The sequence below is a fragment of the Sceloporus occidentalis genome, unplaced genomic scaffold, assembly GCF_023333645.1.
Source record: "Sceloporus occidentalis isolate IW3139 unplaced genomic scaffold, rSceOcc1.0.p SCAF_6, whole genome shotgun sequence".
NCBI lineage: Eukaryota > Metazoa > Chordata > Lepidosauria > Squamata > Phrynosomatidae > Sceloporus > Sceloporus occidentalis.
In genome coordinates, this window is record NW_028316986.1 from 101,385,843 (window position 1) to 101,450,296 (window position 64,454).

The 64,454-nt window shown below is 41.1% G+C and overlaps 2 protein-coding genes and 1 non-coding gene across 3 annotated transcripts; 2 read left to right on the plus strand and 1 right to left on the minus strand.

The window, feature by feature from the left end:
- Positions 1-11,611: 11,611 nt before the first annotated feature.
- LOC149311190 (amine sulfotransferase-like) lies at positions 11,612-24,505 on the plus strand. The gene is made up of 6 exons (XM_089528498.1): positions 11,612-11,753; positions 16,537-16,745; positions 19,575-19,701; positions 21,044-21,138; positions 23,163-23,343; positions 24,239-24,505. Exons 1-6 carry the CDS (start codon positions 11,612-11,614, stop codon positions 24,361-24,363), a joined length of 879 nt encoding a protein of 292 aa, XP_089384624.1. The 3' UTR covers positions 24,364-24,505.
- Positions 24,506-37,437: 12,932 nt separating this feature from the next.
- On the minus strand, positions 37,438-37,544 carry LOC149311191 (U6 spliceosomal RNA). The gene has a single exon (XR_016281809.1). It is a non-coding gene; the product is annotated as a U6 spliceosomal RNA (small nuclear RNA).
- A 7,162-nt stretch (positions 37,545-44,706) lies between these two features.
- On the plus strand, positions 44,707-57,859 carry LOC149311192 (amine sulfotransferase-like). Its single transcript, XM_089528499.1, has 6 exons — positions 44,707-44,848; positions 48,541-48,749; positions 50,717-50,843; positions 50,967-51,061; positions 56,511-56,691; positions 57,735-57,859. The coding sequence occupies exons 1-6, from the start codon at positions 44,707-44,709 to the stop codon at positions 57,857-57,859; spliced, it is 879 nt and encodes a 292-aa protein (XP_089384625.1).
- Positions 57,860-64,454: the final 6,595 nt, after the last annotated feature.

A 64,454-nucleotide genomic window follows, 5' to 3' on the forward strand; every position in this document is an offset into this window, starting at 1 on the left:
ACTCTCCTGAAACTGTTGACATTTCTCTAGAACCTGCAGATAAGGTTTTGCCACAAAGTGGTTTCAGAAGCCTTAGCTAGAGGCCTGGAAGTCCAATTGGACGTGGAAAGATCACTACTAGGACCTTTGCCCCTTTTCTGGCTTTGAAGAGTGTCAATGCATTTCAAAAGAATCTATATAGAAAGAGGCTGGACTCATCAAGGGATGAGCCTGCCTTTTCAGAGGGAAGGGACAGATTTGCTGTCTTTCTAAGATGGAACCTTGTTAGGAAAGTCAAAAGTATAAGAGAAAACCTAAGAGATTGTTAAACAGACAACAAACTAATAATACTACTAATAATACCAACCAAATGCCTTAGCAGTTGTCATGAGATAGACATGGCCTTCCTTTTTCCTTTCACACTATATTTTGTCTTACCCTGCTTCAATATAGTTTCTATTGTTTGGTATGTTTACTATTTTGTATTATTTTGCTTTCCATTGTTGCTCTTGTTCATTTGTATCTTTTGTCTGTGTTTGTTTTAAATACTTTTGTTACACATATTTTTTTACATTTCAATAGAAAAGGATAAAATACTATTTGTATTATTCTTTTTTTTCCATCTTGTCAATCTTATTATTTCAACAAGAAATATGCCACCTTAGAACATATTCACGCAATAGGGGAGAAGACTTTTTTAAAAAGAATCTATAGAAGGTATTTTTGTTGGCAAAAAGGAAAGAAAACTTAGGTAGGGAGGTCTTCTGAGATTAAGCATCTGCAGCAAGGTCACTCTCTGATAAGTTAAAGGCCAATAATCAGAGACTGGAGTACAGGTTGCAAAATTTATGTTAGAGAAGAGCATTAGGATAACAAATAAGCTTGAAAATCCTCAAGAAAAGAAGCAAGGTCACTCTCTGATCAGTTAAAAGCCAATGATAAAGAGACTTACTGCAAGAAGGGGTTGAGATAAGTCCCTGGAACATATATTACAAAGGTTTGTGTAAGAGAAAATCATTAGGGTAATGAATAAGCTTGAAAATCCTCAAAAAGATATATTTTATTTCTTACACAAATGGCTTAAATAATTATTTATTTCATTTATGTACCTCCTTTACAATATGGGTTCACATATATAGAGAGAATAATAAGGAGAGTGGATAAGATATAAAGACCTACTAAAGAAACCACAAGGAATATACTCATTAAAAACTAGAGAACAGCTACAAAAGGAAGGAATTATTATTCATTGGTTTCCCTATCATCAGTTAGCTGAGAGATTTAAAAACGATCTATTTCTCTGGATGAACTCTCTACGCTGCTAAATTCTTCCAAACCTACTACCTGCTCTCTTGATCCTATTCCCTCCCGTCTCCTAATCTCTATAGCCCCTTCTCTTCTGCCCTCACTCCTCTATATCTTTAATCTCTCTCTCTCTCTATGAGTTCCTTCCCTTCTGACTTCAAACATGCTCTCGTTTCCCCAATTCTGAAAAAGCCCTCTCTTGACCCCTCTTCTTTGTCTAGCTATCGTCCAATTTCTCTTCTTCCTTTTCTTTCTAAGGTCCTAGAACGGGTCGTTTATTCTCACTGTATTAAGTTTCTTGAAGCCAACTCCATCCTGGACCCTTTCCAGTCTGGCATCCGCCCACGGCACTTTACAGAGACAGCCTTCACCAAGATCTCAAACAATCTCTTGCAGGCCAAGGCAAACGGCCTCTACTCTATTCTCATTCTTCTTGATTTGTCTGTGGCCTTTGACACTGTTGATCACTGTCTCCTGGTTGATTTACTTTCTGGCCTTGGGTTCTCCGACTCTGCTCTCGACTGGTTTAAATCTTACTTGTCAGACAGATCTTTTGCAGTGGTCACGGGTGGTCAGACTTCGTCCTCTGTTCCCCTATCTGTTGGAGTTCCCCAGGGCTCTGTCTTGGGTCCTCTTCTGTTCTCTCTATACACACTGTCCCTAGGTAAACTCATCAGTTCTTTTGGTTTCTCCTATCATCTGTACGCCGACGACACTCAGCTGTATCTCTCCACCCCTGACCTTTCGATGGGGCTTGAACAGCAAGTTTCTTCTTGTCTGACTACCATCTCTCAGTGGATGCAGCTTCGGCGCTTGAAGCTCAACATGTCTAAGACTGAGCTTCTTGTCTTTCCACCTAAACCCACCCTTCACTATTCCACAACATTGCCAAGATCCGTCCATTCCTCTCAGCCTCTACTGCCAAGACTCTGGTCCATGCCCTAGTGGTTTCGCGACTAGATTATGGTAACCTCCTTCTGACAGGGCTTCCTTTTTCACACTTCCATCCTTTAATCTCTGTCCAGTATTCAGCTGCCCGTATTGTCACATCCGCTCACCGCTTTGACCATGTTTCTCCTCTTTTCTCCTCCCTTCATTGGCTCCCCTTCCCCTTCCGCATCCGGTACAAGCTTTTGTTATTGACTTTCAAAGCCTTCCATGGATTAGCCCCTCCTTACTTATCTGACCTTCTTTCTCCTTACATTCCTACTCGCACCCTCCGCTCTGGTAGTCAAAGTCTCCTGTCACAGTGTAGGACTACCACTGGCCCCTCCTGAATTCATTCCTTCTCGCTTGCTGCCCCTTACTCCTGGAACCTTCTTCCCCCACATGCACACCTCATCAGTTAAAGACTATATTGTTTAGAGAAGCGTTCCCAGAGGTGAGCCCCTCTCTGACCCAGGAAGCCTCCTTTTAACCATCCAGTAAGAAGCCAAGCCCTTCCTCCAGTCCATCTGCCTTGGTCCAGGCCTCGGAGGTGGAGAAGAACTGCTGGACCTGATCCCATTCCCCACCACCACTCCCTTTTCCTTTTGTGTCATGTCTTCTTAGATTGTAAGCCTGAGGGCAGGGAACCATCTAACTAAAAGATTGTATGTACAGCGCTGTGTAAATTTACAGCGCTATATAAATAAAGGTTAATAATAATAATAATAATAATAATAATAATAATAATAAAATTGGAAGGATTCAAAAAAGAAAAGACAGATTTTGAAAACATTTGGATATCAGGAAAAAACCAAATGATAGCAAAATTTTATAAAAAGTTATTAAGTAGAGAAATGGAACAGGATGTTATTAAAGAAAACATGATTAAAAGGACAAGAGATATAGGACACACAATTCAATTAGAGGATTGGGAAAAATGTTGGAATAAATACATGAAATTTACGTGTAGTTACAAATTAAAGAAACTTATTATAAACTTTTGTATAGGTGGTATTTAACACCGATTAAATTAGCAAGGATGACCAATTCAGGTAACAGCCTACATGGAAATGCTCAGAAAATAAAGGATCTTTATACCACATGTGGTGGCGATATAAAAAAGCAAATAAATTTTGGAAGGGAATACACAACCTAATTACAAATACATTAAAAATAGATTACCCAATGTTACCCAAAATTTATTTATTAAATGTGATCAGTCTGATAAATAAAAAAATATCGGAAATTATTGTTATATTTAGTAACAGCAGCGAGATTAATTTACACACAAAAATGGAAAGAAGCAAGTACAGTGGACCCTTGTTATACGCTGGGGTTTGGTCCCAAGATCCACCCGTGTATAACAAAATCCGTGTATGCTCAAGTCCCATTAAATATAATGACATAGCAAAATGGTGTCCCTTATAAAAATGGAAACTCAATGTGCTTATTTGAAATTTATACTTTTTTAAATATTTTCAAAAGGTGGATGCTTGAATCCGTGTATGAAAAATCTGTGTATAAGAAGAGCTGACTGTATACCAACCATAGAAGATTGGCTGACAAAAGTATATGAGCTAGCAGAAATGGGCATATTATCTAACTACTTACAAGAGAACTCTAATAAAATTGCAAAGGATAATTGGGGATTAATTTTACCACTGTGGCTCCCCTGGCCCCACTACAGGACTCACTGTTTTGCTGTAACAGCCTCCTCCTAACCATTCCATTACTGGTTGAGAACAGGGGACGTTAACAGAAAAGCTTATAAGATCCACTGGGATTTTCCAGAGGTCTCAGCAGATGATGTCTTCAGTCTTCACTAGCTCTGGGGACACAGGTAGATATTTCTCCAACGGCAAGAGTATGGGCAAGAGAGGTGACTATCACAGTGAAATGGTGAGTCCTGGAGACAGTCTTTGTAATTTACAGAGGGAATAAGAGAATACCAACCACCACAATGACCAAAATAATACATATACAAATATAAGATGGACTTATGCTTGTGTAGGACAATGACACTAACATAATGTCACAAAAAATATTTAAAAATGAGAAATCAGATGAGCTTTTCTCACAAAAGATTTCCAAAATCGGTGTGCCTGTTGTTAAGACTATAACTGCTACAGATCTCATCCCTCAGCTTAACTGCCAGAAAAAGATGGTTATATGCTTTGTTTATAATGTGTGACATTGGGACATAAATGAAACAAGATAGCATAGTAAACATTGCATACATTTTATGGCAAAAGTTAATCTAAAGCAAACATTCACAGTTGGTTTCACAGTAGGTAAACAATCTGATAGTCAGTTTTAAGTCGAAGGCTTTCATGGCCAGCATCTATAGTTTTTTGTGGGTTTTGGGGGGCTATGTGGCCATGTACTAGAAGAGTTTATTCCTGATGTTTCACCAGCATCTGTGCTTAGCATCTTCAGAGAACACAGCTTTCTCTGAAGATGCCAGCCACAGATGCTGGTGAAACATCAGGAATAAACTCTTCTAGAACATGGCCACATAGCCCCCAAACCCCACAAAAAACTATAATCTGGTTGTCACCTTTGAGATTCTGATGTTAATCAGTGCAGGTATGTGTGTATCATATGAGTCAGTGTGTGCATGTGACAAATAAAGATTGCATGTTCTGAGGACCCCTCCAAAAAGAGAGAGAGAGATTCTCTTTGTATCTATGCATGCTCTCTGTTGGGTTGAATGAGATAAGCACATTTGAGTTGACTATGTGTTTAGGTGTATCTGTATACACAGTCAACACAAATGTCATCAGTCCATCTTCTAGGCTTCCTCATATCCTAGATTGGTATATTTCCCTGGCAGAGATTTCACCAGCTAATTTCAATGGCTGCTTCTTCCCATCCAGCACTTTATAGGAAAAAAACAACACCTTCAGGTTTCTTGTGCTCCAGAGGTTGACACTCCCTCCACTGGTGGACCATTCCTCCCAATCACAGCAAGGCCACACACACCCTTTTAAGATCATCATAATCATCACCACCACCAACATCTCATCACAACATGTGCAAGTCTCCCACAGTGGGATAAGCAGGGTTAGGGGCTGTGAGTGGAGGGCAAATGGACTCCTTTGGAAGCTCAGCACAGCTTAAATTGACTGGAGCTGAGAGCTATTTGATTAGCACTAATTTATTTTAACCTCTTCTCACAACCATCCTGTATACACCTGGCACGCTTTCAAATATTGTGGTTTCAGGTATTCAGGGTTTCAAATGTAATTAGCACAACCTTGAATTCTGGACATTAACATATTGGTAGGCAGTGCAATTTCTTTAAAATTGATGTTATGTAGTTTTTGTAAGCTGTTTCTGTCAGCAGTCTAGATGTTGCTTTTTCTGCTACTTTCATCTTCTGAGTCATTTTCTAGAGCAGCCACATGCAGAGTGCATTGCAGTAGTCTAAGAGGTTACCAGTGCATGAACTATTATTTGTGAACTGTTGTGACCACGTTATCCCACTTTAGGAAAGGCTATACTTGACAGACTAGTTAAAACTGGCCCCAAGCACTCTGAGCCACTTAATCTATGGCCTGTTACAGACTGCCAAAATAAAGCTGCTTCGAGTCTCTTTGGAGGTATGCTGTTTAAATGATGCATGTGTCCTAAGAATCCGGAAGCTGCACCAAAGCTGCACTCCAGTGCTTAGGAATGGAGTGTGGCTTTGGTGCAACCTCCGGACTCTTAGGACCCAGGCATCATTTAAATAGCATGACTCCAAAGAGACCCGAAGCAGCTTTATTTTGGCAGTCTGTAACAGGCCTATAAGTATCAATCTACACATTCATATAGATATTGTAGAGTATGGATGGAGAATAGCATGGAACCCTGCAGCACTCAGCAGTTTAATAGCCATAAGAATGAACAGAAATCCTCTAATGCAAGTCTCTGGAACTGGCCCAGTAGATAGGAGTGGAACTACCATAACACAGTGCCTCATTTGCTAATGGAAGGGCAACAAGGAAGGAGCCACCCTAGATACCCCAGGGAGAGAGTTCCAAAGTCTGGGAATAGCCATTGAGAAGGCCCTCTCCCATGTTGCCACCAGACATAACTGTGAAGCTGCTGGGACTGAGGGAAAAGCCTCTCCACAAGATTTTTTAGTTTAAATAGGCTCATATAGGCTCATATAGGGAGATTAAGGGGCTATGCAGACCGGTAGAAAAAGCTGGGTTGGAGCAAAGTTGGAGCATGGTGTCCATATGGCTCATGGCTCATCTCTGCCCCCAGGCCAGCATGACAACACATGCCACACCATACAGTGCACAGCATCACGGCGCTCCTCTGGCACTGTGTCTGCATGATGCAGCTCTGAATGAGAGTCGTAGAGACATGGAGCCGCAGATATCATGCCCTTTCCAGGGTGCAAAGAGGAGCTCCTTTTTTCAGTTTCTTTTTGTGCTCTGCAAAGGCCATATCGGGGCCATGGTGTGTGGTTGTCACAGCCCTGATCTGGCTGTAAAAGGGGTGACTTGAGGCCACCCCTTGGGGGCTGCCTGCACAGCCCCAAAGTCCCTCGGATTCCAAGTCATATAAGTCCATATGAGTTCAACTTGTATAAGGTTTTATAAGCCATAACTTGCACTTGGAATTATGTCTAGAATGACAGAATCTAGAGAGAGAGGGAGAGGGAGAGAGAGAGAGAGAGAGAGAGAGAATCCACAGGTAATTGATAAGTAGATTACAATATTTTAAAAAGACATATCAGTTGATCCAAAGTATAATTCCCACGGTCAGTTCAAATAATCTTTAAGAAGAACTATCTCACAATTTTCGGTATAGGATTATCTCATAAAGTTATTTTAGCATGCCCTGTATAGGGCAAACTGCAGTTTGTCTTAAATCTTTTCCCTGAATGAACAAAACCTTAGGTAATCCAGCCAGCCATCTAGACATGTCTGTACACCTTGCTTGATTTTTAGGTGGCTTGGAAATAGCAGAGATAAAAGCATATAAAAGGAAGTAAGAAATGACCCTGACTGAAACCCAATAGGTCTATTGTGTTTTATGCAGTTCAATGGAAAACTATCCATCTTTTGGCTTTTCTGTTTCTTAGAGGTTCAGTCACTATTTTAAACTGTTCTGTTGCCAAAGAAGCTGCCAGTGGTTCTTTATGCATGTAACTTAGGTCCAAAACTGCAGAAATATTCCAGTTTGAAACTGCTTTAACTGTCCAGGCTCAATGCTACGAAATTCTGGAAACTATAGGCGTGGTACAGAGTGCCAAAAAGAGGTGCTGGGGAGGCACTTCTCCTTGCTCCACAGCAGCGCCGCAGCAACCAAATTGTGCGACACTGCTGCGCAGCAAGAAAGGAGTGTGCAGAAGCGGCTCCTTTTTTGCAGCATACTTGCACTGTGCCAAAGCGCCAGCAATGGTTTGCTGACATGCCAGCGATGCAGCCCCATTTGGACGCTGTGCTCCTCGCACATCATTGCTGCATGCACCATCTGGATGATGCCGTGCAGCTGCGGTGTGCCCATGACGTGCTAGGGTTGTGGGCCTGTGCACGCCCAACCCCCAAACAACCCTAGCACATCATGGGCATGCCACAAAGGGCTCATCTGTACCGGGCCATAATTTTGTGAGACATATAGCCTTTTCTTTCAGAGAGCTCTGGTGCTAGAATAAGCTACAGTTCCAAGGATTCCCTAGCACTGAGCCAGGGCAGTTAAAGTGGTCTCAAACTGGATTGTTTTTGAAGTGTATTCTGGACCTTAGAATAAGAATTTTAAAATGCCAGATTGATATCTTCCAACATAGTACGAAGATTATTTTACAAACCTTAAAAACAGGAATGAAATTTTGCTTCCCCCCCCCCCTTTTTTTTGTTTCCTTTCTTTTTCTGTATTATTCTGTTTGCTCACGTACCATCTGTACTGTCCTGACTCTCCTAGTACCTTGGACTCAAATATGTTATTGAAATTCTGATTTACATGGCAATAGGTCATGTTGCAGTTTCCAGCAAAGAACCAGGAAGGGCAAACTACAAACTGAAATAGTACAGTTTTTTCTGTGTTTTTCATTTCTTCCTCCTTTTGAGTTGTTAGCTTTTTACTGTGTAGAGCATATGCTGTGACCTTTCCTCTCATATAAGCCTTGCATGCATCCCATTCAACAACACACAAAGAGCTGGAACCTTCATTACACAATCTTGGGGGCTATTTGAACTTAAGTTCTTCATCATGGAGAAGAGATATATTTAATTATGAAATCTGAAAAGGTTTGACGAGATCAGTAAAGGTAATGTTACAAGGTTTTGGATAATATTCTGATATTGTGATTTTATGGATATTAGAGGATGTGATATGTTGATGTAAGCTGAAATGTTCAGAAAATCTTGATGTACAGAATAAATATAGTTTCTGTCTGTTTGTTGTTGCTCTGTGTCTTCAGCTTATTTCAGACATAAGAAATCCTATCACTGGATTTTCTCAGCAAAGTTTCTTCAGAGGGGGTTTGCCTTAGCCATCCTCTAATGTTGAGATAGTGTGACTTGCCCTTCTCTGTGAAGCTTTATTAATGGCCACCCAGTGGCTTTCTATGGCTGGGTAAAGATTCAAACCTTGCTCTCCAGAGTTGTAGTCCAGCTCTCAAATCACTATGCCATGCTGGCTCGCCTTTCTGTGTAGACAGATGTTTAAGATGTGGGCAAACCTTCTGCCCTTAAATATAGCAGGAACAGCCCTGACCCCCAAAGTGGCTCCCCCTTTAGTGTTGCCTTTGCAAGTGGGGACCTTGCCTGTAGAAGGTGCAGCCTGCAGGATTCCCACTGATCTCTTCCAATCCATATAGCTAGAACAGTTCAGCTGCAGAAGTTGCTTGATACTGCTAGCTTGGGTCTCAGTCCTTCAAACAGCCACTTGCATAGAGTTGAGGGCATTCTAGGGTGCATCTCCACTGTAGAAATAGTGCAGTTTGACACCACTTTAACTACTTTGGCTCCATCCTATAGAAACCGGGGATTCGTAGCTTTGAGAGGCACCAGCACTCTTTTACAGAGAAGGCTAAAGACCTTGCAAACCTACAAATCTCAGAATTCCATAGGATAAATAATAATTATTATTATAATAATATATAAAACTTTTATTTATACCTCGCTTTTTAAAACAATCAAAGCAGCTTATAATACTAAAATAATACAACCATATGGGATGGCACTTCATTACTTAAATTGGTGTCAAACTGCATTATTTCTGCAGTGCAGATGCACAATACAATGTACAACAAGGTGGCAGATGGAATGGCCAGCAAGCTCTCTTTCCCCCCGTTCACAGGTATTCTTCTTGGCTCTTTCTCTGCACAGAATTATTAATAGGATTTGATTAGCATTTAGCTCATGTGCTGATTATTAATTCATAATTATCGTACTATAAAGTTTGTGCTATTCTTTATAAATATATGCCATATTTTGTGAAAACGATATGTTTATTAACTTATGAGAACTTCTGAAAAGGATGTTTAATGGTTCTTATTGTGTTCTGGAGGTAAATTAATATAAATAAACTAGAGACAAGGCTTGCTGACAAGACTTTGCCCCCTGCTCTTTCCCCATGGCTAGACCCTTATGCAGGCGCAAAAAGTGAAATGATACAAAAAGTGCCTCAGAGCATCTAAGCACAGCTGAAACTACAAATGTATAACAAGGAAAAAGCAGGGTGTGAAACTGTGCAAAATGCCTTCAACCCAAAGAGTCTTTCAGGGCTTTTGTAGTCACAGATACTAAACCCAGTTAGAGGTAAAATATTTTACATGTTACAGACTTTATGATGTAAAATTAATTAATTAATTAACCATATATAACTGTGACAGAGCTGCTAGGCAGTCCAGGAAAACTGTGAGGGGTGGGGGCTGTGGGGGAATTGGAAGGCATAAAAGCTGCTGTATGTGTCTGAGGACAAGGAAGCTGGGGAGAAAAAGACAGAAAGTTTTCCGTTAAGATCAGATAAGGATTCTGGCAGGAGAGGGAGTTCAGTTCAGTTAGTCCAGAGGGGACTGGGATTCAGTTAGGATGAGTAGGGTACAGAGTTTTTAAAAGCCTCCAATTGTTGTTGTTAATGTAACCACACTAAATTTGAAATAACCTACATATGATACTTTCTTTCTTAATTCAATTCAAAGACATAGCCGTGTTAGTCTGTAGAATCAGTCTGTAGAGATATCTTAAAGCACCTTTGAGACTGACTGAAAGAAAGAAGTTGCAGCATGAGCTTTCATAGGCTTCAGCCTACTTCCTCAGATGCATTACTGAATTCTACAAAAGTTCATGCTGCCAATTTCTTTCTTTCAATTAGTCTCAAAGATGCTACAAGATCTCTCTGCATACTTTCTTTCTTAATGTTATTTAATAAAATTACTGGGTTTTTTTTTAAGAGTGGACGTCTCTGAGTGATTTCCATAAACTATAAAGAAAAGCAAACACACTACCTAAGATAGTGATTATGGGACACTTGGGACCCTGACCCTTATACGCTTCAAAATAAGGTAAACTCAGGGCAAGCAACAGAGACTAGAAGCCTTCTGTGGAAAACAAGTAAAGCTAACGTAAGATTTGAGAGAAGGTCCCATCACAGTAGCCTATAAACGTATACATATCATGGCTACAGTCAAGCTGCTCATGCAGATCATTAGTGGTCAATTAAAAAAAGCCTGATCCCTCTTGGATATTTGGTAGTTCAGCACATGGCTAATAGTTATTTCTCTTCTCATCCCTACTTGTTTGGGTTTGGGAGATGCATTATCTTTCATACCATTAGTATTTTTCTCTTTCAACTAGTACAGTATCTGGATGTGGCCACATCTTTTGTGATCCACTCACCTCTGGATTAAATAATTGCATTTTATGCTACAAAACGTGGGGCTGCCAGTGTGCCCTCACCTTACGCAGGGAATCCATTCCAGACCCCCCACACATGTAAGGTGAATTCCGTATAAAATCAAGACCCATTAGTTTGAATGGAGTGTGTCCATGCGGCACACATTGTGCACCACAGGCACATGCCCCCTTCACCATGTTAGGGCTCACTGTACACATGACCTCAAGTCCACGTATTGCGAGCCTGCATATGGCGCAGACATGCTGTATCAGGCTATTAGCCTTAGATAGCATAGCAAATGATGAGGAAAGCTGGGAGGGGCACATGATTCCCACTTCACTATTGCCATCTGGATTGCACGCTCAGGCATATGTCCTAGTAAGTTAAATGGGTGCCTAAGTAAATGAAAAAGGAATGGAATGGGAAAGAAAAAGAAAAAAATAACAAAATGTTTAGCATAAAATCAATTTCTATTTATTGATATTTTGCCATCCCTCTTTCTACCATAATCCTAAGAAGAACTGTTGTCATTTTCAGGATTGTCCTGACATTTCTGCTAGCAATGGCATCATCGGAGGAGTACCTGTTTGAGTACAAAGGATGTTACTTTATCAAAACTCTAATTACACCAGAATACCTGGATACACTGGAGGATTTTGAAATCAGAGAGAGTGATGTATTTCTAGTCACTTATCCCAAATCAGGTAAGATTTAAAACATTTTCCTCAGAAAAGCTGGTCTGTTGTTTGCCTCTCTTCACACAATGGTACTGTAAAAGGGTTTTAGCTCATTAATTGGATTTTGAGAGAGGGGAACAATGTACAGAACAGACATGTAAAGGAACACACTTTTGAAGATACGTGAATGAACTGGTCCTATTCACATGTTTATGGGGCTTCTTTTGTTATTTTCTGTATTTCCTGAAACTGGCTATGACTAGATGGCTCTATTTCTTTATTCTGGAAGCATGTGGAATCAACATACACAGAGGAGTATGCTAGCCCTGCCTTTTCTGCCTCCCTTTCCATTGTTCTCACATGGAGAGTGGGGAGTCTGCACAAAACGAATGTCTCCTAGATGTTGTCACTCTTGGTGGCTTTGGTTCCTACATAAAAAGTGTTCACATGTAGAGAGTATCCACATTAGTTCTCCTACTCAGCCTTATCAATCTCCATATGAGGAGCTGGAGATGCAGATATGAAATTAATGCACCACTTTTTGATTGTTAGTTTCACAAAGAAGAAGACAAGGTTATCCAAGATCACCTCTTTTATTTGCCCTCACTATTGAGCCATTAGGAAGAACAAGTAGGAATCATCACAACAATAAGGGAGTAAATGAGGAACTCATAAACTGAACATATATATGGATGATACTTTACTTTATCTTAAAGATCTAGAAAACAACATTCCAGCAATTAGTTTTGTGAGATATTTAGCCTTCTCTATCAGAGAGTTCTGGTGCCCCAATAAACTACAAATCCCAGGATTCTATAGTACTGAACCATGGCAGTTAAAGTGGTGTCAAACTGCATTATTTCTGCAGTGCGGATGCAGTCTTAATTTCTCAGGTTTTAGATAACTGGGCATACTATCACCTAATGATATTTCCCTGCTTTTGTATCCTAATTATAATGTGGTATTTAAAAACAAGAAGTGAAATAGAAAGAGTAGACAAAACAAATTGATTATTATGAGACTGTTACCTATTATTAAAGCATATATTATCTCCTAAATTCTTATTTCTATTTCAGACACTTCCAGTAGACCAAATTTTCAACAACAAAAAAAAAATCAGTGAGGGGCCAAAATTTTGGACCTTCCTACCCAAATTTGATAAATTAAATAGAAATAAGATTTATATTTGATCAGATTTGTTAAATTAATCTAAATAAGACATGCACAGGAAATTTTGATAAATTAAGATTTGTTAAATTAAATGTAAACAAGCTATGGACTGGAGTGTCTTAGTGTTCCTGATATGATTTAAAGAGTTAAAGAGCCAGCATGGCATAGTGGTTTGTGTGCTAGATTACAACTCTGGGGACCAGGGTTTGATTCCCCATTCAACCATGAAAACCACTAGGTGGCCTTTAACAAGTCACATGCGCTCAGCCTCCTGGGAAGGCAATGGCAAACCTCCTCTGAACAAATCTTGCTAAGAAAATCTGATGCTAGGTTCACCTTAGGGGGTCAGCATAAGTCAGAAACAATTTGAAGGCACAAAACAACAAAGTTCAGTTAAAACAAATTTCCCAATTTAATGGTGGGGATAAAGATTATCATGATAGGAGAGTTTAACAGAAAATGCTAAGGAAATAGATAGGGAGAATCTAACGTTGGTAATACACTCTATTACAACAATATCCCAAAGGAATAGCAACAAGTCTCTAATATAATACACTCTTACCTCGGGTTACGAACGCGCCGGGATACGAAATTTCCGGGTTACGAAGAAAAAAAAAAATAAAAAATATTTCCGGGTTACGAAGGTTATTCCGGGTTACGAATAACCTTTTGGTGCTTTTTGGCGCTATTTCGCACCAAATCGCGGCTTCTCTGCATTAGCGCCTATGGCTTTCTCGGGTTACGAAGACTTCCGGGTTACGAAAATGGCGCCGGAACGGATTATTTTCGTAACCCGGGGGCCGAGTGTATAAATAACCTCATTGTAATGATATTAGCAAACACATTAATACATAATGGAAAGTGTCTTGGAAAACTGTATATTCCAAACTGTTATATGGATGGAGTAAAGCAAACAAGAGACATAGGTCAGGGGAGACTTTAATCACTGCTGTAGACAGTATATCCTGGAAATGAGTATATGTGCCTGTAGTAGAACATACACTGAGATTAAAATCCTGCAACAAGTAAGTCCACAGTGCTCCCTCTAGTGTAGCAACATATAAAATAGGTAGTGGTTCTAGAATATTGTGAGAGCTAGACTTCTGTATTTCTATTTTGGAAGCACAGTGGGCCAAAATGTTAACCACATCACTGTATAAATCACTTTCAGTCTCATCCCAGGAATGCACACTGCAGGCAATTAAGGGGCAGCAATTAACATCAGTCAAACTTCACAAAATAAATACTCATATTTTATGATACTGTCAGTGGGGCTGTTGAGCAGCTGGGACAACAGACCACATGTGGTTGCAGTGTGCAAAAGTAATGGCTTATTGAAATGGAGTAATTGATTTTTGTAAAGAAAATAATTCATTAAGAACTACATCCAGAGGGACTTGATGATGATGATGATGATGATGATGATTAAACATTTCTAAAGGGAAAATGCAAATGCTTTCCTAAAGTGCTTATAACTATACCATTGAGGTCTGCATAGTTATTGATTACCAATAAAAATACTAGAAGACTTTTCATTTTGACACTGGTCAGACTGGATGTGGAGCTGCTCTAACAAAAAACTGACTTTAGATTCTGAATGATTTGTTAAATTAAATGTAAACAAGCTATGTCACAATTTTGTTTCCTTTTATTTTATATAGAACTGAGCAAAGGTGGTCCACCATCACACCAACAAACAATTTGGATTTTGTCTTTTTATTATAATTATGCAATTAGTGGGATAATGTTGTAATAATATTGGGACAGAGCAAAAAGGAATCTTTGCGATGCTTGGTTGCCAAAGTTGTTGTTGTTGTTTTGGTTTTTCTCTCTTTTTTCTTTTTTGGATGCACTGATTTATTGTTATTGTTTGGCAATGGCAATGAATTAGTTTTTAAAAGTAATACTACAATGAAACGGTGGTACATGCTCTGGTAACCTCTCGATTGGATTTCTGCAATGCGCTCTACATGGGGCAACCCTTGTACCATACCCGGAAGCTACAATTGGTACAGAATATGGCAGCCAGACTGGTTACTGGTACATCCAGAGCCAGTCACATAACACCTGTACTTAAAGATCTGCACTGGCTGCCCATTCACTTCCGGGTGCAATACAAGGTGTTGGTTATAACCTATAAAGCCCTACATGGCTCGGGCCCAGGATACCTTGAGGACTGCCTCTCCCCATACAATCCGCCCCGCACACTCAGAACATCTGGGCAGCAGCTACTGAGGGTACCTGGGGCAAGATTAGCCTCCACAGCAAGGAGGACATTCACCATCTTGGCCCCGACCCTTTGGAACACGCTGCCCATAGAGCTCCGCTCGGCCACCTCCCTAGCCCAGTTCAGGAAAGATTTGAAAACCTTCCTGTTTAAGCGAGCATTCCCTGACACAAGTTCTAGTTAGTCCCCCCCCCCCCCCCGACAGCCAATGATGTGCTGGCTAGTAGGTGATTTTAATGTATATTTTAATGTGCTTTTATTGCTTTTGTATATTGTATTGTGTTGTACACCGCCCTGATTGGAAGAAGGGCGGTATATAAATAAAGTATTTATTATTATTTATTATTACTCTGAATCTCTTTATAATCTTAACCTCTGTCAATCTAATTCTTTCATTTTTAATCATGACCCCCTAGCTGTCCTTCTTTTGTTGTTTCCTCCAACAAATTTGCAATTCAAATGGCAAAAAGAGATATAGTGTTTATTTGTAAAACACCTAAATCCTATTGTTAGTCCCAAACATTTTTAGGGCTGAACAGAGAGCCTGGAAAAGCTGTCTTCTAGTAGCCTTGAGGGTGTGGCATTTTGATGATGCACGCCCCAAGATGCCTGGAAGTCATGCTGGGTGATTACACAGGAATGGCTTCCAGTTGCTCCAAGAGCAAGGCCTTTTGATAGTGCACATCCCTGGGGTGCCCAGAAGCCACCCTGGAGTCGCACTGGAGCCACCTAAGGTGGCCCCAAAATCTTTTTGGCTCCTATTTGGGCTAGCAGTGGGGTGTGGATTGGGACAACGGCATCTGTTTGCCATGGCTGTGGGGTAAGCAGCTTTGGGGCAGCCCCAATCCACCCTTTTGGGACAGTTTGTTTCACCTCTTAGTCCTACCATTGAATCAATGATAACATGGCAGTTCAACACTTACCTACATTTCATTGATATGATGGCTCTGTGTTCATTAGGATTCAGCATTGGATTCAAGCCTAAGGGCCAAAACAGACAGCCACAAAGGGGCAGCTTGAAGACGCCCCTGCCAAAAACATCTCAGGACCATAGCAAACACACGGTATGGTCCCGAACCAGCCCAAATAGGAGCGGAAAAGATTTGCTCCTATTTGGGGTAGTTTTGGGCTGCCTTAGGCGGCCCCAGTACAACCCCAGGGCAGCTTCTAGCCACTCCAGAGGCATGTGTCGTCAAAATATCATATCCCTGGGGCAGCATGAAGCTGCCCCTATCTGATTGGTTGGGCAGCTTCCAGATGGCTTGGGGACATGCTCCATCAAAGCATCATACCCCCAAGCCACCTGGAAGCCAGCTTTTCCAGCCTGTCTGTTTTGGCCCTAAGTTACTTTTAAAGTAAATGGAGTCTTTATCTATTCGGATGAATTCAGTGAGGCTGTTCATATTTATGCAGGCACTGTGTGGACACAGAATATTTTGAGCTTGATTTATCATGAAGGACATCGAAATGGGACTGAAGAAGCAGACTTGATAGACAGGGTTCCATGGCTGGAGTGCAAGTTCCGCAATGTTGATTATGCCACTCGTACATCACCTCGCCTTTTTGCTACCCATCTGCCCTACTACCTAGTTCCAAAGGGATTAAGAAATGGAAGAGCAAAGGTAGGACCTGCTACAACATTTGCTGTTGTAACTTGTTCTAAGTTTACTGAGTTTGTCAGAAACAAAAAACTAACAGAGTAAATTTCTGTAGTGAGATTTTAAGGAATTAGTATTTGTTGAAGTGGCTGTGATCCAAAGAGAGGACCACACGATTTAAGACATATAAAAATGGAAGAAGTTTCTGTAAAGAATCTTCAGAAGGTCTAGGCATGTTGAAGGCAAGAGTGAGAGAAAACTGAGATATGAAGTTCTTCTCAGAGTGAGCATCTGCAGGAAAGGATACTCTGCTTCAAAAATGGGTATTATTTAAAGATGGCTAGCCAGGACAGAATAGTGATTCTGCTGCTGTACTGTACACCCCACTACTCAACATCTCTCTTCCTGAGCTAGCCAGGGTGGTCTCGAAGTTGCTGTTGGAGTCTCTTTGTCTAGTAAGGTTGGGGGACTTTAACATACTGAGATTGCCCTTTCAAGAGTGGCTGAGGACTTCATGGTCTCCGTGACAATCATGGGTCTGTCCCAGGTAGTATCTGGCCTACTCATGCTACAGCCATTTGGACTGCATGCTCAAGACATATTTCCTAGTAAATTTAATGTTTAAATGGGTAAGTTAAATGGGTCTGATATCTCTGTAAATGAAAAAGGAATAGAATGGAAAGGGGGGGAAAGGGGGGGAGGCATCACAAAAAGTTTAGAGTAAAATCAATTTCTATTTATTGATACTTTGTAATCTGTTTTTCTAGCATAACAATAAGAACTGTTGTCATTTTTAGAATTTACTGTGTTTTATTTTTTTAACAAGTAATCTGTTTTAATATTTTAATAGTTTAATTCTATTTTAATGAATCACTTTTCCATGTTTTTAATTATACTGTTATTTTAAATTATAATCCATTCTGAGTCCCAGTTTATGGGGGAATGCAGGATACAAACAACAACAACAACAATTCATCAATTGCAGAATGCCAGTAAGTGGTGTCACTCTGCTTGACGTCACCTGGTGTGGGTGCCCAAAAAGGACAGTGGGGAGGAGGACTGCTTCACTCACCTGCCCTCCAGCCAGTTAGTCACTGCTCAGCGAGACCATTGTTGGGGGCCAGAGGCCCATTTAGAGTCTCATGCCATTGCTGGGCAAGCAGCCACACCAAACTCTAAACATAAGATAGTGCCCTCCCAGCAGAGCCACTGCTGGGGGAAGCAGTGCAGTGTTATGACAGCCTGTACAGTATAGGGTCTGGAGTGACTGCTGTGGTGAGCCACCACACCAGATCCTAAATGGAAGACATTTCCCACACAGTGATGTGGCCCTGGGACAACCTGTCTAGGGTCTGGCATGGCTGCTGGGCAAGCAAGAAAGGAAGATAATGCTTTCCTTTTGAGCGAGAAAGAATGTTGCTTCCCTTTCCCACTTACCAAGCAGCTTCACCAGTCTGACTGGGCATACCGCCCCAATGGCTATAAACTCCCATTCTGGGATATCTATCACTCAGTGTGGTCCCTACTACTTGCAGCCACCTAGTGATATCCCTGGTGCTGGTTATTAAAAACTCAACACAAGAAAGGAAAGCATCTTTCATATTTCATTGTAAAAGTCCCTGCTATACATATCAGAAAGATAGATTATCACATTGCTTTTAAAGTGCCTTATCCCTAACAGGATAAAGGCACATTTAAACTTAAAACTGCGTATTATTGCACTCACTGGTGGCCTGGTGAATGTAACCCATATACAGCCCAGATCCCGGCCACACTTATCTGGCAGCTTTTCAAAAATGGCAAAACCTCAGTTTTGAAAAGCCGATTGATAAGCACAGCTGGGATCCAGGCTGCATATGGGTTGCATGCACCTGGCCACCAGCTAGTGCAATAGTACACAGTTTTAAAATTAAATGTGCCTTTATCCCAGTGATGACGAACCTATGGCACGTGTGCCAGAGGTGGCACTCAGAGCCCTCTCTGTGGGCACACACATGCTGTCACTCTAGCACAGAGTTTGCCAGAGTTTCTTACTAGAAAGTCAGAGGGACGTGGCACTTTGCAATAAATAAGTGGGGTCTGGGTAGCAGTTTGGGCACTCGGTCTGTAAAAGGTTCATCGTCACTGCTTTATAGCATTACGGATAAGACATTTTAAAAGCAATACGATACTCTCCAAAGCATTTTCCATTTGATCCATACTTGGTTTCTTGATCAATCAGTTTAAATAAGTGTATTTCTATTAATGTACCTTCCTTCAGCATCTGGTTCCAAGGCACATTAATAAAAAAGTGATAGTAATAATGCAAAATTACACAAAAAGGCCAAGTGACAGCAATTAAAACACTTCATTGTAGACTTTATAAGGTCTTAGAATACAAACAAGATGGCTCATTTCCTGGTTCGGGGGCTGGCCGCCATTTTGGGTGTTAGGTAGGAGAAGGGAGTCTGTCTCTGGCTGCGAAGGAGGAGGGCACAGCCAAGGCCGGCCGAAAGGAACCTCTCCTCCTCCTCCTCCTCCTCGAATTGGATAGGAAGGCTGTCCCCCAAGAAGAAGCTGCTGCTTTTAAAATTTATTTAAAAAAAAAAAGAAGAAGAATACAAACAAGATGGAAAATGAGGCATCAGGTGATCTTCCCTTTGGGAAGATACCCAGAAAGGGGTTGCTAAGGGTAGGACTGCCATCTATTTCACAGCTTAGGGTTTTCACTGTCCTAAAAAGATGGCGAAAATAAAATGAATATGAAACCAGATAATTCTGTGAAGAGAACTGAATCTGAGAGAAAGTACCAATACTTTATATTTAGTTTAGGTGATACCACACTAGAGATTCTTGATATCATTTTTCTTACAGGTTATTTATGTGGCCAGAAACCCAAAGGATGCCTTGGTCTCCTATTATCATTATTCCAAACTAAATATCTACATCAAAGATGCACAAGATTTTGACATTTTAATGGAGAGTTTTTTAGCTGGTAAAGGTAAGCATTTATTGATGGTTTATTATTTTGAATACTGAAAACTTTGCAGAATATAGTAGTGCAACTAGGGTTGCAATATCCTGGGTTCTGCTGGGACATTAACCGTTTTTAGCCATTTTGAATGTCCCGGCCCAGGTTTAGAGCTAATCCCAGCTCCAACCTCCTCTGCTGCCGCTCCTCCTCCTCAACTACTATCTCCGGCAAGACTCTCCCCCAGGGACCCTTTGGGTCCAGATGCCTTCCACCCAGCAGCATCCCCAGAAAGGGTGGCTTCTGCTCCAGAGCCAATTCGGCCCTGAAGCCTTGGAGAGGCGAGGGTAGGGTTGCCATATCCCATATTCATCCTCTCTTCTTCCTCCTCCTCCTCCTCCTCCTCCTCTTCCTCCTCTTCTTCTTCCCCTCTTCCTCCTCCTCTTCTTTTTATCTTCTTTCTCCTATTATTCTTCTTTCCCCTCCTTTTCTTCTTTCTCCTCCTCTTATTTCCTCTTCTTCCCCTCTTTCTCTTTCTATTCTTCTTCTTCCTCCTCCTCCTCCCCTCTTCCTCTTCTTCTTCTTCTGTTGTTGTTGGTGGTAGTGGTGGTGGTGTGTGCCTTCAACTCCTTTCCAACTTATGGCGACCCTATAGAGTTTCCTTGGCAAGTTTCTTCAGGGGGTGTTGCCTTTACCTTCCTCAGAGAGGCTGAGAGAGTGTGACTTGCCCATGATCACTCAGTGGGTTTCCATGGCCAAGCTGGGATTTGAACCCTGGTCTCCCATTGTCCTAGTCCAATACTCAGGCCACTACACCATGCTGGACCCTCCACTGCACTTAAAAGTACAGTACTCAGTTGTTTTTTGTTGTTGTGTACCTTCAAGTTGTTTCCCGCCTTATGGAGACCCTAAAGCAAACCTATCCTGGGGCTTGCTTGGCAAGATTTCTTCACAGGAGGTTTGTCATGGCTTTCCGCTGATGAGGCTGAGAGAGTGTGACTTGCTTGAGGTCACCCAATAGGCAGGGAATCGATCACTGGTCTCCAGAGTCCTAGTCTAACACAGAAACCACACAAAGCCAACCTTCTATCCAGGAAGAATGTAAAAATGTCCTCCATTTTCAGAATGACTGAGAAACATGTATCTATATTGTTTTTTTATTAATTTTTTTTTTACTTTTAGTTGGTCATGCCCTCAATTTTTCTTGAACCGTCTACAATTTGTCCTACATTTTGTCCCATATCATGTCCTCCATTTTTTCTACACTTTGTCCCAGTTTTGTGGAAGAGAATTATGGCAACCCTAAGTGCAACCAGTGATCTCAAATGTCATTTTAATTTATTTTATTTACTTTTACTATCTGTCCTCCCAGTGCCAGCGAGTTTATGGCTAGACCATATAGAAGGCTGGTCTGCTCACAGGGATAACTTCAATATTCTGTTCCTTACCTATGAAGAGATGAAAAAGGTAAGACACAGCACAGCTTTACCATTTAATATTGAACAACCACCAAAGAAAAGTCAGGAAGTAGGGATGATTAGGAAAAGTGAGGTTCAAAAGCATGTTCAGTATGAATGTAAAAAAACAACATGACAATTTAACTGTTGAATCCCTTTTCTTTTCCTTTTCTTTAAAAAGTGCACATTTTTGTAATATTTATCTTTCTTTTTTCTTTTTTTTTCTTTTTTTTTTTTTACAAATTGCCCATTTTAAGATACATTTTTAATAGCCAGACATGTTTTGTGCACAGTTTCTTTGTGAAACATACTGCAAGACTTACAAGTAGGGTTGCCATTTCCCGGTTTTACGCAGGATAATCACAGTTTTACCCATTGTTAAAATGTCCCGCCTGGTTCAAACTGCCTGTCCTGACTTCCAATAAGGGAACACAGCTTTGTACCAAGGGTGGAAACAAGGGAGTTTATCGCACAGGCCCCTGGAATGGGCCTGGTGCATTTCAAAAGGGTGTGTGATGAGAACAGAAGGTGGCATAGAATGCTGTTTACCGCACAGGAGAACGCCACTGCCGGAAGTTCCCATCGCATTCCAGATGCATCCCAGAGGAGGCGATTTTCAGGAATGCTTTAGGAATGCTCCTGGGGGATGCAACCAGAACTTCAGGCAGTGACGGCGGTGTTCTGCTGTGCGGTAAGATGCATTCTATGCCACCTTCCCTTCCCATCATGCCCCCTTTTGTAACGTGCCAGGTCTGTTCCAGGGGCCAATGCAATAAAGCCCAAGGTCAGTGCTAGGACCCAGGGGATGACAGAATACCTAAAGTTGGGTCTGGCTTGAGCTCTGGGGCTTCTGGGAGTTGGACCCAGCCAGCAGGGTGGTTTGAATGCTGGCTGGATTCAATTCCCCCTTCAGCTAAGGAAGGCAGAGGGAGGGAGGAAGAGGAGAATTACATCTCCTGGCAGCCCCTGCCCACCCTTCCCTTCCTGCTACTGCCAGTTGGCCAGGCTCCCCTCAGCACCTCCTTCCTCTCTAGCCTCCTCTTTCCTCTTCTTTTTCTCCTTCCTCCTCTTTCCTCCTCTTTTTCTCCTTCCTTCTCTTTCCTCCTCTCCCTCTCCATCCTTCTCTTTCCTCCTCTTTTTCTCCTTCCTCCTCTTTCCTCCTCCTCTCCTTCCTCTTCTTCCTCCATGGCAGTGCTGCTGGCTTGGCTGATTCCCCTCTGACGGCACCAGGCCTCCCCCGCCTGCCCGCCCGCCCGAAATTGCATTAGCCTCCCCACTCCCATCCCACATCCCATTTTTTGCAGTGAGTTGCTCATACTCAGCTTGTGAAGAACTACATGCTAATCTGTATATAAGTACTGTATATACTCATGTATAAGTCTAGAAAAATGCTTTGAAGCTCTTGGCAGACAGCAGAGACCCACCAGAATCCAGCACTTCTCACCCGCTGTAGGTGAGCCGCATCTGGGCTGCCTTCCCTTGCCCATAGGCGCCCTCCTCTCCAAGCCAGAGCCCCATCTTCCTGGAGCTAAGCCAACATCCTACAATTGCCCTACGTTTTGTGGAGGCTGAGGACCAGGGTGGCAGGTGCCCCAAGGAGGCCATGTCCACCTACCTGTCTGGCAGCTTCAGACATTTGTTTAGGAAGGAGGCCATGAGAGCATGTACTATGTTTCAACCTTCTTTCTGTCCAGGATGAATGGCAAAATCTCCTCCATTTTGAGCATGACTGAGAAGCATGAGTTTATATTAATTTTTTTTATTTGAGTTGTTTGTGTCCTCCATTTATCTTGAATGTCCTATATTTGTTTTACATTTGCCCTACATTTTCCATACATTTTGTCCCGGTTTTATGGTAGAGACTTATGGCAACCCTATGTTGGACTTACTCCAAAACTTTACATAGTGGTTACCATTGTTATTTCTTCTTTCAGCGAAATTGTTATCAATTGTTGTGATCAATGTAATTAACTACAAAGTTGTGAATATCTTCAGTCATTCATTGTATCATAGCTAAGCACTATCCCATTTCAGGATCTGAGAAGCTCTATACTGAAAATATGCAACTTCCTAGGAAAAAGTCTACCTGAAACAAAAGTGGATGATATTGTAGATAAGGCCTCATTTGACAAAATGAGAGTGGATCCTAGAACAAACTATGAAACTATTGCTCCTGACATTTTAGATAATACCAAAGGACACTTTCTTCGTAAAGGTAAATTTGAGGTCAATCATACTCCATGTTGGCACTTCTGTGTAGTCCCCACAGACTCATCTGAGCCCTATTCTGATATATTTTATTTTATAAACTGGTTAATTCTTGGTTTTACTGTAATGTATATTGTGGTGCTTTCTTACTATACTCTCTTTGTATATTATTGTTGCATTTTTAAACAACAAAGTGTTATAGAATTCATTCAACTGAATATATAAATAAAAAGAGATTAGTATTAAGGCCTCCTCTTCCATTAACCATGGGGGAGGGGACTAAATCCAGACCTATTATGAGATGGTAGCTGCCACAGCATGAATATACCCCTAATGCTACCATGAGATAACATTTCTGACATGGAACATACTGGAATCAGCTAAATTTGGGGTTCCATGTAGACTGTACGATTAATTCCTACATTCATGAGCTTTCAGAAATCCCAGGAGTTCCTTCTGCCATGCATTGGAGATCTGTGGCAGTTCTGTCTGATCTCACAGTGAGCACAAGACAGCAAACAGAAGTACAATAGTAGCACTCAAAACAGAGAGCCAGTAAGGAGAAGTGGTTTGAGTGTTGGACTAGGGCTATAGGAGACAAGGGCTCAGATTCCCCACTTGTCCATGGAAACCCATTGGATGATCTTGGGCAAATCACACTCTCTCAACCTCAAAATAAGGCAATGGCAAATCCCCTTCAAAAAAAATATTGCCGAGGATCTCCCATTATAGGATTGTCATAAGTCAGAAGCAACCTGAAGCCACAGAAAAACAGCAAGTGCTCAACACAGTTCCCTACAACAAGGATTATGTTATTTGACCTCACCAGCACCCATCTCCATTAAGGATAATGGATACTAACCATGGCTTTCATCTCCCTGTCTCTTTGTGTTCTGGGCCAGGTACAATCGGAGACTGGAAAAACATAATGACTGTCGCTCAGAGTGAAAGATTTGACAGCATTTTCAAGGAGAGGATGGAAAAGCTGCCTTTCAAGTTCTGCTGGGATATCAAAGATGAATTGTGAGGAGAAATGGGCAACTGCATCCATGAGGGGGAAAAAACTCAATGTTCACAAGGGTTAGGGCACAAAGATCCCTGTGAAGTGGAAAAACTATGTATATGTGTTCCCCGCCCCCCTAAAAAATATGAATGATAAAGAGTCCTCTCCTGCCAAGAGTATCACCTGTAACTCTCTTTGCAACCTTGAAACACATAGCCTCCCAACAATTCCAAAGTGCTTCCACTTTCATTCTGATGTTAGCAGCTCCTCCTCCCTTTCCCAGCCAGACAAAAGCAACAGCATATCTTCCCCACTTTGACAAACTTTGCATTCTCCTCATTTCCAAACTCTTTCCAGTTCAAATCTGATGTTTGCAGCTGTCACCACAAAGGGAAATTGTTGCTTTTGTCTGGCTGGGAGAGAGGGGAAGAAGAAGGAGGGAAGAGAAGCTGGATCCTCCCCATGGGTGGTTCAAAACACTGGATTCAAAGAGAAATGAGGGGGAAATGAGGAGGATGCAAAGTCTGGCAAAGCAGGGGAAAGTACGGTGTTGGTTTTGGCTGACTGAGAGGAAGGGTGAGGAGGAGGGATGAAGAGGTCAACCTTGTTAAGCAGCAGCTGATGAGGAAACACAACCTCCAAATGATCTACAGACCAACCAGGAAAATCCAGCAAATGCTACGCTCATTGAAGGACAAGATATACCCTTTCATGGCCACATTACTTCATACTGTGCAGCTGTAGACAAGTGTACGTAGGGACCACCAAATGCAGCATTCAAACACTTTTCAAGGGACATGAGAGACACTGCAGACTGGGCCAGCCAGTAAAATCAACAGTAGCAGAACATGTTATAAACCAACTGGACATAAAATGCTATTTGAAAACACTGAAATTCTGGACCATGCCAACAACTACCAGGTCAGAATGCATAGGGAGGCCACTGAAATCCACAAACACCAGCCAACTTCAACAGGAAAAAAGAAACACTGAAAGTAAACAAAGGCATGGCACAGACTGCCATAAAATGGTGTACTCGCGCCGATACCAGGGTTAGGGAGCACACACCAACCACATGCTCCCTAATCCTAGTACATGTGGACGGTGCCATCGTTACGTGATGCCGTCCACAAGGGGCACATGATGACCATGCACACGCCGCATCCAAATGGAGCAGCGCATATATGATGCATCTGCGCCACCCCAGGCCGCTTATGGTGACCTACCTGCGGCATGGCTGTGGCTCCTGGGGTCCGGGCGGCATGGCTGTGGCTCCTGGGGTGTCTGGGGGCATGAAGCATTTTGCTGCATCTCCGTGGCCCGTAAAAATGGCAGATTGGGGCCACAGGGCTGCCAGTGAGGCTGCCCTGGCCCCAATCTGGAGCAAAAAGGGGCGGGTGCAGGCTGCCCCTTTGGGGCAGTCTTTACCATGCCAAAGTCTGGCTACCAGTCCTGAAAAATACCAAAATCAAGACTCAACGCATACAAATGAACACCACTCAAGCTCAAGGAGTTTCACTGCAGACAATGGATTGCTAATTAAATAGACACAAATCCCTCTAGCATTTCCCACCCCCCTCACAACACAACTCCAGGCTTTGCCAGCAATGCCAACAGTACAGCAAACTAACTCCATCATTAACATGCAAACCACTTCCTCCCAACCAAGGGTCCCACAGGTATATATACTACACACTTCCATGCCACCGCCCTCTAAAGATGCCAGCTACAGATGCAGGCAAAACATCAGGAATAAATTCTTTCAGAACGCAGCCACATAGTCCAAAAAAACCCATAGGAAACTCATTATTTTTGTTTCATTAACAACATTAAGCCTGCCATAGCACGTTCCTCTGTGACTTTCTGTAAAGTCCCAAATGGTAAAATAGATTAAAAGTGTGGCTGCAGAGTTCAGCCAGGATGACTTCTTCCATTGCTATCTTGACCCTCCTCCATTGGCCAAATGCAACACCAGAGTGTGGTGATGTCACATCACGCTGTGTCACACTGAGCTTTTAAATCAGCACAGCCACAGATTTGGCCTCTTTGCTATTTCTGCTCTCCTGGTCATAGGGATGAATTGCACCATCCCAGACTCTGTGTTGCATTTAGCTCTGTTTTCTCTATCTATTTACAGCCATTTCAGCTACCTTTTGGCTGAGTGCATTAAAGGTGCACCTATACTGTAGAAATAATGCAATTTGGCACCACTTCAAGTACTGCAGCTCCATCCTATGGAATCCTGAGATCTGTAGTTTTACAAGGTGTCTGACAAAATTACAAATCCCAGGATTCACTTAAAGTGAATGTCAAACTGCATTTTTCTACAGTGTAGATGCACCCTGATAAGGCTCTGTGACTGCATAGACATTTGGTGAGAAATGCTTTATGAATTAGAAATTAAGGCAATACGTATGGGTGGGGGAGGAGGAGGAGAATTTTTTATTTCTTCCCTGCTTCTCCTTGAGGTGGAGTACAGCATGTTAAAATACAAAGCACAATTAAAAGCACATAAACCCACAGTTAAAATACACTACTATAAAATCATTAAAATACACTCATACACATGTACAGTATTAACAGAAGTAATCAAGTAAGGAGCTGGCCAGAGAGGGTGAATGAATTAAATGATGATAGTGAGTGAAAATTGGTGGAATGTTTTAAGGGATTTGAAGAAGGATAGTGATAGTGGCTCTGAGGGACTGTAGGGGGCAGTGTGGAGCGAAAGAGTGAGAAATAGAGTTGGAAAGATCAGTCAGTCAAGTTTAGGAATAAATAAATTGGACTTAAAAGTCTTGAGTTAGCTAAGAGAAGAATGTGAGTGAGACTGAAACATTTTAAATGTATTGTACCATGAATCTGTTATGTTTAATGTTTGTTAATAAAATTTTGGTCTTGCATATAGTGTGCCCTTGCTATCTGCGGGGAATTCTGTTGGCATGGGAACACTGTATCATACATTTCTGGCCTATAGCAACACTATATATATAAAAATTGGATTCAAATGGCAGAGAATGTTGATGTGCAGTGGGGGTAGATGTTGCACAATAGCATTCATTTGAACCTGGAGGACATCTAGTAGGTCCCCACAATGGCGGCCAAAGCAGTGGGACAGGAGGAGTCTTTACATTAGTGGCAAAGATGAGGATAAGGGAAAGATCTTCAATTTGGTGACAGCAATGAGAGAGTGGTGTAATTGGGGACAGGAGCCTCACAGCCTCTGTGAAGAAAGCATCACTGCCACTCCTTACAGCACTGAGTCCTTTAGCTTATAAGCCACCTTGCAAGTTGCATATGTACACTTGGCCTCCACTTTCCTTTTGTTTTGCAGACTTAGCCACACCTCACTCTTTCCGAGCCACCAGTGTGTTGTGCGTGGGTCTCCCTGAAGTCTTTAAAGCTACAATTTCTCTCTGTCTTCAGTTATGGCACTCCAATGCATTTTGCTCAAACATGTCCCCTTCTTCTGGGGCTACCAGCTTTTTCCAAGCTTGACTGTACCACTCATTGTGTGTACTCTGATTTTTGGCACTGTGCCACATTTGACAAGTCCTACACTATTCTGACCAATATTCCTGCTGCCTAATATTCATGGTGCACGGCCATCTCATCCTCCTTCCCACCCCACTCAGGCCTCAAGCAGGATCTGTGGGCCTTGTCCTCCTGCATCCCTGCTTTCACTCCCTCCCCTTTTCCTTGTATGTCAGTTGCTTACTTTAGAAAGACAGTTTTCCTCTGGGCCATATTTTCCCAATGATGATAATTCATGATGTGTGATTGCCTCCTGCTGGTTGGCCTTGGGAATAGCATCAGCGTCGGCATCATCATCATTGTCATCATCAGAAATATCATCATCATGAATCATCATCACCTAACAATTAGTAGATAACTAGGATAACACAGCAGATAAGGAATTTAGCATAGTACCTTAAAAACTTTCAATTGTTTGGGTTAAAAAAATGACTAATATTGATAAATATTAATTCAATAAATAATATTTTTCCTTCCGTATAATCCACCACGCACACTCAGGTCCTCTGGGAGGAATTTGTTGCAACCTATAAAAACTAGATTGTCTGCAACCACCCAGAGAACCTTTTCGGCAACTGTTCCCACATTATGGAATGGCCTGCCAGATAAGATCTGTCATATTACCACCTTAAACAGCTTTAAAAAAAGCTATTAGGACGGATCTCTTCCAGCAGGCCTTTCCTGAATAGTTACCAGCCACCAATAAAGTTGAACCCACTGTATCTATGAGGAACAACAACAATTAACAGACCAACCACATCAGTTAAAACATGTCTATTAAAATACACATCAATTTAAAAGGACAATTATACACATATTAAAACAATCTACATTTAAAATTCATCATTTAAAATTCACAATTTAAAAATCATCTGGGTAAGCCTGATGGAAGAGGCTGGTCTTTAATGCTGTTTTTAATTCAGACACTTTATTCAGTTGTCAAGTCCAAGCAATTTATCTGCAAAGTGCTTCCAGTCTGCAAAGTGCTACATCTTCCAATGTAGTGTGAAGATTATTCTGTGAACCTTTAATCAAAGTAATGAAATTTTGCTGGATTTCCCTTTTTCTTTTCTTTCTTTTTTCTGTTTTCTTTTGTTTGCTTATGTATCACCTGTTCTCTCCTGACTCTCCTGGTATCTCAGGCACAAATACATTATTGCAAATTCTACTTTATGTGGCAATAGGTCATGTTGCAGTTTCCAGTAAAGAATCAGGGAGGACTAACTACAACCTGACATAGTACAGTTTTTCTGTGTTTTCCATTTCTTCCTTCTTTTGAGTTGCTAGCTTTTCCCTGTGTGGAGAATATGGTATGACCTTCCCTTTCATATAAGCCTTGCATACATCCCATTCAGCAGCACATGAAAAGTTGGAGCCTTCATTACTCCATCTTGGGATCTATTTTAACATAAATTCTTTATCACTGAGAAGAGATACATTGCATCACCAAACCTGAAAAGGCTTGACCAGATCAGTAAAGGTACTGTTACAAGTTGTTGGAAAATATTCTGATATCACAGTCTTATGGATATTGGAGGATGAGACATGTTGAGGTAAGCTGAAAGAGTTCAGAATATTTTGATGTCCAGAATAAATATAGTCTCTCTGTTAGTGTTTTTATTGTTGTGTGCCTTCAAGTCATTTCTGACTTATCGCAACTCTTATCACAGGAATTTCCTGGCAAGAGGGGTTTTGCCTTCTCCTTCCTCTGAGGCTGAGATAGTGTGACTTGCCCAAGATCATACAGTGGATTTCTATAGCTGAACAGAGATTCGAACCCTGGTCCATGCTGGCTCATCTCTCTGTGTAGGCAGATGTTCAAGAGGTAGGCAAACCTTCTACCCTTAAAAATAGCAGGACCAGCTCTGACCCCCAAAGTGGCTCTCTCCCTTTCGTGTTGCCCTGCAAGTGGGGACCTTGCCAATGGGAGGTGCAGCCTTTAGGAGTCCCACTGATCTCTTCCAACCCATGTAGCTAGAACAGTTCAGCTGCAGAGGTTGCTTGATACTGCTAGCTTGGGTCTCAGTCCTGTAAAGAGGAACTTGCATAGAGTCAAGGGAGTTCTAGGGTGGTTTTACACTGTAGAAATGATTCAATTTCACACCGCTGTAACTGGTGAGGCTCCATTTTATGTAATCCTGGGATTTATAGTTTTGTGGGATGCCAGCACTCTTTGGCAGAGAAGGCTGAAAACCTTGCAAACCTACAAATTCCAGAATTCCATAGGATGGAGCTGTAGCTTTAGCACTTAATGTGGTGTCAAACTGCATTATTTCTACAGTGCAGATACATCCCTAGAATGAACAAAAAGGTGACAGATAGAACAGCCAGCCAGCTCCCTTTCTTCCATACACAGGTATTCTTCTTGGCCCTTATCTCTGCACAGGATTATTAATGGGATTCGATTAGCATTTAGCTCATGTGCTGATTATTAATTCTATAATTATCGTACTATAAAGTTTGTGCTATTTTTTATAAATATGTCCTATTTTGTGAAAACTTTATGTTCATTAACTTATGAGAACATCTGAAAAGGATGTTTAATAGTTCTTATTGTATTCTGGGGGTAAATTAATATAAATAGACTAGAGACAAGGCTTGCTGACATGGCCAGACCCTTAAGCAGGCACAAAAAGTGAAATGATGCAGAAAGTGCCTCAGAGCATCTAAGCACAGCTGAAACTACAAATGTATAACAAGGAAAAAGCAGGGTGTGAAACTGTGCAAAATGCCTTCAACCCAAAGAGCCTTTCAGGACAGTGAACATAAAAATTTTATTGTCACAGATAAGCATGTTAGAAGTCAAATATTTTACATGTTGCAAACTCTAAGTTGTAAAACAAAACCAGTCAATGTGTAACCTATAAATGTATAAATGTTGTGGGCTGCATCTGCACTACAGGAATAATGCAATTTGACACCACTTTAACTGTCATGGTTCAATGTTATAGAATCCTGGGATTTGTAGTTTGTTGTGGCACTAGAACACTCTGATAGAGAAGACTAAAGATTTCTCAAAACTATAAACTGAGCCATGCCAGTTAAAGTACTGTCAAACTGTAATATTTTGGAGTGCAGATCCAGTCATGGCTATAGTCAAGTTGTTGAGGCAGATCTTCATTGATCACCAATACACACTAATATTTATCTCTATTCCTATCTTTACTTCTTTGGGTTTGTGAAATGCATTTGCTTTCATACTATTAGCATTTTTCTCCTTCAACTAGTACAGCAGGTCAAACCCTTCTGGACCTGGCCACAGCCTTTTGTGATCCACTAACTTCCAGATTTAACTATGGCATTGCATTCTACAGAATATGGGGCTGCCCTTGAAAAGTACCAGGCTATTAGCTGATCTGAAATGCTGTTTGTTTACTTGAGCTATTGGTGACCATTTGCTATAAATTTACATTACTGATTAAACTTAATGAAGCAGCATGCAGTTTCTGGCTGCAACACTAATCTGAGGGTTGAAAATAAAACCATCCGTTTGGGTTTATGTTGGTATAACAAGTTCAATAAAAGCATTTCTTGGTGCGTGTATGTTCCTGGAGGTACGTAGTAAATATGGAAAGTTCTCTTTCCATATTTCCTCATCTGGCCATACCATAGTGGTCATGATCCTGTGGATTCAAACAACACATGGAACAAAACGTAGTGCAAGTGGATTGACAGTTTGAGAATTCACATATAGGGCTATCTGGGCCATGTTTATTTAAGCAGAAGTGTGTTAGTGGTAAGTAACAGTCAGAACAATAGGAAGAACCTACTTCTGGGACAGCACTGCCACCACCACAGAAAGAGATAACTGCATTGTATGCAAAGCTGACCATTTCCTTAATGCCTGGGTCAAAGGGAAGAGGTGATTTTCCAAACTACTTCTTATACTTCCTTAGATCTGAAGAGCCCTCAGAGCCAGGCTTTAAGGTGGCAGGAGACTGAAGCATACATAATGCCTGCAGTGAACCTTTCTGCTCTTCCAGGAATGAATAGACTCGTGTTGTTGTTAACTGTCTTCAAGTTGGTCCCAATTTATTGAGACCATATGGATAAGCATCTCCAAGCCCCCCTGTCCTCCCCTGCTCTGCTCAGATCCTGCAAAGACAGTGGCCTCCCTGATTGTCTACCTATCTGGAGCATGGTCTTCCTCTCTTTCTACTACCTTCTACCTTTCTAGCATTATCATCTTTTCTTGTGAGTCTCATGATGTGGCCAAAGTACAAAGTACTCACTTTTGTTATCTTTGCTTCCAGGGAGAGTTCAGGCTTGATCTGGTCAAGGACCAATTTGTTTGTCTTTCTGGCTGTCCTTATTACAACCACCTGCCCTGCGTCTCCTCCCTCCTCTTGGTTCCAGAAGAGAGACAGTGAGGAAGAGATAAGACTGGAGGGTGGTAAGATAGAGAACACATTTACAAGGTGGAGGTAGCAAAGTGGCAGCAACAAAAGAACCCACAGCCTGCAGAGGCTATGGGATCTGTTCAGTCACACAGCTCTGTTGTTGTTTGAGAGAGAGGTGTACCCCGCTCCTTGATCTCAAGAAGCCAGTGGCCATGCTTTTATGGGTTAGAAAAGGACAGCTTGCAGGTGGAGCAGCCCAACAGCGTGATATAGCATGCAGCTGGAATGAAATGTATTTTGATGTCTTCAGCCCCAGCATGTCCAACGCTTTTCTGAAAATAGTGTGTGTTTGCATTCCTTATGTTGTCTTGGGAAGGGTACCAATTTAAGGGAAGGCATGGCAGCAGTGCAGATTTTGTGATTGTTGAAGCTGATGCTGGAGCGTGGAGAATATTTTGTGTGCGTGTGTGTGTAGCACCCTATCACATGGGGTTAAAACTCCAGCTTACCATTCCTGAATTCAGTGTTAATTTTGGAGACAGCGGGGTCCTATCACACAGAAATTGTCACTGGATCACCACACAGGTCCATCCTGGATGCAGCCCAGGTCCTGTAAGTTGTTTCAGTGGCCATTTTTAGAAGTCTTTTTCAACACGGAAGCTTCCAACTTCTAAAAATGACCACCGAAGCAGCTTACAGGACCTGGGTTGTATTTAGGACAGACCTGGGCAGCGACTTGGCAGCGATTTCTGTGTGATAGGACCCAGCTGCCTCCCCGAATCAGCACTGAATTCGGAAAAGGTAAACTGCAGTTTTAACCCCATGCAATAGGGTCCTTAGTCTGTTTCCATCTACTTAGATGCAAAGACTGTTGAGACTGTTCAGTCACTTCCCCCAATATACATTACATAATATATTCTGGGTAACACAATTTAAGAAGAATGTGAACAAGCTGGAATGTGTTCAGAAGAGGGTGATCAAAATGATAAAAGGTCTGGAAACTATGCCTATGAGGAGCAGTATATTATGTTTAGCCTGGAGAAGAGAAGGTTAAGGAGTGATATGATAACCGTGTTTAAATATTTGAAGGGATGTCATATTGAGGATGGAGGAAGATTCTTTTCTTCTGCTCTATAGACTAGGGCATAGAGCAATGGATTCAAGTTACAGGAATAGAGATTTCACCTAATCATTAGGAAAAAACCTCCTGATGGTAAGAGCTGTTTTACAGTGGCACACTGCCTCCAGGAGTTGTGAAGTCCCCTCCTTTGGAGGTTTTTAAACAGAGGCTGATGACCATCTGCCAAAAGTGCTTTAATTGTGTATTCCTGCATGGCAGGTGGTTGGAATAGACAGACCTTGTAGTCTCTTCCAACTCTATGATTCTATAATTCTATGATTCTAAAACCAAACCTAATGGAAAACATAAAAATGCAACACATACAGGTCGCTCTACATGATTAAATATTTGATTTTCATTCCTCTGCTTCATCTTTCCTTCTGTGTCCTCCACATTTCCCATCCAAGCATAATTTGAGAGATTGGTTTTAGGAAAAAATTACCACAGTATTGTGAAAATAGAGAGTATTTACCAATTCACAATTTTCAAACAACTTAGTAATACATATAAAATGACTGCATTTTTAAAGCATATAGTCCTAAACATGTATGCCAAGGCTTAAGACCTATTTAGCTCAATGAGACTTAGGGGCTGTACATACAGCTCCTAAGGGATGGCTTCCAGCCACCTCTTCTTCAGCCAGATCGGGGCCATGGCAACCTCATGTCGCAGCCCCAATCTAGCCTTTCCAGGGTGTGAAAAAGAGCTGCAAAAGTGGCTCCTTTTTGTGCCCTGGAAAGAGCGCCATAGCTGCGTTGCCACAGTTATACAGCAGCGCCGGAGGAGCACCATGATGCCATGTATCTTGTGGAGTGGCACACAGCATCATGGCACCCTGGGGGCGGGTTTGGGGCATGTGTCTTCTGGCTGCAATGCCCCAACTCCACCCCCAGGCTGGCCTATCAGGCAGGTCTGAACAGGGCCTTACTTCTGTGTAAAGATGCTTAGGGTGGCACTGTAGATGTAGTATTCTGCCTCATCATAAATCCTCATATAAGGTCAGTTGCATGATTTAAAGACAGGATCCAAATATATCTCCGCAAGAAACAGTTTGGTTGCTCGGCTCCACCCCTGCCACCACCATTTTGCTAACATGGAACTCAAAATATAGCCCAGGGATGGAAACTCCCAGAAGCCCTAGACAGTACAGTCAATGGTGAGGAAAGCTGATAGGTGCAGTTCAAAGAAATCTTGAGGAACACATGATTCCCATTCCAGTATAACCATTTGTATTGTATGCCCAGACATAAGTTAAATGGGTCTGACACCTAAGTAAATGAAAAAGGAATGAAATGGAAAAGCAAAAGGAAAATTTCACAAAATGTTTGGAATAAAATCAATTTCTATATACTGATACTTTGTAATCTCTCTTTCTACCATAAGAGTAAGAACTGTTGTCATTTTTGGAATTTTTCTGCAATCACTGCTAACAATGGAATCATCAGAGGAGTACCTGTTTGAATACAGAGGATGTTATTTTGTCAAAAATCTAACTACACAAGAATACCTGGATACACTGGAGGATTTTGAAATCAGAGACAGTGATGTATTCCTAGTCACTTATACTAAATGAGGTAAGATTGAAAACATTTTCCTCAGAAAAACTTGTCTGTTGTTTGCCTCTCTTGTTCCATACAAACTTCACAAGGTTGCACTATAAGAGGGTTTTAGCTCATTAATTCATGTAACTCGATTTTGTGAGCAGAGGACAATGTACTAAACAGACATTTAAAGGAACAAATCTTTGTAGAAATGGGAATGGACTGGTCCTGTGCACATGTTTATGGAGCTTCTTTTGTTGTTTTCTGCATTTCCTGAAACTGGCTATGCCTCCATTTCTTCATTCTTGCAGCATGGGGAATCAACATATACAGAGGAGTGTGCTAACCCTGCCTTCTCTGTCTCCCTTTCCATCATTCTCACATGGAGAGTGAGGAGTCTGCATAAAGAGAACTTCCCCTACATGTCAACACTCTGATAGTTTTGGTTCCTGATTGCCTGGAAAGTGTTGTGATGCAGGGACTGCTCACATTCTTTCTCCCGGGCAGCCTTATTCCTCTCCATATGAGAATGACGAAGCTGGAGCTGGACAGAGGAAGTTAATGCACCACTTTCTTGCATTTTGAGGTTGGGAAACACACAGCCTCCTCGACATTTTTTATCTGTTAATATTTTTTGTCTAATTCTAGCCTTGCGCCCACTCCAGAGAAATTTATTTATCTCTTTCTGCCACTTTTCTATTTGGGATATTTGGGATAGGACCGGTAGATTTTGGAACAAGAAGTTAAATCTGGGTATGATGTTCATTTTTATTAATGCCACTTTCCCAAAGAAGGATAGATTCAATCTTGACCATTTTTCCAGATCCATCTTGATTTCCTTGAAGGTTGTGTTGTAGTTATTATGGTATAGGTCAATATTTCTCCCTGTTATAACTACTCCCAGATATTTAGCTTTCTTTTCCACTCTGTAACCCAACTTTTCTTGCAATATTTTTCTTCTTTTTTCGTCATGTTTTTAGTTATTATTACCGTTTTTTCTTGGTTTATTCTAAACTCTGAATATAATCCATACTCTTGTAATATGTTGTTTAGATGATTTATACTGCCGATTGGATCTTCCAAGTACAAAATAATATCATCCGCAAATGCTCGCACTTTGAAACTATGTTCTTGAATCTGAACTCCCTTTATCGTTCTTTCCATCCTTATTTGATTATTTAATATTTCTAGTAATAAGATAAATAAAAGGGGCGACAGAGGGCACCCTTGCCTTGTTCCCCTCTCTATTATTATGGTCTCAGATCTTTCTTCATTTATTATTATCTGTGCATTCTGCTCCGTGTAAATCCTTTTGATCCAGTTCTCAAAGGTGGTACCCATATCTATTTTTTTAATTGTGTCAAGTAAAAAGGACCAACTGACCCAATCAAAAGCCTTTTCTGCGTCTAGCAGAATCATAGCTAATTTTTTATCATTGTGGTGTTCAAAGTATTCGATTACATCTAATGTTATTCGTATGTTGTCCCTCATTTGTCTTCTTGGCAGAAAGCCACTTTGGTCTTCATGTATTGTACGGTTCAAGATTTTTTTCAATCTCTCTGCCAGGATTAAGGTGAAGATCTTGTAATCGTTATTGAGTAATGATATGGGTCTGTAGTTCTTCGGGTCATCTTTTTCTTTATTCTCTTTGGGTAGCAGAATGATGTATGCTAATAAATAAGTATTCTTTGCATTGTAGTTTGGGCACTTTGTCTCTAAAAGGTTTGCCATTACTACTCTGGGCCAAAGTTCTACATGGGGCAACCCTTGTACCAAACCCAGAAGCTACAGTTAGTGCAAAATATGGCAGCGAGACTGGTCGCTGGTGGTTCTAGGTCAGACCACATAACACCTATTGAAATATTTTCATTGGCTGCCTATTTGCTTCTGGGCTCAATACAAGGTGTTGGTTATTTGTTTTTTTTTGTTTGTTTGTTTTTATTTATATACCGCTATTCCAAAGATCATAGCGGTGAACAGCAAGTAAGCTAATTAGCAAGTAAGCTAATTTGCCCCCAACAATCTGGGTACTCATTTTAGCGACCTCGAAAGGATGCAAGCCTGAGTCGAGCTTGGGCCCTTTTGCTGGTCTTGAACTCGCAACCTTGTGGTTTCGAGTGAATGGCTGCAGTACAGGCATTTAACCACTGCGCCACCAGGGCTCCATATGACCTATAAAGCCCTAAATGGCTTGGGCCCAGGGTACTTGAAGGACCGCCTCTCCCCATATAATCCACCCCGCACACTCAGGTCGGCAGGGAAGAATCTGCTGGAGGTCCCAATTGCACGTTATGCGAGGACCTCGCAACGAGCCTTCTCTATCTCGGCCCCAAGAATATGGAATAATCTCCCAGACGAGCTCCGCTCCACCACATCTTTAGATACTTTTAAGAAGAACCTTAAGACCTTCTTCTTCTCTAAAGCCTTCCCCCCGAGGTGTCATTTCACCCCCTATGTTGACGACCTTGTAATATTTATGGATTCCCCTGCTCAGCTGGCCCTGTGTTGTTATTGTGACTGTTTTTAAATGTTGTTTTAAATGTTTTTATCTTGGTGTATTTTTTTTTAAAATATGGAACGCTTCACGAATTTGCGTGTCATCCTTGCGCAGGGGCCATGCTAATCTTCTCTGTATCGTTCCAGTTTTAGTATATGTGCTGCCGAAGCAAGCACATCTTGGTGTATTTTTAATCTAAATTCTGTATGCTGCTTTGATCAAAATTGGAAATGCGGGATAAAAATAAACTTTTATTTATTTATTATTATTATCTTTCCCCAATATTGATAATTCGTGATGTCTGATTGCCTCCTGCTGGTTGGCCTTGGGAATAGTATCATCATTATCATCTTTGTCATCATCATCATTGGGAATATCATCATCATCAACAACAACAGCTAACAATTGGTAGTTAAACAGGATAACAAATTAGATAAGGAATTTATCATAATACCATAAAAACCCAATAATCCAATTGTTTGGATTTAAAAGATGACTAATATTAATAGATATTAATACAATAAATATTATTACAATACACCAAATAATAATATTCAGTAATGGTCGAATAATCCAATTGTTTGGATTTAAAAGATGACTAATCTGGGCGCATTACAGACCACCCGAAACGGGCGGTCTGCCGCCGCCGCCATTTGCAGTGTGGAGGAGTCCCAGCATATAAACCGCACAGCTCCTCCGTGCTGCAAAAAGAAGCCCCAAAATGGCGCTTCTCTTTGCGGCGTGCTTATGACATCACGAGGTGCCAATAGCGGACTCCCGGCATCATTTGCGCCTTGCGGACGTAACGCATCCACTACGTCAAGATGGCGGCGCCCATGTGGAATGGGTGCCGCCATTCTGTGCGCGCTCCACACATATTAGAGTTAGGGGTGTCAGAAAGTGATGCCCCTTTCTAACCCTAGTACGCGTGGAGCGCGTACTTTATGCCCGTGTGGAACGGGCCCTTAATAGATATCAATACAATAAATATTATTACAATACAACAAATAATAATATTCAGTAGTGGACCCTTGTTATACGCTGGGGTTTGGTTCCAGGACACCCTACCACACCAAAATCGGTGGCTGCTCAAGTCCCATTCAATACAATGCCATAGAAAATATATAAAACAGCAAAATCAAGGTTTGCTTTCTCAAATTTATATATTTTTAAAGTATTTTCAAGCCATGGATGCTTGAATCCGTGGATAAAAAATCTATAGATAAGGAGGGCTGGTTGTACTTTGGGCTTGCCGTCTTCATAGACAATAGCTCAATTGTCTAGTGCAGCATTTGCTCTGCAGAAATACCTTATATATGTCAGGAGAGAGCCCAGCCAGGGACAGGCTATGGGGCAATTGGCTGCCCTTCCCAGCATTTCCCCAGCTGGACTTTCCCTTGTGGAGGAAGCCCAGCTGGAGAGAGGTTGCAGGCCGATCAGTTACCCTTCCCAGCCTCTCCCAATCTGGGACAAGTATATGTTAGGAAAGATGGAGGGAAGTAGAGAGAGAGGCTGCATTCTATATGGATGGACTCTATTAAAAAGGTCACAGGTATGGCTTTGGAGGAATTAAGCAGAGCAGTGGAAGACAGAAGACCTTGAAGATGTCTAATCCATAGGCTCCTCATGGGTTGAGATCAACTGGAGGGCAATTAACAACCAAAAAAAAAGATACCTTATTTCACCTAAATATTGTTTCACATCTGTAAGCATAGCAAGTGTCTGGTGTGAAATAGAGCACACTCTATTGTTTTATCCTAATCAGGATTTTTTGTTGGATTTTTCATTTTCTTTCCTTTTTTGCCAGGTTTACTTTGTTTGCTCATGTACCATCTGTTCTATCCAGACTTTTCTAGTACCTTTGACACAAACATAATTCTACTTTGTGTGACAATAGGTCATGTTGCAGTTTCCAATAAAGAACCAGGGAGGGGCAAGCTGAAAACTGATATTGTTTGTGTGTGTTCTCCATTTTTTCCTCCTTTTGAGTTGTTAGCTTTTTCCTGCGTGGAGAATATCTTCCCTCTCCTATAAGCCTTTCATGCATCTCATTCAACAGCACATGAGGAGCTGGAACGTTCATTATTCCATCTTGGAGTCTATTTGATCTTAAATTCTTCATCATTAAGAAGATACACATTTCTTCACCAAATCTGAAAAGGTGTGACCTGAGAAGTAAAGGTAATGTAACAATTTGTTGGATAATATTCTGATATCACAATCTTATGGATATTGGATGATGTGACATGTTGAGGTAAGAGGGAAGAGTTCAGAAAATTTTTATGTACAGAAGAAAAATAATCTATCTATGTTTGTGTTGTTGTTGTTGTTTGCCTTCAAGTCATTTCCAACTTTTGGCAACTCTATCACAGAGTTTTCCTGGCAAGATTTCTTAAGCCTTCCTCTGAGACTGAAATAGTGTGACTTGCCCAAGATCACACAGTGGGTTTCTATTGGCTGAGCAGGGATTCAAATCTTGGTCCATGCTTGCCCATCTCTCTGTGTAGGCAGATGTTTAAGAAATGGGCAAATCTTCTGCCCTTAAAAATAGCAGGATCAGCCCTGACCCCCAAAGTGGCTCCCCCTTTAGTGCTGTCTTTGCAAGTGGTGACCTTGTCAATTGGAGGTGCAACCTGCAGGAGTCCCACTGATCTCTTCCAACCCATGGAGCTAGAACAGTTCAGCAGGAGAAGCTGCTGGATACTGTTGTTATGAGTCTCCGTCCTGCCGAGAGGCACTTGCATAGAGTCAAGGGTGTTCTAGGGTGCATCTGTACTGTAGAAATAATGCAGTTTGATATCAGTTTAACTGCTGTGTCTCCATCCTATGGAATCCTGGGATTTATAGTTTTGTAGGACTCTTTGGCAGAGAAGGCTAAAGACATTGCAAACCTACAAATCCCAAGATTCCATATGATGGAGCTGCAGCACTTAAAGTGGTGTCAGACTGCATTATTTCTAAAGTGCAGATGCTTCCCTAGAATGAACAAAAAGGTAGCAGATGCCTCCGATCTGGGCACAGAGCTATGCAGTAACATCGGTTTATACATAGTCTCAACCCGTGCCCGTGCTCAGACCAGGGGGAAAGGCTGTGTGATAATCTCAAAAAGAAATGATGCATTGCCTGCCTCCCATCAGAGACTGGCTATATGCAATCCTGATCACTTCCTTATTGCCTGGGTCAAAGAACAGAAGTGATTTTCCAAACTACCTCTATTTAGGGTTGCCATAAGTCAGGACCTCCAAACTGGGACAAATGAAGGACAACATTTTCAAATGTAGGACACTTTTTTTAAAAAAAATGGAGGACACACGAAAAAATTTGATGATTTTTTTTTTAAATGTTAATATAAATGCATCTTTCTTAGGCATGATCAAAATGGAGGACATTTTGGCATTATTCCTAGACAGATGGCAGAAATGTACTTCCCTTTCTGGCCAAACCACCCCCCTCCATTCCAAAACATACATGACACACATTTGGGCATTGAACATGGCTTTATTTAACATTGCCTCTTGCATATTTCAGAGGCTTATTTCATAACCAAATCCCTTGGGTTTAACACTTAGCATGGTTTAACATGGCTATGCATATTGAACATGTCCAGATGGTTTCACAAGAAGTGGATTTGCTGTTTCAGGTTTCTTGCACCAACTATACTTCTCAGAAGTGTGTACTTGGTCAAGGGACTTTGGTTTTTCTTCACTGCACATGAGTTTGTAAAAATCAGAGCAAATTACATTGGCCATGCCTCAAAGGCTTGCTGATATCAGTATCACCACCACCATCATCACTATCATTGTCAAAACAAGGGAGACTTGTTAGCATTCAAAGCACCAAAAACACACAGAAAAGGCACTTTGGAAAGTCACACTATCTCGGCTTCAGAAACAGTGAGCGCAGGCCTTAGAAGCTGGCTGATATCAATATCACCATCTTCATCATCATCACTATCATTGTTAAAAGTGGTGAAGGCCTTGAGTTCTGGTCCCCACAACACACTCCAGCTCCCAGAATTCCACAGCCTTGAGTCAGAAAAGAGTTAAAGCATTACCAGCCAAACTGGGCTATTTCTCCAGTGTGGATGCAGCGTGATGGTGCCACTCCCGTCCCTCCCTCCCTCCTGGACTCCCTTTTGCCTGGTGCCTCCCTCTCAGCCCCCCCCCCATGGCCCCCACGAGTCCTGGCTTCCCTCTTGTTGGGAAATGCAGGCCTGGCCAAGGAGGGAGTTGGGCACACACAACAACAGCAGCAGCAGCAGCAGCAGCAGAGGCGGAAGGGGGGAGGAGGAGAAAAAAGAAAGGAAGGAGAAAGAAGGAAAGGAGGAGAAAGAAGAAGAATAGGAAAAAAGATAAAAGAGGAGGGGGAAGAGGAAGAGGAGAAGAAAAAGAAGAGGAGGAGGAGGAAAAGAAAGAACAAGAGAAAGGGGGCGAAAAAAGAAGAGGAAGTACCTTGCCGGTAAAGCCCTCTCCATGCTGCTCAGCCTTGGGCCCGCGTGGGGAGGAAAGAGAAGCTCCTCCTCTTGAGGCTGGCTGGCCAATGGGAGAGTGGAGCTGGAACAGCCCCGCCCCCTGCTAGCTTTCACAGGCTCCTGCAGCAGGGGCGGGCTGTCCAGCCATTGGCCAGCCAGACTGAAGAGCAGGAGCCCCTGCTCAGCCCTGCGCGGCCCACACAAGAGCGCGCAGGGCAGCCCATTTGATCATTTTGTGCATTTGTCCTTGCCTCCCGCAGTCTCTTTAAACCCCGGTTGCTTCCTGCTGTCCCTTTGAAGTTTAAAGTTTATTACAGTTCTGTTTTAAATGTGCTAAAAATTTTAAATGTGCCATAAAACCTGCAAGCAGAAGAGACTGAGAGGGCAAGAGAAGCTGAGGCCAGAAGGCTCCTAGAATCCAGACAGAGAAAGGAAAACACCTCTATTTTTAATTTTTATTTTTAATGTTCAACGTTTAATGACTGTATTTTAGTCAAAGGATGAGGGATGGAATTTTAGTTTGTATAGGTTATGTATTATTATGCATTTGCTTATATAAATTGTTTATGTATTTTATATACTTGTTAACATTTTTTCTCTCTCTAGGGTAGAGTCGATTATTGTTAACTGAGTATATGTTATTATGCCTTGTACTGTATTTTGTCGTATTCATATTTTTTCATTTCTTTTTTATCTTGGTACTATGTCATGTTTGTAATTTGAATTTATATAATATTGCTTTGTGTAATTTTGTTTAATGTTTAATGATGGGTGTATTTTAGTTAAGGGATGAGGGATGGGATTTTAGCTTGTATATGTTATGTACTGTGTAGATATTTTAATTATTTGCTTATGTAAATTGTTTATGTATTGTGTATTTTTATGTAGTTTTGTAAACAGCTTTGATCTTTTTGGAAAGGTAGTATATAAATGAATTTATTATTATTATTATTATTAAATGTGTTGTTGATGTGCTGCGTCTGAAAAATCAGCTTCACAAAAATCGTATTTTTCTTTTCCTTTAACAAACCGCCATTCCCCCCACTTTATTCCCTCCCAGACAAATGGAAGGGAATTAAGGCAGTGACAGAAAATATACAGTGCATCCGCATCATACACGGGCATGCTATACATGGGTATGCTAATCTGCGAAGAGCCATGGGGGAGTGTGTGGGCGCAAGGGGCAGCGCGTCCCATTTGAAATGAATGGTACGTGCGCCTGTGAATGGGGCTCAAGCATACGCGGTATTTGGCTTACGCGGGGGGGGTTTCCGGAACTCACAATAACAATAGATAGCAAGAAAAATGCAAAGCAAATAACAACAACAATAATAAAACCTAGCAAATCAATACAATTTAAAATTAATCCCCAGAATACATGGCAAAATAACAGTAACATGGTGGAATAACAATAACATGGCAAAATAACATAGCAAATCATAGTAGCAGTAAATGTGAATGGTTTGTTGCTTGAGCATTGCTTTTTATTCCTGGGAGAAGTCTCGACTGAGCACAACATCATCTGAAAATCTGCGCAATTGTACGATTATCCCAGTATTTTGCCTTTTTCTTCCCCCTTTCCCCCCATGTGATAATCTCCTAAGTGGTCAACAGAAACTAAACCAGTTAAAATTAGAACAAGGGAGGGGGCTGATCACAGGAATTGGCCTCTTAATGCCCTATGGCTTATTAAACCCTCATTACAATGTTAACTTTGATGCCCACAGGCTGGGAGCTAGTGATATAATTTGGCTCCATTTTTGGGAACATGCACAATAAAACCAAAGTCATGTCAGAGGTAGTCTAGGAAATAGAAGGTGTTACCACATGTGGACTAGCCAATAAACTGAACTTTGCTTCTGGAACTCTGCCTGGCAAGGTATAAAACCAAGTGTGTGTGGCCATGTGCTTTGAGCCCTTATTTTCCTGCACTAGCAGATGAGGCCGCTCCTTGCTTGCAACCCAATCTGCAAATAAAGGATCTCTATAACAAAAGAGTCTTGATTACTAGGTTGCAGTGGGATGCAATAACAACCCCCTGGTGATGCCACTGATTTACTTTTAGGTAAAAATTACTACAGTATTGTGAAAGTAGAGACTTTCCATCGGTTCAATTTTTTCAAACAAATTAGTAATAAATATAAAATGTTTACATTTTTAAAAGGTATAGTTCTAAACATCCATGCCAAGGCTTATGATCTATATATCTCCATGAGTCTGTGTAAAGATGTTTAGTGTGGCACCATAGATGTGCATAAACCCACATATAAAGTAAGTTGCATCATTTAAAGACAGGGCCCCAAATATATATCTGCTGAAGAGATAGTTTGGCCATCCCACCCATGCCACCACCGTTTTGCTAGCAAGGAGTTCAAAATATAGTGATGGGGGGAGGATGTCATAGACCTGGCATCTCACAGAAGCCCTAGACCAGTGGTCCCAAACTGTGCTCTTTAAGGGATTTGGGACTTCAGCTCCCAGAATCCCATGCTATTGGCCAACATGGCTGAGGCACCTGAGAGCTGAAGTCCAAAATCTCTTAAAGGGCACAGTTTGAGGACCACTGCCCTAGACAGTATAACCAATGATGAGAAAAGCTGGTAGGTGCAGTTCAAATCTAAAGGAGCACATGATTCCCATGCCAGTATAACCATTTGTATTCCATGCTCAGACGTAAGTTAAATGAATCTGATAACAAAGTAAATGGAGACGGAATTGAATGAAATAGAAAAGGAAAAGGAAATTGTCACAAAAATGTTTAGAATAAAACCAATTTCTATATATTGATCCTTTATCTCTCTCTTTCTACCATAATTGTAAGAAGAACTGTTGTCATTTTCAGAATTGTTCTGCAATCTCTGCTAGCAATGGAATCATCAGAGGAATACCTCTTTGAATATAACGGATGTTATTTTGTCAAAAATCTAACTACACCAGAATACCTGGATACACTGAATGATTTTAAAATCAGAGACAGTGATGTATTTCTAGTTACATATCCTAAATCAGGTAAGGCTGAAAGTCTTTAATCTCATAAAATCTGTTCTGCTATGTGCCTCTCTTATTCCATATAAACACACAGGTGTTCTGAGGGTTTTAGCTCATTCGTTCATGAAATTGTATTTTGTGAGGAGAACAATGTACAGAATAGAGAGAGATTGTGTAAGATGAAATGTAAAGGAAGAAGTTTTTGAAGATATATGAATGAACTCCTGTGCACATGTTTATGGGGCTTCTTTTGTTGTTTTCTACATTTCTTGAAACTGGCTATGATTAGATGTCTCTATTTGTTAATTCTGGAAGCATGGGGAATCAACATGTACAAGAGAGTGTGCTAGCCCTGCCTTCCTTTCTATAATTCTCGCACAGCGAGTGGGGAATCTGCATAAAGAGAACTTCCCCTAGATGTTGATATGCTGATGGTTTTGGGTCCTAATTACATGGAAAGTGTTCAGTTGCAGAGATTGTCCACATTTGTTCTCCTGTGCAGCCTTATTGCTCTCCATCGGGTAAGAATGATGAAACTGGAGATGGAGGGATGAAGTTAGTGCATCACTTTCTTTGACTGTTGGTATCACAAGGAAGAAGGCAAGGTTGTCACCTTTATTATCTGCCTTTATTACTGAGCTACAGTCAGCCCTCCTTATCCACAGATTTTTTATCCACTAATTCAAGTATCCACGGCTTGAAAATATTCCCAGAAAGTATAAATTCCAAATAGCAAACCGGGATTTTGCCATTTTATATAAGGGACACCATTTTACTATGCCATTGTATTTATTGGGACTTGAGCATCCACAGATTTTATTATCCACGAGGAGTGTGTGTGTCCTGGAACCAATCTCCAGTGGATAACAAGGGCCCACTGTATTAGAAAGAGCAAGTTGAAATCAATACATCAGTAAAGAAGTAAATAAGGAACTCATAAAATGTATATACAGATGATATTTTACTTTATCTTTAAGATCTACATAACAGCATCCCAGCAATTAAAACTCTTTTGCTTAACTTCAAAAATATATTCAGAGTTAAATATTATTTAGAAATAAATCCTGATTATTATTTTTAATATGCCAAAAGAAAGTCAAAAGCAACTTATGAAAATGATAGATCCCTCTTTTGGTTTCTCAAGTTTTAGATATTTGGGCATACTATTATTAACTAATTATATTTTCCCATTGTGTGTGTGTGTGTTGTGTGCCTTCAAGCCATTTCTGACTTATGCAAACCCTAAGGCAAACCTATCACATGGTTTTCTTGGCAAGATTTGTTCAGAAATGATTTGCCATTGCCTTCCCTTGAGGCTGAGAGCATGTGACATGCCCAAGGTCACCCAGTGGATTTCATGACTGAGCTTGGAATCCAACCCTGGTTCCAGAGTTGTAGTTCAACACTCAAACCACTATGCCACACTGGCTCTCTGTTATTGTATCTGGGGCGGGTTATAGACTGCCGCTTTGAGGCGGTCTGCCGCCACCGCCATTTGCTCCGTAAGGGAGCCGTCGCAGCCACACCGCGCGGCTCCCTTACGGAGCAAAAAAGAAGCTCCAAAATGGAGCTTCTTTCTGCGCCGCCCTAATGACGTCGCGAGGCGCCGCTGGCGCATTCGCAACATCATTAGCGCCACGACACGTTCGGACGCACAGCGTCCAATACGTAAAGATGGCGCCGGCCGTGCGGAACGGCCGGCGCCATATTGTACGGACAGAGTCCGTATTAGACCCAGGGGCATCTAGAAGAGACGCCCCTTTTTTAAAATGGGACATCCTGCGGACGTCCCAAGTGGCGGTCTATAACCCGCCTTAATTATAACATGGTCTTTAAAACAGTAAGCGAAATTCCAAGAATGGACAAAACTGGAATGGAGTAGTCTGAGAAAGCTAGCCATTATTAAAGCACATATTCTTTCCTAATTTCTTATTTTTATTTCAGACACTTCCTATGAGATCAAACAAAAAAAAAATAATCAATGAGTGGCAAGATCAAATACCCAGATTTGATAACTGCTAAAAATTTTATTGTTAAAATAAATATAAAGAAGACATGCACAGGAAATTTTATTAAATTGAGGTTTGTTAAGTTAAATATAAACAAGCTATGGAAAGACGTTTCTGACTGTTCTTGAATTGATATATCATATAGCATTTCAATTAAAACAAATTTCCTAATTTAATTGGAGGGAGGAGAGATAAAGATATACCATCAATTCAGACTGAAAGAGAAGAGTTTGCTTTATATATGGATGCATCTATTAAACCTAATATATCCTTTAGGTAAGATTTGTTTGAAGAGCTTTATTAACCCCTTTCTTTCAGAAATGTTGACCATATGGATGACTTATTCCAAGTATTTAGTGCCTGTAATGTCACCTTTGTGACTTTTTTTATTACACTTCAGTTTTAAGCATGAGATATATAAACATTATGAAGGCTAGAGAGCTGTATAGGATTAAAGACATATTTTAATGGTTACTACTGAAATAGCCTTTGACAAATCTATTTGATATCGAAGTGGGATGGTTTCAAAAAGCACAAACCTATATTTTTATTAACTATATGGAAGAACATTTGGTTCCCATGGGCATTGACTAAGTTTGAGTCTACTTACACTTCCCACTTTTCAAACATTAAATGAATGGTATTTATATTATATTAAATACATATGAACGAGGAAATGATTCTAGAATATTGTGGGAGTTAGAACCAAATACTTCTGTTTTGGAAGCACAGTGGACCAAAATGTTGACCATATCACTCTATAAATCAGGAGGCTAATAAGATATGGCTCTTCTCCTTGAATAAATAGTCACATTTTACAATATTATTGGTGGGGCTGTAGTTCAGATCATAGACCACATGCAATGACAAAGTAATAGTGCATGCCATTATAGTACTTCTATTCTTTTCCTGGGAGAGACGGGCATAAAAGTGTGCCTCTTGTCAAACAGATTTTTCCAGCATGACAGAAGACATGCTATCACAACCCCTCTCTCTCAGGAAAGGTACAGAAGTGCTATGACACATGGAAAAGCATGAAGAAAGCCACTGGTCTCCCGCTCCATTTCAGCTTTCTTTTCCTACACGATAAGGCTCATTGGAAAAAAATCTCTCCTGGGCCTAAAATGGTCCCGAAAGGTCAAAAACATGGGGGAATGCCCCCAGTACCTTCCTAGAGGGTATCTGATCATATTTAGGAACAAAAAGGAGTTTTTGTAGTAGAATGTAGCAAAAGAGTTTTCCATGGTCTCTGACAGTCCCCTTCCCACCCACTGGTATAGTAGGTAATTAAAATATATCTATTCTAGTTACTCTTCAGAAATGAACAGGTGATATGCTTTTTACATTTTAACTACAAAATTAAAGCAGGGCTAAGCCCTGTAATGATAAGTAGTGTTTGAAAGTAACATTCCACACTCTCCAGCTGTCCTTCTTTTATTGTCTCCTCCAGTGTTGAAATTCAAATGGCAAGTTCGTTGAAAAAGAAATATCCTTTATGGCCTAAATCCTATTGCTAGTCCCAAATAGAGTAGGCCCATTGAATCAATGATAACTTGGTAGTTCAACACTTACCTGAGTTTCATTGATATGATGGATCTATGTTAATTAAGATTAAGAACTGGATTGAAGCCTATGTTACCTTGAAAGTAAATGGTATCTTGATGCCTTGAGATGAATTCTGTCAGACTGTTCATATTTACACAGGCACTGTGTGGACACAGAACATTTTGAGCTTGATTTATCATGAAGGGCATCGAAATGGGTCTGAAGAAGCAGACCTGTTGGACAGGGTTCCATGGCTGGAGTATAAGTTCCGTGATATTGACTATGTCAATCGTACATCACCTCGGCTCTTTTCCACCCATCTGCCCTACTATCTCATGCCAGAGGGATTAAGAAATGGAAGAACAAAGGTAGGACCTGATACTTCTATCATTTGATTCACTAGTTTGCTATTGTAATTTTTTCTAAGTTTACTGGGCTTGACAGAAATAGAAAACCAACACAGGGTAAATTTCTGTAGTGAGAGTTTGAGGAGCTAGTGAGGTTTACAGTGGGAGGTTATGATCTAAAGAGAGATGCACACTACTTAAGACCAAAAACAGATAAAAATGAAGATGTCAGCCACATCAGGAATAAACTCTTCTAGAACATGGCCTCATAGCCCGAAAAAGCCACAAAAAACTAAAAATGGAGGAAGCTTTATAAAGAATCTTCAGAAGGTCTAGGCATGTTGAAGGCAAGCATGAGAGAAACCTGAGATATTAAGGTCTTCTGAGAGTGAACATCTATAGCAAAGAAAGACACTCTTTGCTTAGTCAGTTACAGTATGCTAATGGTTGTAGGGCTAACACAAGAGAGGGCATATTTCATTTTTCATTCTATAACTAGCTGACATACATGTCAAAGAGATAAGCATTTTCCAGTTGATCCAACAACTGGAAAATACTTTAAAAGATATACTTGGTTTATTACCGGTAATCACTCTGTTTAAATAAGTGTAATTGCATTAATGTACCTCCCTTTAGCAGTTAGTTTCAAGGTAGGTTCATGCAAAATAATATAAAACCAACAGAGTACAAACAAGATGGAAAACTAGGCATCAAATGAGCTTCCCTATAGGAAGCTTCCCAGAAGTTGGATTGCTTAGCCTGGGACTGCCATCTACCTTACATCTTAAGGTTTTCACTATCCTAAAAAGATGGTGATACTTAATTATAAAACTCTTCTTATGAAGAGAACTGAATCTGAGGGAAAAGTACAATTACTATGCATTTAGTTCCGCAGTGAAGAAACCAGAAGACTAGGACCAGGACGGACAGTTTTCACAGAAATGGATAAGATCCTAAAGTGCAAAGATATAACTCTGAACACTGAAGTGAAGATAGTAATAGCAGGGCAGTGAATAAACCTGATAGAAAGAAAATCAACTCATTTGAGATGTGGTGCAGAGAAAAGTGCTGAGAATACCATGGTTGACCAAGACAAATAATAATAATAATAATAATAATCTTTATTTCTATCCCGCCTTTCCACAAAAGTGATCAAAGCGGCGTACAAGATACAGTTAAAACATCAGTATATAAAATTTTTAAAAGACATTACAAGGGGATATAAACAGGGGGTGAAACATGAAACGAAACAGGAAATGAAACATATCACATTCATCAGGGGCTAAATAAGCAACAATATTACAAAATGTGGGGTCAAAAACAGAGAGCAAGGGGCAGAACAAAAAAAAAAAAAAAAAAAAACTCAGTTAGCTAAAGTGAAAAAGCCAGCTGAAATAAGTATGTTTTTAATTGTTTCTTAAAAGAAACTAGTGATGCAGAGGAGCGGAGCTCTATGGGAAGCTCATTCCACAATGAAGGGGCAACGACAGTAAAAGCCCTCTGAGAGGTCCTTACCAAATGAGACTTAGGGACCTCTAACAGATTTGTCCCAGATGATCTGAGAGTGCGGGGCGGATTGTATGGGGAGAGGCGGTCCTCTAAGTACCCTGGGCCCAAGCCATTTAGGGTTCTAGAACAGATCAAGCCTAAACTCCCCCTGGAAACCAGGATGACTAAATTGAGGCTGTCATACTTTGGCCACATCATAGGAAAGCATGAATCACTGGAACAGACAATGATGCTAGGAAAGATACGGGGCAGTAAAAATAGAAGGAACCCATCCATCCAGATGGATGGACTCAATCAGAGAGGCCACTGGTCTGAACCTGCAGCAGGACAGTTGAGGACAGGGGATCTTGGAGATGTCTTATCCACAAGATTGTCATGAGTTGAGGTTGACTCAAGGGCAGTTAACAACAACAACAAAGAAGTTCAGGGATCAGAAAAATTGACTTCACTAGAGATACCTGATATTGTTTTTCCTGCAGGTTATTTATGTGGCCAGAAACCCAAAGGATGTCTTTGTCTCCTATTACCATTTTACCAAAATAAATATCCACATCAAAGATGCTCAAGACTTTGAAATTGCAATGGAAAGATTTTTAGCTGGTAAAAGTAAGCATTAATTGATGTTTTATTATTTTGAACATTATAACTTTGCATCACTTAGCAGTGCAACCAGTGATCTCAAATGCCATTTTTATTTATTTTATTTACTTTTACTTTCTGTCCTCCCAGTGCCAGCCAATTTATGGATAGACCATATAGAAGGCTGGTCTGCTCACAGAGATGACTTCAATATTATTTTCCTTACTTATGAAGAGATGAAGAAGGTAAGAAACAGCACAGCTTTTTCATTTAATATTGAGCAACACACCAACACTCCTTGCAACTTTGTCATGGAGTCTAGGGCTGAGGGGAAAAGCCAAGTAAGTGGGGATGATTAGGAAAAGTGAGGGTCTGAAAGGACGTACAACAGCAAGTTTTTTTTAAAAAAAAAATAACTGTGGTTTCCCTTTGTCTTTCATTTTCTTTAAAAAGTGCACTTTTTGCAGTGGTTAAAGAATACTTTTGCACATTTTTCAAATATGTGTCTTTTTTTTTTAAAGTGTGTTTTCAAATACACATTTTAAGATCCTGACATGGTTTTGTGCATAGTTTTCTTCTGAAACATACTACCAGCCTTCTTAGGCAAAATGTGGTAGTCTTAACATATGTGAAAAGAGTGTTTTCATATAAAAATATGAATCCAAAGAATTTCTTTCTCTTCTGTAGCATGCAGTCATATGCTACAGATTCATGACATTTTCATTCAGATGAGCTCTATATTCGGAGTTTTGTCCCATGCAAGTATCCTTCTCTAGATGTACTGGAAATTGATTAAGATTCTAGATTTGATAACAGATTATGGCACATAGACATACTTTGAAGTGTTAGTGATATCTACATGATTCTGGTTTAGACTCAGTCTAGGAAAGCTAATCCTACAAATCACTTTCTAGTCTCAAAGGTTCTACAAGATCTCTTTGCTTACTTAGACAGATGAATATGATTATGTCTTTGAACTGTGCTATCCAGACTTGCTTGAAGATATGTCTTGACTCTGGGAAGTATTTATTCATGTTCACATGTATTAATATGCTATGTGAATACATGGGGAGATTTGTGTGTGTGTGTATGGTTCAGCACTGGTATTCAGTTAGTTCAGGTAACATGATTTAGTGCAAATGGGTTCTCTGCCTGTCCAATTGTTTGTTTGTTTCATTTATATCATGCCTTTTCCCAATATGAGACAGAAGATAGTGCTACAGCTATATTCATTTATTTATCTTGCCCATTTTTCAGTCTCTTAAGATAGTTTACAAAGCAATCTCTGAAACAATAAGAAAAAAATACAAACTACTGAAACTATAAAAGTTTAAAGCATGTGAAATATTAGCAGAATATTAGAATTATTATTATTATAAAAATGATTAGGAAATTAGAATCTATTCAGGTTAATATAAAACATATTTTACTTATCTAAGGCGGTGTACAGACCGCCCCTTTGGGGCGTCCTGCACCCGCCCCTTTCTCCATGGATCGGGGCCTCAGCTGTTACAGCAGCAGCCGCAAGGCCCCGATCCACCGCTTTTCCAAGCCGCGGGGAAATGGCAAAAGGTCACTTCCCCGCAGCCTGGAAAGGGGTGTCCTTGGGGCTTTAAGCCCCAAGGACACCCAACAGCGGTGGGGAAAGGGAGAAAGGGGCCACGCCAGCGACACAAACCCAGGAAGGAGCTCCAAAATGGAGCTCCTTCCAGCACCACGGAAAAGGTGCCACAGGCGCCCTTCCGCGGCACCAGGACATAGAATCATAGAATCATAGAATCGTAGAGTTGGAAGAGACCACTAGGGCCATCCAGTCCAACCCCCTGCCATGCAGGAAATCCAAATCAAAGCATCCCTGACAGATGGCCATCCAGCCTCTGTTTAAAGACCTCCAAGGAAGGAGACTCTATCACCTTCCGAGGAAGTGCATTCCACTGTCGAACAGCCCTTACTGTCAGGAAGTTCCTCCTAATGTTCAGGTGGAATCTCTTTTCCTGTAGCTTGCATCCATTGTTCCGGGTCCTGTTCTCTGGAGCAGCAGAAAACAAGCTTGCTCCCTCCTCAATATGACATCCTTTCAAATATTTAAACAGGGCTATCATATCACCTCTTAACCTTCTTTTCTCCAGGCTAAACATCCCCAGCTCCCTAAGTCATTCCTCATAGGGCATGGTTTCCAGATCCTTCACTATTTTTGTCGCCCTCCTTTGGACACGCTCCAGTTTCTCAATGTCCTTTCTGAATTGTGGCGCCCAGAACTGGACACAATATTCTAGGTGGGGCCTGAGCAAAGCAGAATACAGTGGCACTATTACTTCTCTTGATCTAGACACTATACTTCTATTGATGCAGCCTAAAATAGCATTGGCCTTTTTAGCTGCCGCATCACACTGTTCACTCATGTTCAACTTGTGGTCTACTTGGACTCCTAGATCCCTTTCACACGTAGTTTCATTCAGCCAGGTGTCACCCATCCTATATCTGTGCATTTTATTTTTCCGCCCTAAGTGCAATACCTTACATTTCTCTGTGTTGAATTTCATTTTGTTAGCTTTGGCCCAGCTTTCTAGTCTATTCAGGTCATTTTGAATCTTGATCCTGTCCTCTGGGGTATTAGCTATTCCCTCTAATTTGGTGTCATCTGCAAATTTGATAAGTATGCTCCCAATTTTTTTCATCTAAGTCATTGATAAAAATGTTGAATAGCACTGGGCCCAGGACAGAGCCCTGTGGGACCCCACTGGTCACTTCTCTCCAGGATGAAAAGGAGCCATTGTTGAGCACCCTTTGGGTTTGGCCAGTCAACCAATTACAGATCCATGTAACAGTTCCTTTGTCTAGCCCACATTTTACAAGCTTGTTTGCAAGAATGTCATGGGAAACCTTGTCAAAGGCCTTACTGAAATCAAGATATGCTATATCCACAGCATTCCCTTCATCTACCAAGCTGGTAATTTTATCAAAGAAAGGGATTAGATTTGTCTGGCATGACTTGTTTCTCTGAAACCCATGTTGACTTTTTGTGATTATGGCATTGTCTTCTAGATGTTCACAGACTTTCTGTTTAATGATCTGCTCCAGAATCTTTCCTAGAACTGATGTCAGACTAACTGGACGATAATTGTTGGGATCCTCTTTTTTCCCCTTTTTGAAGATGGGGACAACGTTTGCCCTTCGCCAGTCTGCTGGGATCTCTCCTGTTCTCCAGGAGTTTTCAAATATGATTGCCAATGGCTCCGATATTACTTTTGCCAGTTCTTTTAATACCCTTGGATGGAGTTCATCTGGTCCCGGAGACTTAAATTCATTTAGATTAACAAGGTGTTCCTCTACTATCTCTTTACTTATTCTGTGCTGAAATTCCCCTATTCTGTCCTCTGCTCCATTATCCTCAGGTTGAGCACCCTTTGCCTTTTCTGAGAAGACTGAGGCAAAGAAGGTGTTGAGTAATTCTGCCTTTTCTCTATCTCCTGTTAGCGTTTTGCCATCTTCTCCACGCAGTGGCCCTACCGTTTCCTTCTTCTTCCTCTTGCTGCGGACATATCCAAAAAAGCCCTTTTTATTGTTCTTAACCTCTCTAGCAAGCCTGAGTTCATTCTGCGCTTTAGCTTTTCTGACTTTACCCCTACACATGCCTGCTATTTCTTTGAATTCCTTTTTCGTGATTTCCCCCTTTTTCCATTTCTTATACATGTTCCATTTCAAACTTAGCTCGGTTGAAAGTTCCTTAGTCATCCATCCTGGTTTCTTGAGACACCTCCCGTTTTTCTTTCTCACTGGAACTGTTTGAAATTGTGCCTTCAGTATCTCCCTTTTGAGAAAGTCCCATCCGTCCTGAACTCCTTTATCTTTTAGTATTTCTGACCATGGAATCGCCCTCAATACTTCTCTAAGTTTACTGAAATCCGCTCTCCTAAAGTCTAGGATGCGTGTCTGACTCTGCCTGGCTTCTCCTTTCCACTGTATTACAAACTCCAGGAGAACATGTTCACTTCCACCTAATGATCCCACCACTTGCACCCCATTAACCAAGTCATCCTTGTTGGTTAGGATCAGATCTAAAATAGCTGAGCCCCTTGTTGCCTCTTCCACCTTTTGGACCATGAAATTGTCTTCCAGGCAAGTGAGGAATTTGCTAGACCTTGAGGATTTTGCTGAGTTTGACTTCCAGCAAATATCAGGATAGTTGAAGTCGCCCATCACTACTACATCTCTCTTTTCTGACTGTGTGGTCATCTGTTCTAGAAAGATATCATCCAATTCCTCAGTCTGACTTGGGGGTCTGTAGTAGACTCCCACTGTAACACCCTTGTTGTTTCCCTCCCCTTTGATTCTTATCCAGATGCTCTCCACCTGGCTTCCATGATTGATGTCCAGGATCTCTTCACTGGTGTAAATATCTCTGACATATAGTGCTATTCCTCCTCCTTTCCTGTTTGGCCTATTTCTCTTAATAAGGTTATACCCCTCTATTTCCACATTCCAATCATGAGACTCATCCCACCAGGTTTCAGTGATGCCTATTATATCATATTTGCTTTGTTGTACTAGGAGTTCGAGTTCATCTTGCTTATTTCCCATGCTCTGTGCATTAGTGTAGAGACATCGCAGACCATGGTTCCCTTTTACTTGCTGCCTGTGCAAGTTTTTTTGCCTCCCACTGTTGGGTCCTTGCACTGTTTGCCTTGTTTCCTCTATGTCAGTTTGACTATTTTCACCATCCCTTTCGCCTTCCTTAATATTGTCTCCCTTCCCCTCGGAACTCAGTTTAAAGCTCTCCTGATCAAGTTCTTGAGACTGTTGGCAAAAACATTTCTTCCAACTGGCGTGAGATGCAACCCGTCTGTTGCAAGAAGTCCCTCCTCATGGAACCGCAGCCCATGATCGAAGAATCCAAATCCTTCTCGGCGGCACCATCTGCGAAGCCAGTTGTTCACATCTTCTATTTTCCTCTCCCTTCCTGGACCATGCCCTTCAACTGGCAGAAGAGACGAGATGACAACCTGTACATCCATTCCTTTCAGCTTCCTACCAAGCGCCTCGTAATCCCTTTTGATGTTCTGAATGCTGTGTCTTGCAGTATCATTAGTTCCCACGTGGACCAAAAGGAAGGGGTATTGGTCAGTAGGCTTGACCAGTCTTGTCAGCCTCTCTGTCACATCACGGATCTTTGCACCTGGAAGACAACACACCTCTCGAGACATCTTGTCAGGCCTACAAATCACTGCTTCTGTACCCCTCAGCAAGGAGTCCCCCACTACGACCACACGCCTCCTCCGAGGCTTAGCACCCATTTGGAGGCAGCGCGGCTGTGACGTTGTAATGACGGCGCCCGTATGGACAGGGCGCCGCCATTTTGTACATACTCCATACGTACTAGGGTTACAGGTGTCTAAAAGAGACGCCCCCAGGCAACCCTAGTACGTACAGAGTACGTACTAAAAGGCCCATTTGTACAAGACCTAAGATTGGCTGTGAAGTGGATGAAAACAAAGCTATTTGCTCAAGCACACCAACATACAAAGAATTAGAATGAAAAAGGTGTTAGAGTTACTCTAAAACCTATAAAGTGGGTGTCATTGTTATTTCTTCATATAACAAAATTGCTGTTATCCAGTCTGATTACTGTGGCAATCTTCAGTAGTTATTCATGGTGGCATATCTAAGCCCTATCTAAGCCCTATCTTATTTCAGGATCTGAAAAGTTGTGTGCTGAAAATATGCAACTTCCTAGGAAAAAGTCTAGCTGAAAAGGAGGTGAATAAAGTTGTAGATAAGGCTTCATTTGACAAAATGAAAGAGGATCCTAGAGCAAACTATGAAACTATGGCTCCTGACGTTTTAGATAACAACAAAGGACACTTTCTTCGTAAAGGTAAATCTGACATTAATCAAACTCTGTGTTAACACTTCTGACCTCTATTCTGATTATTATTGTTGTTGTTGTTGTTGTTGTTGTTGTTTTCTTTTCTTGTATCCTGCCTTTCTCCCAATATAAGGACTCAAGGTGGCAAACAAGTATAAAACAATACAATTGAAAAACAGTACAAAATATTGAAATACATAAATATTAAATTTAAAAAACAGTTAAACAATTTTAAGGATTAAAATATTTATAAATTAAAACAGAATAAATTATTTTTATATATGATTTTCCTAGACTTTTTAACTCTTAGTTTTATCTTACTGCATATTGTGGTGCTTTCTGTCTTTTAGTATAGGCAATCTTTCTATATTATTGTTGTGTATATAACATATAAAAATAGATTATTTTAAATGACAGAGCATCAATAAAAAGGGATTAGTACTTAGGTACCCAGGCCTCCTCTTCCATTAAAAATGTAAAGGTAGTTCCTTGATATGAATGTCTAGTCATAACCAACTATAAGGGGCAGTGCTTATCCCAGTTACTTAGCCAAAGCGCTAACATTGTGAGAGGATTACTCTGGTTGTCGTGTGGCCAGTATAACCACCAAACGCTGTTACCTTCCAATTGAAGTGGTACCTATTTATTTACTTGCATTTGCATGCTTTCAAACTGCTAGGTTTGGTCACCCACTGGGTGATCTTGGTAAGTCACACTTATGCAATGGCAAATTCCCTCTGAAAAAAATCATGCCAAGGAACCTATTTTATAGGGTTGTTATAAGTCATATATAGTCATTATCTCGGATTGGCCTTTTTAGTCATCAACACGCTTGTAGAAAGCTCGGGATGAGTCCTTCCTGAATCTTCGTTCGCGAAGTAAAGCCAGAGGGTATAAGTCATAAATATCTTGAAGGCATACAGCAGCAAGTGCTCTAAACAGTTCCCTACAGCAAGGATTGTGGTACTTGACCCCTCCAACAGTATCCCCATTAAGGGTAATGGATACTAACCATGACTTTCATTTCCTGTCTTCTCTGTGTTCTGAGCCAGGCACAATTGGAGACTGGAAAAACATAATGACTGTTGCACAGAGTGAAAGATTTGACAGCATTTTCAAGGAGAGGATGGAAAAGCTGCCCTTCAAGTTCTGCTGGGATATCAAAGATGAATTGTGAGGAGAAATGGGCAATTGTGTCTGATTAGCCCTCTGCAGCTTTTCAACTTTGTGAAACACAACTGTATTTGCAGGGCAGTTTCAATATTGCTTGAACTCTATTACTTCCTTTGGTATAATTACCCTAGGGACCTATCTCAAATGATTAATCTGGATATATGTACTCTGATAAACTATACTGTACAAGATATAGAGAGATAAGCAGGCTTAAAGACAACTGAGGGGTAAGGTAAATACAATTAAAATAATTGTTATATCTAGAATTGTTTTGGAATTACTCTACTATACTTTGCAAGTATTTTCAAAAACTAAATGAATTTTTTAGGCGATGGGGGTAGGAAATTGCCTCCTAGAATTTCCATGAAAATTGGAAAATTGATGAAAATTTCAATCAAAGAGGGAGAGTTCAGCCTTCCAGATTTTCTTACATACTGTTGGACATATCTGTTATCATGTATTAATCTTTGGATACATCAATTTAAAATAAGTAATCCACCATTGTCAGCCTTGTAGTCATCATTTTTGGCACCTCTAGTTGTTATTGTTTTTAAAATCATTTTTATTAAACACTAATGGCACAACAAAATACCAATAAACAATACAATAGACAAAACAGAACAGACTATATACAACCTAAAAACAATACATACAAAAATCCTTCTTTGTTTTTTAAATATCTCTCTGCTTTAATAAATAAACCACTTCTTAACTTCCTTCTTACTGTGACTGAATAATTCTTTATGTCCAAGCTAAAATAATTTGGATATAACCATAGTACTTATGCAAAACCATTGGTAACAAAGACCAAGATCATAAGCATGTCCATGTCCATACATTATTTTATATCAAGGATAATATATTATCACGGTAAGCAATGCTTTGGGATACTTTCAAAGCAGTTTTTAGGGGCCATCTGTTCAGGAAGGAGCAATACAGAAGAAAATTGGGGAAGCTAAAAGAACTACTTTTTTATTAGAAATTACAGCCCTTACAGTCTCATAAAGCATTTCAAAATCCAGACACCTTTGTTCAGCTATCCAAAAAAAGAGAGCTGAATTGGAGGAGTTAGATCTAAGGCATATACAGTCAGCTCTTTACTTTACAAAAGCCCACTATTATGAATATAGTAATAAGAACTATAAACTTCTAGCTAAATTTGTCCAAAAAAAAGGGCAGAAAAGAAAACTATACATAGCATTTCTACACAAGAAGGCAAGATTGTGACCAAACTAAAGGCAATATCAGAGGAATTCCAAAAAATTTATACTGCTCTATATACCTCTGAATTACCCAAAGAAACAGTCATGCAGGACTTCATTAGGTCATTGAACCTTAAAACATTAAGCGCTGCACATAGAGAAATGCTTAATAATCCAATATCAGAACAAGATGTGAAATCAGCTATTGCAAAGTTAAAAATGGGCAAATCACCAGGCCCCGATGGGCTCACGGGGGAATTCTATAAAATTCTTTCTGAGGACCTGTGCCCTCGCATTGTAAAACTATTTAATGAATTACTCTTTACCTCTTTACCACCACCTAGCAGGAAACTCTCACAAATCATTCTACTTCCTAAAACATCTGCAGATAATCCTATGGTAAAGGATTTCAGGCCCATCTCACTTATTAATCAAAATCCCAAGCTTCTTTCATCTATTCTAGTTCACAGGATTAAAACTTTTATAACCGACTATATTCATGATAGTCAGGTTGGTTTTATGCCAGGCCGAAAATTAGCTGATGCAATTAGGAGGACGCTGAACATCATATATGATGCTAATCACTCACATTCTCAACTCTCATTGTTATCTTTGGATGCCCTCAAGGCATTTGATAGATTAGAATGGCCTTATCTTTTTGGGGTTCTGGAAGGTATGAATTTTGGTTCACAGTTCACAGCTCTAGTCAGAAACCTTTATATAGGGTCAACAGCAACAATATATATATAAACAGGCAAGAATCTCCAAGGATGGATCTCTGCAGAGACACAAAACAAGGGTGCCCTCTGTCACCAGTGTTATTTGCCTTAGCAGTAGAACCCCTTGCTGACTCTATTAGGAATAATCCTAAAATTCATGGTTGGTACCATGGCATGCAGGAGCATAAATTAAACCTTTATGCAGATGATGTTCTTCTATTTCTTCGAGACATGGACACCTTATTCCCAGCACTAAAACATTTGATGTAAAAGCAGGCTTCAGAGTCAACTTACAAAAATCCAAACTACTTTGTCTTAATACCCCCTTAGATAAGCAACTGAAATGGCAACATTTGACTATCTTCCATCTTTGTCCATCAGGTTTCACTAAGCAACTGAAATGGAAACATTTGACTAGCTTCCATCTTTGTCCATCGGGTTTCACTTACTTTGGTATATTAATTACAAAAGATCCACTCCAGCTGCTCCCACAGAATTATAAACCACTCACAGATTGGATGAAATGAAAATTGAAACTCTGGAAAACATACAAACTCTCGCTGTTGGGTAGGATACCTTTATTAAAAATGAACCTTCTACCCAAGTTTTTGTTTTTGTTCCAAACGATTCCTCTGTCCCCTCCTATTTCATATTTGATTTCATGGAGAAAACAAATAGACAACTTTATATTTGCAAGTAAATGAATTTGATTTCCTAAAATTGTCAATATATGAAATCTAAGCATGGAGGTCTTGCTATACCCAATCTGGAATACTATTTTGCAGCATTTCAGTTAATGCAAGCTATCCAGCTCATCAAGAAATCTACTTCTACACTTTAGGTAGAACTAGAAATAAGTATAGAAAAACCTTAGTCGGTCAACCCTTTTTTTCCTAACATCTCAGCCAGAACTCAAAACAACATAGAAAATCCTTTTTTTTCGGACATCATTTTCAGTTTGGAGGAAATGGTGCCATCTGATGGCTCTCAGCCCTTCCCCAATTAGACCATTCTTACGACACCCTTCCTTTTTTAGCCCAGATAAATTCACATAATTTAAAGGATGGGAAGATAAGGGCATTTATACTATACAGGACTTATTTCTGAATTCTAGACCTAAAAATACAGACAGTATTTTAAATGTATTGTCGCCTCTTAGACCCTCTTGGCTCCAAATTCAATAAATTACCTCATTTGTATGGTCAGGAGAAACCCCTAGATCATTGACCATACTTGAACAAATGTGTACAGTCCCAGGCCCACCAGTGAAGGGGGGGGGTCAGCTGCACTGTATAACTGGATGGTTGAAAACTCATATGGGAGGGGTACTTTCTATAAAACAGGGTGGGAGTTGGATATACAGTCAGTTATTTCAGAGGCAGAATGGCATCATATATGGTCATGTCCTCCTTATAAGTCTAAGTCATCTGCCCTATGGGAAAACACACTGAAAGTGGTATACAGATAGTATCTGACCCCTGTCCAGCTAGCACGAATGACAAGGAAATCATCTTTGTGATAGAGGGGTTTTGGGGCAAGAGTTACATACCTACACATGTGGTTGAAATGCCCAATTGTCCAACAATTCTGGACATAGATTGTTCAATTGATGTCAGACATAGCTAAGCAAAAGGTTCAACACCGGAGTTGCTTCTCTTGTTAATATTTCAATTTGATAATAAATTTCTCCATCATAAAGAAATTATATCATTTTCAGTTGCTATAGCTAGATTAATCATTGCCAGAAACTGGAAAACAGGTCATCTGTCCATGGATCAATGGTGGACGAAGTTCTGGGAAGGATGGTTAATGGAGAAGCTTGCAGATGATGCCAGGAGAACCTCTGAGGCAAGGAACTTCAACCAGTTCAAAGAAAAGTGGTTACCTCTTATAGAATATATTAACTTCAATTCTCATGTTCATGCTCCACCACAGCACCACAGGAGATTTTGGTTTGGAATTTTGAATGAGACCTCAGTTTTGTAAATCTGTATTTTAGCTTGTGTTTTTAAATTAGAATGGTGATGTAATTGTGTTTAACTTTTTGTAAACAATAAAATTATTATTATTATTATTATTAACTTTTATTTATAAAGTGCTGTAAATTTACACAGCGCTGTACATACAATCTTTTAGTTAGACAGTTCCCTGCCCTCAGGCTTACAATCTAAGAAGACACGACACAAAAGGAGAAGGGAGTGGTGGTGGGGAATGGGATCAGGTCCAGCAGTTCTTTAACTTAATACTCTTGCACTCCTAGCCTCTTTATTCTCATAACAAAAAAAAGAGAGAAAAATCATGTTATTTTTCTGAATAATGTGAGATGATCTTCATCTGTGACTGCGCCTTGTATCTGGCTTTACTTCACGAACAAAGATTCAGGAAGGACTCATCCCGTGCTTTCTACAAGCACGTTGATGACTAAAAAGGCCAATCCGAGATAAACAAGTCCATTTGCAGAAAGCACAGCAGAAAGTCTCCTTGGGTGATGTTTCCAGGATGTGGTTCTTTCTGCATTGTCGTTTCTCTTCAAGACTTGTTCGGCGTGAGCTTTCAAAGAAGGCTGCAGCATCGTGGATAGTGCGTCTCCATGCCTCCTGATGCAAGGCCAGGGCAGACCATTGTTGGTGATCAGTTTGGCCAAGCCTGAGATGTTGATTCAGGGAGTCCTTGTATCACTTCTTTGGAGCGCCCCTCTTAGAATACTATTTTGGGGAGTCGATGGTCCTTCATCCTAGAAACACCTTGTGGTGCAGTGGTTAAATGCCAGTACTGTAGCCACTCACTCAGGGTCACAAGGTTGTGAATTTGAAACCAGCTAGGGCTTCAGGGCCAACTCAGCCTGGCATTCTTCCAAGATCACTAAAATGAGCTTGTTGGGAGCAATTAGCTTACACACTGTAAACCGCTTAGGGAGTGCTTAAGTGCACCAATAAGCAGTATAGAAACCTATTTGCTATAGCTATTGTTTAATTGTCCTTACATTGTTTCCTCCAATATTTTACAATCGGTCCTGAGACCTCTCCCAGTGCTCTAATTCCACGTTATGGTGAACAAATTGGCTCCATTGTACTATTGACACTTTAATAACCCCTGCTTCCATATCTCACTTTAACAAAATCAGAAATGCCAAGAAAAAAACCATAATGGGTTTACTTTAGGGTCACCGTAAGTCAAAAATGACTTGAAAGCACACAACAACAACTTTCTAGATGATAAGCCATTTTTGAATATAGGGTTTAGCACTTTCAACATCTGCTTTAAGTCTGGATAAGAACAAAGTGCAGCTTCCCTGTTCGACTCACACTGGAACCATTACTACTACAAGCCATACACTGGAACATGGTTGTGTTTGTGTGCCTTCAAGTAATTTTTGACTTATGGTGACCCTATCACAGGGCTTTCTTGGAAAGATTTGTTCAGAGGGTGTTTGTCTTTGCCTTCCTATGAAGCTGAGAGAATGTGACTTGGTCAAGGTCACCCAGTGAGTTTCCATGGCTGGGTAGGGATTCAAACCCTGCTCTCCAGAGTCTGAATCCAACACTCAAACCATTATACCCCTCTGGTTTTCCAGAAGAATAAGTAATTGTGATATATTTTCCTTGTGGAGAATCCCATGTGAAAAAGTTTGTCTTCCAACAATATAAAAACAACCTATTAAAAGCTAAAACCCCTCCCTCCTCAACTGTCATCTTGGCCTCAGAGGGAGTCATCAGGCAGACCCAGCAACATCTTGGACTGCCTGAAGGAAGAGGCCCCTCCCTCCTCAACTGTCATCTCGGCCTCAGAGGGAGCCATCAGGCAGACCCAGCAACATCAGGGACTGCCTGAAGGAAGAGGCCCCTCCCTCCTCAACTGTCATCTCGGCCTCAGAGGGAGCCATCAGGCAGACCCAGCAACATCTTGGACTGCCTGAAGGAAGAGGCCCCTCCCTCCTCAACTGTCATCTTGGCCTCAGAGGGAGTCATCAGGCAGACCCAGCAACATCTTGGACTGCCTGAAGGAAGAGGCCCCTCCCTCCTCAACTGTCATCTCGGCCTCAGAGGGAGCCATCAGGCAGACCCAGCAACATCAGGGACTGCCTGAAGGAAGAGGCCCCTCCCTCCTCAACTGTCATCTCGGCCTCAGAGGGAGCCATCAGGCAGACCAGCAACACCTTGGACTGCCTGAAGGAAGAGGCCCCTCCCTCCTCAACTGTCATCTCGGCCTCAGAGGGAGCGATCAGGCAGACCCAGCAACATCAGGGACTGCCTGAAGGAAGAGGCCCCTCCCTCCTCAACTGTCATCTCGGCCTCAGAGGGAGCCATCAGGCAGACCCAGCAACATCTTGGACTGCCTGAAGGAAGAGGCCCCTCCCTCCTCAACTGTCATCTCGGCCTCAGAGGGAGCGATCAGGCAGACCCAGCAACATCAGGGACTGCCTGAAGGAAGAGGCCCCTCCCTCCTCAACTGTCATCTCGGCCTCAGAGGGAGCCATCAGGCAGACCCAGCAACATCTTGGACTGCCTGAAGGAAGAGGCCCCTCCCTCCTCAACTGTCATCTCGGCCTCAGAGGGAGCCATCAGGCAGACCCAGCAACATCGGGGACTGCCTGAAGGAAGAGGCCCCTCCCTCCTCAACTGTCATCTCGGCCTCAGAGGGAGCCATCAGGCAGACCAGCAACATCTTGGACTGCCTG

Excerpts from the sequence above, each read along its gene's own strand:
- LOC149311190 (XM_089528498.1), top strand. The coding sequence starts at position 11,612 with ATGGCATCATCGGAGGAGTACCTGTTTGAGTACAAAGGATGTTACTTT. Across the intron at positions 11,754-16,536 it reads AGTCACTTATCCCAAATCAG|GCACTGTGTGGACACAGAAT; the intron begins GTAAGATTTAAA and ends ATATTTATGCAG. Across the intron at positions 21,139-23,162 it reads CCTATGAAGAGATGAAAAAG|GATCTGAGAAGCTCTATACT; the intron begins GTAAGACACAGC and ends ATCCCATTTCAG.
- LOC149311192 (XM_089528499.1), top strand. The coding sequence starts at position 44,707 with ATGGAATCATCAGAGGAATACCTCTTTGAATATAACGGATGTTATTTT. Across the intron at positions 50,844-50,966 it reads AAGATTTTTAGCTGGTAAAA|TGCCAGCCAATTTATGGATA; the intron begins GTAAGCATTAAT and ends CTGTCCTCCCAG. Across the intron at positions 51,062-56,510 it reads CTTATGAAGAGATGAAGAAG|GATCTGAAAAGTTGTGTGCT; the intron begins GTAAGAAACAGC and ends ATCTTATTTCAG.